General features: G+C 38.5%; 1 protein-coding gene and 1 long non-coding RNA gene across 2 annotated transcripts; both read left to right on the top strand.

The window, feature by feature from the left end:
- Positions 1–3,373: 3,373 nt before the first annotated feature.
- Positions 3,374–34,001, top strand: LOC132548016 (acyl-CoA synthetase short-chain family member 3, mitochondrial-like). Its single transcript, XM_060211828.1, has 16 exons — positions 3,374–3,666; positions 5,830–5,974; positions 8,160–8,480; positions 11,331–11,474; positions 15,509–15,589; positions 15,831–15,926; positions 16,671–16,781; positions 18,256–18,299; positions 22,306–22,409; positions 22,635–22,730; positions 25,518–25,581; positions 27,504–27,585; positions 28,775–28,897; positions 30,747–30,846; positions 31,848–32,023; positions 33,238–34,001. The coding sequence occupies exons 1-16, from the start codon at positions 3,374–3,376 to the stop codon at positions 33,319–33,321; spliced, it is 2,064 nt and encodes a 687-aa protein (XP_060067811.1). The 3' UTR covers positions 33,322–34,001.
- A 280-nt stretch (positions 34,002–34,281) lies between these two features.
- LOC132548018 (uncharacterized) lies at positions 34,282–37,615 on the top strand. Its single transcript, XR_009554138.1, has 2 exons — positions 34,282–34,719; positions 34,789–37,615. It is a non-coding gene; the product is annotated as an uncharacterized LOC132548018 (long non-coding RNA).
- The last annotated feature ends 18,946 nt before the right edge of the window (positions 37,616–56,561 follow it).

Below are 56,561 nucleotides of genomic sequence, written 5' to 3'. Positions count from 1 at the left end.
TCCAGTGTGTAGCATATACTTACAACGGTACCCGTAACACAATATGCAAGTGCGAGGAGCTGTAACTCTGGTTGAAATTTTCTTGTGGACACGAAAACATATACATGAATAGATTTTGATGACAATTGATATGCAGCCTCACATCATTGATAATATCATGGACAATGGTCTCGTAATGAAGGCTCCACATTGCCTTGCAGGTGCCCTTTAGTAATCAGCTTGACTGTTAGTCTGTTTGTCTGTCCATTTTTTTGCTTTCTGTATAACGTGCGTATTTGTTGTCAGATTCTAACCGGATTAGTATGTGGCTTTATATCTACTAAACCACGCATGGGTTCAATAACCACTGAAATCCGTCAATATTTGAAAGAGTTAGGAGGCTTTGAATGATGATGAAAACGTGCCACTCTCTTACTTTTCGTGTGATCACTTGCGTAGTTCTCTAAATATGGTATTTGGTTTCCGATACCGCTTGGGTTCGCAATCCAGTGAAATGTGTGAAAATTTGCAAGAGTTATGGGACTTTGATCTCAAAAATATACCAATTTGCAGATGGATTTTCGCCAAATTTGATATGTGGGTTTATATACACAAGACATCGCATGGATTCAATCGGAGGCGTATATACCATGATATAAATATACGTCTCTGATTCAATATAGATACATCTCATTATGTTTAAATGATATATTGATGATAACCAGAATCAAAATTATGTATCTGAAATACATAAGGTAATACAGAATGTGAAACATCATGTATCACCAAGAGAAATGGATCCTGGTGAATAAACGAAGTGATTAGCCAATAAACTATTAGTTAATAAAATAATCTGTCTAGGTGTTGAAAGAAATCTGAAAATTATAGATATGGGTGAGATGACAATCAAGACAAGGTGACTGTAATGGAGGGGGCTTCCGTTTATAGCTAGAAGCCACAGGAGAACTAACACACCTGTACGACAAGCTTACACCTACACTGTATAGCTAGAGAACCTGTGAGGCTGTCATTTTACCTATCAGAGGCGTAGCAATAATGTATGCTTGTATGCTTAAACATACACTCGAATTCCATTGAGATATATTTGCCCTACTTTTTAAACCTTACTGCGCCCCTAGACCCCCTTAACCGGGGCTTCGCCCTTGGATCCTCTCTTCAAAGCATACACTCTTAAAAATGTTTTGCTACGCCACTGCCTATGAAACTGATTATATGATGAACAGAATCTTGAACTAGAGTCAGTGCTATCCTGAAAAATAGTCATGGTATCACCAAATGCTCTGCATATGAGCTACGTTCCTGATAACTAGTTATCTAAATTAATAGCTTCGGATATAGGAAAAGTACAAATTATTTTTTGCAAAAGACTTCTAGTTTTAAACAAAAGAACATGTAATAGTTTAGTATATTGTGAATTAGGACAGCTACCCCCTTTTAACCTGTAGGAAGCTAAGAATACTGAAATAAAGGTTAAAATTAAAGCTACAAATAATTGTTTTAAAAGCATGTGTTGATGAAAGGCAGAATCTAATGATAGCTGGATATTGATTATCCAATCAGAGCTGAACAAATTAAGATTTAATGTTTTATGGAATACAGATCGTAGTGAAAAAATAGTGTTCGGCTTGATTAAAAGATAAAAAAAATTTACAATATCTATAGTCAAGAGATGTTATCTCATATTAGTACAAATCACGTGTTCTTTGATTGTGCTTTAAGATAATAAACTTGCTAGTATATGCATCATATTATGATAAAGATTCAATGAAGAATTAAGCAGCCTCTTTATAAGCATGGTCATGATATCCGGTGTTTGTCACTTGTTATCGTAGAATTAAGAGACGTGAATCAATTGTTACCGTCAGTGAGACGATACCCGGACATGGGAGGAGTCACGGAGACGGAAAACCTGTCCACCAACCAACAGTCGACAGAATACTGACGTTCGTCGGTGAGACGATACCCGGCAACGAGAGGAGTCACGGAGACGGAAAACCTGTCAACCGACCAATTTATTTTAGTACAAACAGAGACGTGCATTATACGTACAATATACTTATACAGTGTGACATACTTGTCTTTCACTGAATAGTTGCTTTAACAAAAGGAAGCGGCAGTAGCGACAGACTGTATTCTACGTCCCTGATATCGAGGGGAGGTATTTTTTAGTATTTTGTATGCTTTATACAACGCAGAAAGCATAACATAACTTAATAATTATACAAACCAGACTAAGAATGTTGCAGAAGAGAACTGTCAGTTCAAACACGGACTTTGAATAAAATTTTATTTAGTAATATTTTTCATCAAATTGGCCCCTTTTCATTTCCTCATTATAATTCCTGTGAACTTTGCTGTAAAATCGGAAATTCGAAGAACGTAATATACACTATTCCACAAGTCCAGGTTACCACTTACCCACCTGCTCACATCTCTTCGATGTCATACCTTGACACATGTACAAATGTATATATCGGGTGTGTTGTCGTAACAGCACGTGACACGTGAATAAAGGTATATATCGGATGTGTTGTCGTGACAGCACGTGACACATGTATATAGGTATATATCAGGTGTGTTGACGGGACAGCACGTGACACGTGAATAAAGGTATATATCGGGTGTGTTGTCGTGACAGCACGTGACACCGGTGTGTTGGTCGATTTTGATACTGCTTTTAACCATTCTGAATTTGGATCATATATGATGATGTATTGATTCATAGTTTTGTCTGGGGCACACTCTTAAAGTCATAATATATAGGTGTATGGGTAAAAAAACCCAACTTGTATGTCACTTTGGATGCCTGCATACATAAAATACATGTACATGTACAATTGGCACAACTTGATTGAAACAAGGACTTATACAGTCATCGATTTCGGAAAAAAAACCCAAATAAATTTGGAAATGAACTGTAATAATATGTAATATACACGTATTGAAACAAGATCACAGATAATATTTTTTTATCATGAGCTCATGAACTCTAGCTTGTCTATCTCCACTAAGTTTGCTCTCTATTCAACTGCACAGCGATGCTACATAGGGACGTCTAATACACTACACGTAATGTGACACTGTACAGGTACAAGTTCCGTCCGTGTCTAACATCATACTTCTGTTACTTTCGTGCAACTGCACAGCGAGGCTACACGGATGTCCGTATTATACACGTAACGTGACACTGTACATCTACAAGTTCCGTCCGTGTCTAACATCATACTTCTGTTACTTTAGCAGAAGTCGTAACACGTTAAAGCACACGACTAATAGATAAATTAAGGTACACTGTTCGGAACTTCTCCAGACTTTACTTTAAAAAACTCCGCTTCGTAACCCTTCCACGTTTTCCTTTAAAAGTCTGAACATGATGGCCTTCTGCAGAATAGCAACTTCATGGAAACACTCCATGTGTACGTCTGCCTCTGAAGCTATCCTGAGAGTGCAGACGATCTGTTCTCATCGAATACCGTATGCATGTTCCTATCGCCGTCGGAACATACACCAGTCCAGTGCACAGGAATGCCACCCGACATACGAGCAAGTGTTCGCAAGTGCAATAGATTCGCCACAGGACTTTTGGGCAAAAGCTGCAGAAGATTTAGTTTGGCATAAGAAGTGGGACAATGTTCTTGACAACTCGAGGGAACCTTTTACGAAATGGTGTGGCTATTTGAATTATGAATTAAGTTCAAATTATGTAGCTATTGTACTGCAAGGAAGTAAATGAAGTGTCATTACCAGTTAATTACCGTAATTTACATATAAAGAGCCCAATGATTTCAATGGGTTTTTTTTTTACAAAACTAATTTCGACTCACACAGGACAACAAATGATAGGGGTAGAGATCGAACTAGGTGATTGATTTAAACACAAACATCAAATATTTCATAATTTAGTGTAGACAGAAATATATAGCACAGAAATATATTACATATCTCTGGTGCAAAACTCTTGAAAACTGAAGAGGCATGGTATACATTTATTTCAAACAGAGGTACCAGACTCGTCTGGCAATATGTTTCATAATTTATGTGAAAAAAGATTTCATACAGCAATTATTTCTTGAAATAATGTTATTAAAAAAATGATAAAAAAATTAATCAACAGATAAACAGTTTTAGTATAAAAATTGTTTAACTTGTTTCAATTTTTGATTTGTAAATAAATATTTGTCTGACATATTGGGTAATAATACCGGGGACAGGGGCAGGAGAGGGGGCGGGGGAGGGTTGGTATGTATTACTTCACTTTCAGATGTCAAATTAACACATTGATAGTTTGATTTTAATTACATTCTACCAATATGTAGAATCTATTACTAAAATTGTCTGTCTCTGTGGCTTTGCTGTAACCTGGGGGCACAGACTTCAGTACCTTTCACTTCCTATGTAGTTTAAATTGTACCTGTCAAAGATACAGGGAGTATATAGCTAACTCCAACATACATATAATGTATCATAAGGCATACTTCGCACCTCTCACAATGGAAAATTGTGGTCAGATACTCCCTTGCTGTCACAGCTCACTGCATTCCTAATCCCCTTGCCTGGTTATTTGTTAATCAATAGCCATGGACAGAGTTGTGTGCATTGAATTGTGGTAAAAAAAAACCTGTAAAAAAAAAGGGGGAGATAATAAGAAACTAACAAATCAATGTAACAGTTGAAACGTCGTCACGCATTGGCGTCGTCGTTGTCGTCGTCCGTTTGAAAGTTTTCCGGACTTTTGTCGGTAATGCTTTGAGTTATCAAAATGAAATTTGGCATATGGCTTTTTGTTGTAAGGGTACATATTAAGTTCGATTTCCGACTGTCTGTTACCCTTTTTGGCAGAGTTATGCCCCTTTGAACTTAAAAAATTTCTCAGGAATATTGCTTTGCGCAGTTTTCCCTTTATGCTTCAAGTTATAGGAATGAAATTTGGTATTACAACTTTATGGTTGATTGTTGCACATCCAGTACAATTTCTGGATGACTGTGACACTTTATGCATGCGACGCATACAGTTCCGAGGAACTCTTGTTTTCCCCTTGTATCAAATAACATGCAATATTCTATACCAGAAACATACTATCTACTGCCCACTGACCTTCGGCAAGTCATAAATAGACTCATGTTTGGCAAAATGTATAAGTCATATTTTGTGAGATTTTCTATTTTTCACCTGTAAATACGATTCCATTTTCTTTCAAATGCATTTTCAGATGTGTTTTTTTAGCTTTTTGTCTCACTTCCATGAGGAGCCATGTTATATTTCTGCTTACAATAATTGTAGTGGCAGGGTCAGCATCAGTGTCGTTGTTGACATTTTGATTTTTTAGTAAGATGATGGTGGGCTATTCATATCACTCTACATCAATTGTCCATCCATCTGTTTAAACATTTTCGTAACTGCTATGTTTGAGAATTACTTGATGGATCTTTCTCAAATTTCATAAGTAGGTTTCCATTGGTCCCTAGTTGTACCTGTGTGATTTGGGGACTGGTCAGAAAATGAAAATGGCTGACAGGCAATCATCTTGGATTTGTCAATCATAGCTTATTATCATTATTTCTGCAAAGAAATGTTTAAATTTCTTATCATTAAGAGAAAAAGCAGACAAGAGAGCTGAAAAGAAGGAAAAAATCCAACTTTCAAAGAGCAAATAAAGATAAAAACAGTCTTGGATGCCAAGATCCTTATGGAATCTCTCGTAGAGTTTTTAATCCAAACTTGTGTAACCAAACTTGGTACAGAGCTAGGTCACATTGTTCTTGCATATGTTTGAAAAAGGGAGATAATCTGGAATTCCTCTGTTACTCTGAATTTTAACATTTATACAGGTTTGTTGGTGGAGAGATGAACACCTGCTACAATGCTTTGGATCGTCATGTTGAAAATGGTGATGGCAATCACGTGGCAATAATACATGACAGTCCTGTAACCAACACACTTAAGAAGTATACCTATGCTGAACTTCTGAATGAGGTATTTGCAAGATATTCAATTGTCAGACATTTTTTGATACTTCAGGGATTACAAGCAATTTCATGAACCAATCAAATTATTTCACTTGTGCCTCAAATTTTGCTGTGAAATGTTCCAGGGGGGCAGGGAGCGAAAATGATCGCAACCTCTTGGTTATCGAGGATGGACCATTTTAATGCCATATTGTACTCGGTTCACTTGTTGTTTAGAGCAATTTTAGTTCACCTAGCCTACTAGGGAGAATAGAGCAATTTTAAAAAAAAAAAATCCTTCTGTAGTCTGACAGTAGCGCTGTGGGGCTCAGTATGGAAAATTAAAAAAATCTTTATTTTTCTATACAAGTTTGGTCGGAAGTAATTTTGAGCTCACCTGGTCCAAAGAATCAATGTGCTTGTGCCATGGCATGGAGAAGGAGTGGTAGATTGAATAAGACAGATACCCAACAGTATTCAATAGAGTCCCATCACGGAAGGTACATACAATTGATATACATAGCGTAGCTAAACAAGATATACAGGAACTCTACAACTACATCTGGGAAACCGACCCATTGAATGATACCTTCTACCATGATGAATTACTGAGTTTATGAGTGAATGAATCAAGAGATGAACACATTCATGATGTTAGAATTGTCCCACCCCTCGAGACATAGCTTCTTGGTTATTAGGTCACCTGAGACAAAGTTTCGTGGTCACCTTTGTCCAGTGTTGTGCGTCCATAAACAATTTAACATTTCCAACTGCTTCTCAAAACCCCTGAACTGATTTCAAGGAAATTTGGCTTCACTGGCCTAAGATGAACGAAAATAGTGAATTATAAGGGTCTGAGGAGCAGGGCGAAAAGGGTAACATTAAATCAAATTCTTCTCAACACCCAGATATTGTAGAATCAAATGCTTTTCATGAATGGAAGCATCCTAAGGTATCTTACCAAAGTTGTGAATTTTTCATAACCTTAGGGACTCACATTTCCCCTTGGGGAAGGAGTAAAGTTTACTATAGTTTATATAGGAAAACTAGATTTTTGAGCATACTTTGTTAAATTTCCATTGGAAATATTTCAAAGCAAAGAATAACAGCTTGATGGTGTGCCCATATTGATCCTGACTGACCCCAAGGGGCTGATTGACGGGGCCAAAAGGGGTTCAATTGAATTCTTATTTGGTATTGTAGAACCAATTGCTCTTCATGGATGGAAGCGTCTTATGGTGCTTTAACAAAACGGCCCACACATTTTTTTTTATTGGGGAGAGGTTAACTTTGCTATAATTTTTATAAAAAAATTGCATTTTTGAGCATAATATTAATTTCTCATTGGAAATAACTTTGTAACAATTCTTAGTATATGATGACAGTTTTGATTGTATGCATTATTGAGACTTGCTTACTATCATCAATTTCACAGTTTCTTTTACACAACACTTGAAAGCTTACTACCTTTATATTCAATGTTGCTTATCTCCTGTGACTTTGTAGCAGATTAGATCCCTACCCCAAGGGCATCTAGAAATAAACACAATATTGATGTCTGGCCCCACCCCATGGGTCATAGCCTTTGGGTTATTTTCTGAAACAGTTGAGATCCCCACCCCTAAACCATAGACAGCAATGCTGGGCATCATGAGACAAACACATTCATGTTGTAAGAACTGGCCCTTGTATGGCATACCTCAAGGGACTTAATTTCTGGGTCATATTTTTGAAAACAGTTGAGATCCTAACCCGATTACCATATAAACTCTTATTGGGCATCAAAAAATTAAGATAGTCATGGTATAAGAATTTACACATTTGGTCTTGCCCTACCAAAGAGGTGAAGTGACTGAGCTTTAATATGGAAATATTTAAAATACCCCTCCTATAGGCATGTATACCATTGCTAGATCCAGGTGAGTAATACAGGCCTATGGGCCTCTTTTTATGAATGATGAATCTGACCTCTGCTTGACCACAAGGCTGGGACCCAACAGAGAAATCATTTCAGGTATTATTTGTCATATTTGAAATTCTTTGTTAAATGACTGAAGCGCTATATTGGCAAGGTGAGCAATGCAGGCCCCTTGAGCCTCTTGTTTTGAAAATGTTGTATGAGGTTTTGATACTTGTTAATTGAATATTTTGGAACCAATTTCTTCAGTAGTTACATGTGCATGGAATATCAAAAATAATTCCAAACATTTCAGGTAAGCAAGTTTGCCAGCGTGCTTCAGTCCCATGGGGTGAAGAAAGGTGACTGCGTTCTTATTTACCTGCCCATGATTCCCCAGGCGTTAGTGTCCATGTTAGCAACAATTCGTATTGGTGCCATACACTCTCTGGTATTTGGAGGATTTGCTGCAAACGAGCTCGGAGTTCGTATCAAGCATGCCGAGCCTAAAGTGGTAATCAGCGCTAATTGTGGTGTGGAGCCGAATCGTATCGTTGACTATAAACCTATGCTGGATAATGCATTGGCTAACATTGACTTCAAGCCGGACAAGTGTATCATCTACAACAGGCCAGGGGTAAGTCTTTTAGTAAACAAAGGGATCAATAAATGAAAAAGAAAATAAACAGGTCAGGGGTTATTAGTATACACTTGGCCATAATTTATAGACAATTTCAGTATTAAAAAAATTAACCATTTTTCCTGTTAAATAGTCTTGTTGCACTCCTTGGTGCATCCCCTTGTGTGTTTGTTGGTGTTTGACATCAAGCGATACACAAGAAAATTTAAGATAACTCTGATTAAACTGGGGTAACCCATACTAAAACATTGTTTGCTTTGTCATCTAAAGTAGTGTTTGTATGTATATATCTGGTAGTCAAATATGTGCTCATTCTGTCTTTAGTAATGGTACGACAAAAATTAACAAATGCAGAAAGGTGGTATGTTTCAGGAAGGATTCAAGGTCGTATGACCCACAGGCAATTAGCTGCACATTTTAATATCAGCCACTCTGTTATTTCTCAGTTAATGAAGTGTGTGTACCAAACTGGGCATGTCAACAGCATTCTACTAGGTCTTGTAGACCTCGAAAGACTACAGATACTTGATAGAGAAGATAGATTTCTGTGTAGACCATCAAGATGAGCCCAATTCACCATTGTCAACAAGCTCATAGGACAGATATGTGAACAATAGGTGACTTCAAATTTTTTTTAGGCTTTTTAGGCCAAACCTAAGGCAGTTATGTCTTCAGCCTTTTGTAACAGCCTTTGGAACTAACTATCTGTTCCTACCAATCCTAGCTTTCTGATTGATGGAAATATTCCAACAATTTATCATTGACCCTTGGTGGCAGTCGTATTCTTTAAACAATGTCGCCATTTTTCAACCTTTCAACACAGTGTCATGCTTGCACCTGGCCTTGTTTTCCTTGCACTTTTCAGGAGTCTCTTTGTGACTTGTTGTTAACTTTGTTTATATTTTGCCCCAGTTTTATTGAATTTTGAGTTTGGATTATGTTGATATGTTGTTATCATGTTGTTTTATGCAAACTCTTGCTATGAGACAATCAGGTATTAATACTAAAATCTTACCAAAATTGACAAACTGGCCGTTCATGAAAATATTCAGACTAAGATTTGGGTCAATCATGAACTAGCGTTGGTCTGGTTTACAGAAGACTCTCTAGGGTGGAATAGAATTACAGGGTCATCGACATTGTTCTTTGCAGTTTGTCTAAAAATCACCAAGAAGTAATCAGCAACAGTAGGAGTCAAAAAGAATCGTCAGTAGATACATTTTGAAATAACCAATAGAGTCAGCAGCATCAAAGATATGATCACAATACACCTTTTTACAAAGTTTCATGTTGATATTTGTAAAATTGATTGAGTAGTGAAGAGATGAATTTTCCTTAACCGCAGGCAACAATCTACATCATGTATCTCTGTTAAAGGTAGCATCCTTAATTCTATAAAATGCTAGATAAAGTAAGTAAAATCAAAAGGTAAGTACTTGATATGATTAGGATACATTGATGTATGAAGTTTCGGTGTGGTATGGTGTTGGTGTGAATGAAAGTGGACTATAATTGTTAAACTTGGTGTACCTGACAATGGCTTGGAGTACTCGATTGTTGTATCGTGTGCAGCACACAAGTAGGATTGGGTCTGTTTCTGATTGGTGATTTGAATTGTATGTAACCAATCATTGTAGACTATGTAAATGTCATGCTTTTACCTGTGTGTCATATACTCTTGTGTGGACCTTGTTAACTTATAAACTACATTTGTATGTGCATGTGCTCTTGCACCATATTAGATATGTACCTTCACTTCCTACTTTGTGTATGGTTACATTATATCTGCTAAAATCTGATGTTTTTATATCATAGCACTAAATCTGTACCTATCTATATATAATGTATTTCTGTCAGTATGTTTCACTCTTATGTTTATATGTATGTTCACTTCATGTTATTAAAGGGTTCAAGCCACAATTTTTTCATAATTTCATATATATCAGCCTAAAATGTTAAGATAATATATGTATGTAGTTTGTGGTATTCTGTCTCTACCAGTGGTACAAAGTTGACTGATTAAGGCGGCCCCACCCCATTTATGTTAATCTGGAACATATGCATAGTTTGAACGTGAAACAAGGTCAAGTGACGCATAACGTCAAGATGTTACTTTGGCAATAGTGATACTCTATTTACCTATCACAACACTACCTACAAAGGTCATGCCTATATCCATTTACAAGCATTAAAAATCATTTTTAAAATGAAACTTACCTTCATATATAGTGTACTGTTTACATAATGATGAATGACAGTGAAAAACAAAGCGTTTTATTTCTTTTTTGAATTATTTTGAAAGTATGCAACAACTGGACACAGCTATATGCAATTACATTGTAAGTGAACGATCTTGTCTAAGATGATTGAGTCTATATCAGAAATAATTGTTACTGTTAATTGTTACCATTTACTAGATTTTTCATGATGTGAAATTTGGTGATAGCAAATATATAAAAGTTCCATGATTAATATTGACATAATCACGTAAATTGAGGCCAAAACCCTTTAATATCTCTCTGTAACAGGTTGTTGAATTGTTTACTACATATTTTGCATTGTTTGTATTACCAGATGTCCACTGCCCGTTTACTGCACAATAGCTTGGTAAACCTTGGCTATGTGTCTTCATTCTAATGGTTACATTTATAACAGCTAAGGTGGTTTTTGCTCCTGATCAAGGGCTTTTGGCATTCATCGACTGAAGGGATTATCAAATTATGATAATGTATGCGATTATAATTTGTAACTTTGTTTTACATTTTATGTATATGATATAACTTAGGGATATTTGTTTAAATAAGCTTAATAAAGGTCAGAAACTGATAATTTGTTATTTTGATAAAGTTGCCACCATCCCCGCTGGTGCCTGGAAGAGATGTTTGTTATGATGAAGAGATGGCTGGAGCCTCCCCTATAGATTGTGTTCCTGTGCCTGCAACAGACCCAAGTTATATTCTATACACCTCCGGGACCACAGGGCTACCTAAGGTCAGTTAAATATCCTGTACACTTCATGGACTACAGGGCTACCAAAGGTGAGTTATATATCCTGTACATTTCACTGACCACAGGGCTACCTAAGGTCAGTTAAATATCCTGTACACTTCATTAACCACAGGGCTACCTAAGGTCAGTTATATATCCTGTACACTTCACGGACCACAGGGCTACCTAAGGTCAGTTAAATATCGTGTACACTTCACAGACCACAGGGCTACCTAAGGTCCGTTAAATATCCTGTACACTTCACGGACCACTGGGCTACCTAAGGTCAGTAATATCCGTTTAATTTTGAAACTGATCAGAAAAACAAAATGGCTGACAGGCAGTCATCTTGGATCTTGGCTTTTGACTGGAAGTTTGTTATTTCAATTTGTAGAGAAGTACTGGATGGATCCCTCTCAAATTTCAGATTCCCTTTTATCCTTCAGGTGGGTTAAATGACCTAAATATAGAACACTGCTCAAAAATCTTCACTGTTGTAACTCTGTACAACACATAAGCTGATTCTCATTTGCCTTCGTCATCTTCGATACTCCAGGGGTTACAATCACTTTCTCTCTCTGTATCCCCGATACTCCAGGGGTAACAATCACATTCATTCTCTGTATCCTCGATACTCCAGGGGTTACAATCACATTCATTCTCTGTATCCCCAATACTTCAGGGATTACAATCACTTTCTATCTCTGTACCCTCGATACTCCAGGGGTTACGATCACTTTCTCTCTCTGTATCCTCCATACTCCAGGGATTACGATCACTTTCTCTCTCTGTATCCTCGTTACACCAGGGATTACAATCATTTTCTCTCTCTGTATCCTCGATACTCCAGGGGTTACAATCACATTCATTCTCTGAATCCTTGATACTCCAGGGGTTACAATCACATTCATTCTCTGTATCCTCGATACTCCAGGGGTTACAATCACATTCATTCTCTGTATCCCCGATACTTCAGGGATTACAATCACTTTCTATCTCTGTACCCTCGATACTCCAGGGGTTACAATCACTTTCTCTCTCTGTATCCTCGATACTCCAGGGGCTACGATCACTTTCTCTCTCTGTATCCTTGATACTCCAGGGGTTACAATCACTTTCTCTCTCTGTCTCGTCGATACTCCAGGGGTTACAATCACTTTTTCTCTCTGTATCCTCGATACTCCAGAGGTTACAATCACTTTCTCTCACTGTATCCTCGATACTCCAGGGATTACAATCACATTCATTCTCTGCATCCCTGCAATATGTCATTTCAAAATTGAAAGCACAAACAAAATAATTTAACATTTCAATGGTTTGAAGATTACAAGCGAACAACGCTCAACTTCAAAGCCGTTACAATATACCAATATACGACATCTATATTTGTTTGATGTACAACAAAGGATCATCTAGTCTTTTTTGTCTTGTCCACAAGGTGTTACACATGGAATCTCCAATTTTACTATGACATGTTCCAAGGGTGTAGAGAGTAAAAGTGATTGTAACCCCTGGAGTATCGAGGATACAGAGAGAGAAAGTGATTGTAACCCCTGGAGTATTGAGGATGTTTGCTGTGAGAGCAGTTGCAACTGACTGTAGATAGTCATAATAAGCCAGATTTTCTGTAAGGGCACATGTTTCACTAAATAAACATGAATTTACATTATAACCTGGATATTTCAAAACTGCACCCACAATTCACTCTTATTTTTAATGCAGATTCCATTCAAGTGTCATGTATAGTTCAGTTGTGTCGGCACAATTTTCCAAATAGTATTAATGCTGCTTCCAAATTTTGGAACTCTTCAGTGTTTTTAATGTCCTCCATAACAACAGTAACTAATAAACTAGTCACAAAAAGGTCATCAGTGCTATTCACTTCAGCATTACAGAACTACAGCTGTTTTTTTCTTTATTTCTCTGGTGTTATATCATTTGTAGAATTATAATTTTCTCCAGAAACATAGCATATCACTAGAATAGATCCACACAAATCATGACAGCCATGTTGTTTAAGATGTCAAATCACCTCAAGCAGTAATAGCTGAAGTAGCAAATATGCCATTCTGGTATACTAGACTGTTCATGCTATCACTAAATTTGCCATTCTGGTATACTAGACTGTTCATGCTATCACTAAATTTGCCATTCTGGTATACTAGACTGTTCATGCTATCACTAAATTTGCCATTCTGGTATACTAGACTGTTCATGCTATCACTAAATTTGCCATTCTGGTATACTAGACTGTTCATGCTATCACTAAATTTGCCATTCTGGTATACTAGACTGTTCATGCTATCACTAAATTTGTCATTCTGGTATACTAGACTGTTCACGCTATCACTAAATTTGTCATTCTGGTATACTAGACTGTTCACGCTATCACTAAATTTGTCATTCTGGTATACTAGACTGTTCACGCTATCACTAAATTTGCCATTCTGGTATACTAGACTGTTCATGCTATCACTAAATTTGCCATTCTGGTATACTAGACTGTTCATGCTATCACTAAATTTGCCATTCTGGTATACTAGACTGTTCATGCTATCACTAAATTTGCCATTCTGGTATACCAGACTGTTCATGCTATCACTAAATTTGTCATTCTGGTATACTAGACTGTTCATGCTATCACTAAATTTGCCATTCTGGTATACTAGACTGTTCATGCTATCACTAAATTTGCATATGGCATCATATGGTAACTATCAACACCTCACAAATATATGAAAGATTGGACAATATGCAAAAATACTGAGATGTCTGTCTGTGCAGACTTCACACACCCATTGTAAGCAATATGACATCATTGGATTGTTGATATGAGATGTCTGTCTGTGCAGACTTCACACACCCATTGTAAGCAATATGACATCATTGGATTGTTGATATGAGATGTCTGTCTGTGCAGACTTCACACACCCATTGTAAGCAATATGACATCATTGGATTGTTGATATGAGATGTCTGTCTGTGCAGACTTCACACACCCTTTGTAAGCAATATGACATCATTGGATTGTTGATATGAGATGTCTGTCTGTGCAGACTTCACACACCCATTGTAAGCAATATGACATCATTGGATTGTTGATATGAGATGTCTGTCTGTGCAGACTTCACACACCCATTGTAAGCAATATGACATCATTGGATTGTTGATATGAGATGTCTGTCTGTGCAGACTTCACACACCCATTGTAAGCAATATGACATCATTGGATTGTTGAGCAACAATGTATCTTTTTATGAATACATTAATGAGCAGACCTAGGAGCAGTATGAACTGCCATGCTAAGTAACCCCTAGTTGTGTGCTTTTAATTTTGGGACTGATTGGGAAAACAAAATTAATGTTCATGTGACCAAATTGGATTTTGAAAATGGAACTTTTTTCATATCTAGTACTTGCTAAATCTCTATCAGATATCTTACGTAGATTCCTCTTTGTCCCTAGTTGTGCCCATTAGATTTTGTGACTGATAGAAAAAACCAAAATGACCAAGAAACAGTCATCTTGTATTTGGCAGTTGTAATTATCATCACTATTTCTGAAAGGAATTAAATTTGGAATTTTGTTGTTGACACATTATGGTCTGGTAGTATCTGTTAACTTTTATTGATGTCTGCAGATCGCCTCCCATGGTTTTCAACCAATCATTTTCTGATATTTGATGGCTGAATCACCATGACATGAAAGTGTGATTTTCTGAATGACAGTTTGATTTATTTGGTATTTGTAGAGTTATTGCCCCTTGTTGTTTACATAATCTTAATTTTTTGTCTGGAGATCTACTGCCAGTTTTTAACTGATCTTTTTTCCAACCTGATTGGCGTAATCACCATGACATTTTAATTTAATAAATTTTTTTTTAAATGTTATTATCTGTTTTTTTCTTTTTCAGCATTTTGATTACTTTTTTAAAATTCTTTCCGATGCAAAAAATTCTAAATATTTCTTTGGCATGGGACAGGTATATATTGTTCTACCTGTTGGTGTTTCCAGCATGTTTTTGTTATTACTATACAGGCAGTGGTGCGACCAAGTGCGGGGCATGCTGTTGTATTGAAATGGTCGATGTGGAACATCTATGGTTTGAAACCTAAGGAGGTTAGTAAAAATATTCAGATGGGTTGTTCATAAAATCAAAATTAAGTTCCATGCTTGGAGATATTTTAGATTTTTGCATAACATTGTATATTACCAGTTTTGAAAAAGTTAATATTAAAACATATATACCACAGCAAGATGTTGTCAAAATAAAAATGTTGTATTCCAGATCTAAGATTGTCATTGATAAGGTAATTACGGACTATGGACTGTGTATTGTTGTATATATTGTGTTTTACAGGTGTGGTGGGCTGCATCAGACTTAGGCTGGATTGTTGGTCACTCCTACATCGCCTATGCTCCACTACTGAACTGTAACACTACAGTTCTCTTTGAAGTAAGAAATACAATCTTGAGAATTTTGAGACTGAACTGAAATATCACTGTTTTTATCTATCATCCAGCTTCAAATTTTCCCTTGAGGCAAATTCTTCTAAATTTCCCAAGAGTCCCTTGGTACTGATATTGGACCTGTAGCATGTAGAGATGGAGTGTTACCACCCTCATTTGAATGACCTTTACACACTTTCAAGATCACAGGTGTCAGATGTGTTAAAATATTCAGTGGCTTTGTATCAATAACTTACTTAAAGGCCCAGGTTTGCTGATATTGGGCCTGTAACATGTGTAGACAGTGAGCTACACAATTTGCACATATGAATTATCTTGCTCAATTTTTAAGGTCATTGTGATCATATTCGGTGAAATATTCAAACATCTTCTCAATAAACATAAGGCCCAGGTGCTGATATTTGGTCTATAGTATGCTAGAATGAATGGCTTAAAGTTTGTGCAAATGAATGACCTTGATCAAATTTCAAGGTCTCATGGTCTGATAAATAAATATCATTAAATAAACTCTTCTCAGTTGGCTGAATGTGTTGATATTTGTGTTGTAACATACTGGAATGAGGGGCTTCCAGGTTTTGTTAAAAGGGTTCAATTTGACCTACTTTCAAGGTTTCAGTGATCAAATCTATTAAGAACTTAAAATTTCCTCTTATCAAGAAGTGCCACTCAAGCCCATTGTGCCTCTTTTATTTTCAGAATAGTTAAACCTTGATTTGATATTGTTAAACAGGGGAAACCAGTTGGTACTCCAGATCCAGGTACTTTCTTCCGAGTCCTAAAGGAACATGATGTCAGTGCCATGTTTGTTGCTCCCACAGCACTCCGAGCTATCAGAAGGGAGGTAAGTCTCTTGGCAATCTTACAGGAGGTAAAACACATAGACCACCCAGAGAGAGTCAAAACTTAAGTCTTCTGGCCATCAGAGGGGAGGTAAGTCTTGGGGAAAGAAAAGGAGTAGTAAGTCTCCAGCCATTGAAATAAAAGGTAAGTTTAAGGGCCAATATGTTGGAGTAAGTGTTGGACAACAACAGGGGTAACAGGTCTCATGCCACAATAGTGAAGGTAAGTCTCGGGGCCAAAACAGGGGAGGTAAGTCTTGGGATCAAACCGGTGTGGTAAGTCTGGGGACCACAAAAGACAAGGCAAGTCTCAGAACCACAACAGGAGAGGCAAGGCAAGTCTCAAAGCCACATCAGGGGAGGTATGTCTCGTTCTGGGCTCACAACAGGGGATAGGTCTCAAGCCTTAAAACTATAATATGGATGAGAAGTTTCACAGCTGCAACAGGAGAGTGAAATGTTTTGTCTACAACAAGGAAGGAAAGTTTCAAAGTCACATTAGTGAAAGTTGGTCTCACAACAATAACAGGAGAGGTAAATCTCCGGACCAGGACAAGGAGATAATCTCATAGCCAGAACTGGAGAGGTAAGTCATAAAACTTCAAAAGGGGAAGTTGTTCTTGGAGGCCAAAGCAGGGGAAGTTAGTCTAAAAGCCACAATGATGGAGGTAAGTTCAGGAAAAGAACAGGGGAGGTTACTCTCATAGCCAGAACAGTGGAGGTTGGTCTCCAAGAAAAGATAGGGGAGGTTGGTCTTGGATGCCAAAGCAGGGGAGGTGAGTCACAGGTAAAGAACAGGGGAGTTATTCTCATAGCCAGAACAGTGGAGGTTAGTCTCAAAGCCACAATAGGGGAGGTTAGTCTCAAAACCACAATAGGGGAGGTTAGTCTCATAGCCACAATAGGGGAGGTTAGTCTCAAAACCACAATAGGGGAGGTTAGTCTTATAGCCACAATAGGGGAGGTTAGTCTCATAGCCAAAATAGGGGAGGTTAGTCTCAAAACCACAATAGGGGAGGTTAGTCTCAAAACCACAATAGGGGAGGTTGGTCTTGGATGCCAAAGCAGGGGAGGTGAGTCACAGGGAAAGAACAGTGAAGGTTAGTCTGAAAGCCAGAACAGGGGAGGTTAGTCTCAAAACCACAATAGGGGAGGTTAGTCTCAAAGCCATAATAGGGGAGGTTAGTCTCAAAACCACAATAGGGTAGGTTAGTCTCAAAGCCACAATAGGGGAGGTTAGTCTCAAAACCACAATAGGGGAGGTTAGTCTGAAAGCAAGTGTGTAGTCCATCAGTGAGGAGGTAAGCCACATGGGAGTCCAGTCTTTGAGTCATTGTGAAGAGATATAATATGAGGGGAAAAGTGATTTATTTGATTGTTACAAACATCTCTTAAGCCTTTCTTTTTAAACTTTTTTTCTATAAATCAATATGTGTAAGATTTGTTCATGAATTAATTGTATCTTATCAATTCCAGGATCCAAAAGTTGAATATGGACGAAAATATTTCCCATTATCAAAGTAAGTGAGAGAAATATTGAAACTTTCCAAATAGGAAATATTGTTGTCACATAAAGAGAGTGCTAATACCTTTTACAGATGTTTATACACACATATTATAAATTGGGATTGTTAATTAAGTACTCACCAAAGTGCAGTTCCAATGAAGTAGCGTTACTATTAAATTCTCAACTGCTATAAGTTTACCAAAACCAGCCATTATAAAATTCTGTGGTGCCTGAACTTTTCGGTTAAAATTCAACTCTTCCATAACACCTTAGCATATTTCAGTTATTAAATTAGGTCTGAAACATCATCATATTGTTTTTACTTTATATTAATGATATTGTTGATTGTGTTTCTAATTAAACTGTTTGCTGATGACACTTCCCTGTGTGCTGTAAAAGATGATGATTCAGTTGAACTAGCACAAAATTTAACACATGATCTCAGCAATATTCAATTCTGGGCTAATAGATGGGACATAAAATTTAATCCAAACAAAACTGAATCTGTGATTTCTGTAAAAAATTGAATACCCATCACCCAAATGTATATTTTTCTAATGAACCAAATACTGTCAGTCAAATACATAAACATCTCGGCCTGACATTCAGTGATGATGCTAAGTGGAAAGACCATATTTTATAAAAGAATTAATGTGTTAAGAATGAGGAAGTATAAATCAGACAGACAGTCATTAACTACAATATATATATCATATATTAGGCCAATACTTGAATACGCTGATGTTGTCTGGGATAATTGTTCGCAAAATTTAAAAGATCTCTTAGAATCAGTACAGTTAGAGACGGCAAGTATAATACCAGGACTGCGTAGAGGCACCTCCCACAATGTCTTGTATAAAGAATTAGGTTGGGTTTCTTCTGATAGTAGGAGAAAGCAGCGTAAAATGATGCCGATGTATAAAATTATGAATGATCAATCTCCATACTACTTCAAAGAAATTATTGAATCTTATCTTCATGACCCCACATTAGATAGGTATCCCTTTAGATCTATTAGATTATTTGATCCTTCTCTCTGTCGAACTGTCAACTATTATAGTAGCTTCTTCCCATCCATGTTTAATGAAATTAATAATATAGCTCGGGATCTTCAAAATATTCGTTCTACTTATCAGTTTAAAAAATTTATAACACCTGTCCAAAACCTTAACACAAGAACAACTGAAATTATTAAGTTCTTTGGAAATCGAGAAACCAATGTCATTCTCTGTCAGTTGAGAAATGAGGCCAGCAACCTAAATTGTGACCTTCTGAAAGATCATCTAGCTGAGTCCTCGGCTTGCTCTCGTGGATTTAGATTTGAAACGGCATCTCACTACTTTCTTGATTGTTTAAACTTTAATCAACATCGTGTTATACTTTTTCATAATATATCACATGAAGTTCATAACCATCTGACTATTGATGTCATTCTAAATGGTTGTGAGAGATGCAATGAAAATGAAAATAAACATATTCTTCTATCTGTCTCAGATTATATCTTAAGAACTAGAAGACTTAGTATGTGTAACCAAGATCTCTAACCCATTATACTTTCATTCATTCATTCATTGTTATCTGATTTCCAAATAAGGTACCTTGCACATTAATATTTGTTCTTTAGGGAGGGTTTAGTGTTCACAAGACCAGTTATATTGTCTACTCAAAATATTGGGGAACAACTTAATGAATAGAATTAGAAATTGAAAGAAGTTTTATTGAACAACACAGATCTCTAACCTGCAAATAGACATAAATTACACTAATTAGTGGGATTGAATTTCCAAATTCATCAGTGGATGGCCTTGTGTGATACAATGGACTTTTCCGGCCTGTATCTGTTGGGTGAGGTAATTTAATAACATTAAATGTTTATTCATTAATCTCCAATAGTTTTCTTCTCTTCTTCAATTAAATGTAATACTTTTATTTAAAGAAGTATACTGAAAGGTTAGAAAATGAAATCAAATGGAATTATATAAGAAATAGATTTAAGTAGTTGTCTCCCCTACTTCAGCATTCTGATTTGTTTATGTTTGTATATGTTCAAATGTCTAATTTTGTATGCCTATGTTTGTACCGCTGTTTGTTACCATGTTTGGAGAGGGCTTAAATAGGCTATGCCTGCTGCCCAATCCATTTGTCTATTTGACAATAAAATTTGTTGAAATTGAAACATCATTAGAGGTGGGCAATCATTTCATAATAGAGAAATTTTATTCAACCCCTGAGGACACTCTAAATTTTTGCTACAAAATCATATTCTTTCAAATATGGTCTGAATCATACGTTTGAGACATCATTCTGAAAGCTAATACATACCCTGAAGACTTGGGATAATGGGGCCCAAAAAGGGAAATTAAGCTAAAACTTTCCATTTATGATTTTGTAAATGTCCAAATGGATTGCAACCAAATTTTATTTGAAATTTCAATAATTTCTGAAATGAATTATTTAATTGCCAGATGAATATTACTACCCAAGGGCCTCTTGTTCATGTGAAGGGATGGGTCAGTGAATTACGCGTTCATAGACGGTATCAATTTTGACACTTCATTGACATCATGTGTAAAACAAAATTCAACAGCATCTTTATTATCTCAGTGATATTCAGTGGTCTTGTGATTCTGTCGTTATAGCACACAAGGTGAAAGTCTATTAGAGTTGATGGTTTTTTTTAAACACATGACTCTCTCACTGAAGTCAAATATGCAAATGATCTGTATTAGAGATTAACAAAGATTGGTAGACATCTTGGAGGATAAGGAAAGACATTGAAAATGAAACAATGTAACAGTGACTTTGAAATGACTGAGAACTGAACATGGGGGAAGAGACACCAGGAGGAGCAGGTTGATATTCTATATTTTCTTTGAAAGTATTTATGGTCACGTATACACAAGTCTTAGAATTTTCATTTGAAGATCTTGATATACACTTTCTTAAATTGTAAATGTAAATGTAAGATGCACAGATACACTGACAAAGTGATTTTTTCTAAATAACCAAAAGGCCCAGGGTACTGTCCTATTGGGCATTTAAGCATGCTTGAATGTGCTATGGCTAAATAGGTTGTTCAAATAAATGACCTTGACTGCCTTTCAATGTCACAAGATCAGATGTCCTCCTGTTGACTGTCCTTAAATAATTCTTGTAATCACTTTTTATTGAGAAGTCCTGAATGGATCTTTTTAGGGTTCCCTTGGTACCTCAATGTGCCCATTTGATTTTGGTACTTGACAGATAAATGAATGATAAGTGGCAATCATTGATATTGACATTGAAAGTTTGTTATTGCTATTTCTTGAGAAATACTTCGTTTTTCTCAAGTTTCATATGATGTTTCCCCTTAGTCTTTACATGTGCATTTTATAAATGTGGGATGAAAAGCAGCTGAGAGACAACCATTTGGATTTGATAGTTATTATAATTGCTATTTCTTAAGACGTTAAATGTCATACTTGGAAAGCAAGAGCAGAATAAAGGAGAGACAAGAATAGAAGAGATCCTACTTTAGAAGAACAAGTGAAGGTCAAATAATGGTGGATGTTAATTGCTCTGTGAGATATTTTGCAAAGTTACAGTTGTTAAAATTTATCAATTACCAAAAAGCTTGGGGTAATGGGGACCGCAGCATGCAGGGCTGTAAGGTTGTCAGGTCAATGATCCAATTCAAAGCCACCAGGTTAAAATGTTTAAAGTCTTCTAAATGATATCTTTTCAATAACCTTTAGGTCCAGGGTACCGATATAATTTTGTTTCAATAATGAAAAGGCTACAGGTCATTATATCTGTATAATAAAAATCCTGGGAATTGGGCTTTCAGATTTACAGAAATGTAACTTTGAAACTTAAAAGTCTTCTGAAGGTGCAAAACAAGTGAGCATTTCAGCCCCACTGGGCCTCTTGTTTTAAGGATTTTACTTCACTTAACTACTTTTTGAGAATGGGTACAATTGATCAGGATTAACTAATATTCTCACAAATGTTACTTTGTTACAAGTGATTTTTTTGATAAGATTCCAGAACATGTTTGTGGCTGGTGAACACTGCGATAGAGAAACTATGGACTGGACTAAGACAGCTTTTGGTGTTCCTGTTTTGGATAACTGGTGGCAGACAGGTCAGCACAGTCCAAACCACACAGACAGGCAAAAATCTTGGATTTGGCACTTAGGGATTATCATATCATTAAAACAAGAACAGAGGAAAGAATATAAGAAAATAGAAAAGTTGGAAAGTGATCCAAGTTCCTAAAGAGAAAATAAAAAGCAATGAAATTTCTTTTGTGGAAATGTAATTCAAAGGGACTAACAAATATTGTTATACAGTAGTTCTATTTGTACAGAGACTGGCTGGGCCATCACTGCAACCAACGTCGGGCTAGGAAATAGGACAAACCCTCCACAAGGTGTCACTGGAAAGCCAGTCCCAGGCTGGAACGGTAGGTACACTTCCGGGAAAATTCTTGGAAAATCAGTTCTTCATTTGAATGATAGGAGCCCTCCTCTGAGAATGAAAGGAAAGCGAGCCCTGTCTGTAATGGTAAGTAGTCTCATCAGGTAGTCACAGTGAAGTCAGTCCCCCTGTCTGTACAGGTAAGTAGTCTCATCAGGTAGTCACAGTGAAGTCAGTTCCCCTGTCTGTAATGGTAAGTAGTCTCATCAGGTAGTCACAGTGAAGTCAGTCCCTGTCTGTACAGGTAAGTAGTCTCATCAGGTAGTCACAGTGAAGTCAGTCCCTGTCTGTAATGGTAAGTAGTCTCATCAGGTAGTCACAGTGAAGTCAGTCCCTGTCTGTAATGGTAAGTAGTCTCATCAGGTAGTCACAGTGAAGTCAGTCTCCTTGTCTGTACAAGTAAGTAGTCTCATCACGTAGTCACAGTGAAGTCAGTCCCCCTGTCTGTACAGGTAAGTAGTCTCACCAGGTAGTCACAGTGAAGTCAGTCCCCCTGTCTGTACAGGTAAGTAGTCTCATCAGGTAGTCACAGTGAAGTCAGTCCCCCTGTCTGTAATGGTAAGTAGTCTCATCAGGTAGTCACAGTGAAGTCAGTCCCCCTGTCTGTACAGGTAAGTAGTCTCATCAGGTAGTCACAGTGAAGTCAGTCCCCCTGTATGTAATGGTAAGTAGTCTCATCAGGTAGTCACAGTGAAGTCAGTCCCCCTGTCTGTAATGGTAAGTAGTCTCATCAGGTAGTCACAGTGAAGTCAGTCCCCCTGTCTGTAATGGTAAGTAGTCTCATCAGGTAGTCACAGTGAAGTCAGTCCCCCTGTCTGTAATGGTAAGTAGTCTCATCAGGTAGTCACAGTGAAGTCAGTCCCCCTGTCTGTACAGGTAAGTAGTCTCATCAGGTAGTCACAGTGAAGTCAGTCTCACCAGGTAGTCACAGTGAAGTCAGTCCCCCTGTCTGTAATGGTAAGTAGTCTCATCAGGTAGTCACAGTGAAGTCAGTCCCCCTGTCTGTAGTCACAGTGGTAAGTAGTCTCATCAGGTAGTCACAGTGAAGTCAGTCCCCCTGTCTGTAATGGTAAGTAGTCTCATCAGGTAGTCACAGTGAAGTCAGTCCCCCTGTCTGTACAGGTAAGTAGTCTCACCAGGTAGTCACAGTGAAGTCAGTCCCCCTGTCTGTAATGGTAAGTAGTCTCATCAGGTAGTCATAGTGAAGTCAGTCCCCTGTCTGTAATGGTAAGTAGTCTCATCAGGTAGTCATAGTGAAGTCAGTCCCCCTGTCTGTAATGGTAAGTAGTCTCATCAGGTAGTCACAGTGAAGTCAGTCCCCCTGTCTGTAATGGTAAGTAGTCTCATCAGGTAGTCACAGTGAAGTCAGTCCCCCTGTCTGTAATGGTAAGTAGTCTCATCAGGTAGTCACAGTGAAGTCAGTCCCCCTGTCTGTAATGGTAAGTAGTCTCATCAGGTAGTCACAGTGAAGTCAGTCCCCCTGTCTGTAATGGTAAGTAGTCTCATCAGGTAGTCACAGTGAAGTCAGTCCCCCTGTCTGTAATGGTAAGTAGTCTCATCAGGTAGTCACAGTGAAGTCAGTCCCCCTGTCTGTAATGGTAAGTAGTCTCATCACGTAGTCACAGTGAAGTCAGTCCCCCTGTCTGTAATGGTAAGTAGTCTCATCAGGTAGTCACAGTGAAGTCAGTCCCCCTGTCTGTAATGGTAAGTAGTCTCATCAGGTAGTCACAGTGAAGTCAGCCCCCCTGTCTGTACAGGTAAGTAGTCTCATCAGGTAGTCACAGTGAAGTCAGTCCCTGTCTGTACAGGTAAGTAGTCTCATCAGGTAGTCACAGTGAAGTCAGCCCCCCTGTCTGTACAGGTAAGTAGTCTCCTCAGGTAGTCACAGTGAAGTCAGTTCCCCTGTCTGTAATGGTAAGTAGTCTCATCAGGTAGTCACAGTGAAGTCAGTCCCTGTCTGTACAGGTAAGTAGTCTCATCAGGTAGTCACAGTGAAGTCAGTCCCTGTCTGTACAGGTAAGTAGTCTCATCAGGTAGTCACAGTGAAGTCAGTCCCCCTGTCTGTAATGGTAAGTAGTCTCATCAGGTAGTCACAGTGAAGTCAGCCCCCCTGTCTGTACAGGTAAGTAGTCTCATCAGGTAGTCACAGTGAAGTCAGTTCCACTGTCTGTAATGGTAAGTAGTCTCATCAGGTAAGTAGTCTCATCAGGTAGTCACAGTGAAGTCAGTCCCCCTGTCTGTAATGGTAAGTAGTCTCATCAGGTAGTCACAGTGAAGTCAGTCCCCCTGTCTGTAATGGTAAGTAGTCTCATCAGGTAGTCACAGTGAAGTCAGTCCCTGTCTGTACAGGTAAGTAGTCTCATCAGGTAGTCAAGAGAGACTGATTCATTAGAGAGTGACACATTAGAGTGACACATTAGAGAGTGACACATTAGAGTGACACATTAGAGTGACACATTTGAGTGACACATTAGAGAGTGACACATTAGAGAGTGACACATTAGAGTGACACATTTGAGTGACACATTAGAGAGTGACACATTAGAGTGACACATTAGAGTGACACATTAGAGAGTGACACATTAGAGTGACACATTTGAGTGACACATTAGAGAGTGACACATTAGAGTGACACATTAGAGTGACACATTAGAGAGTTCAACAATGGAGCGTGAGACGTTGAATGAGACACTCGGGAGTACATCAGAGATGAATCAGAGATGGTTTATATATGTAACCATAGTATTAATTTTATGATCTTGTTGGTGTACAGTGAAAGTCCTTCGACCTGACAACTCCGAGACAGACCCTATGGAACTAGGACAGATTGTTGTCAAGTGAGTAAATATATATTTCAGAATTAATATATTGTTGATTTCTTGTATACCAAAATACATTCTGTCTAACTGCATGGCTCTTGTTAAGTTGTAAGGAACCTGGTATAATCCAGATTATGATGGTATAATAATTCAGGTAACAATAACATGTAAACGTTGGGTCTCCGTCCACTGGGGCAATTGTAAACGTTGGGTCTCCGTCCACTGGGGCAATTGTAAACGTTGGGTCTCCGTCCACTGGGGCAATTGTAAACGTTGGGTCTCCGTCCACTGGGGCAATTGTAAACGTTGGGTCTCCGTCCACTGGGGCAATTGTTGCAAGGTCTAAAAGAAAAATAGTATTTTGCTGGTATCTATAGTTTGATAATCTATTTCACCTCTTGATGCGGTTATGCATTTAATTACAGGTGAGTTTTATTACCTGTCCACGGTTAGCTTTCTCAGGTAAAATCTGTGACGTCAATTTATCCACGTGGGAGTGACAGTGGGAGTCTCATATAATATGGTAGTTGTACAATCGGTCATACTTCAGCAGTGATGGTATGACTGCCACTGCCACCTGGTGTGACAGACTACCACTGCCACCTGGTGTGTATTATATATGTATTGTTGTTACTTTGTGACAGACTACCACTGCCACCTGGTGTGTATTATATTTGTATTGTTGTTACTTTGTGACAGACTGCCACTGCCACCTGGTGTGACAGACTACCACTGCCACCTGGTGTGTATTATATTTGTATTGTTGTTACTTTGTGACAGACTGCCACTGCCACCTGGTGTGACAGACTACCACTGCCACCTGGTGTGACAGACTACCACTGTCACTTGGTGTGTATTATATATGTATTGTTGTTACTTTGTGACAGACTACCACTGCCACCTGGTGTGACAGACTACCACTGCCACCTGGTGTGTATTATATTTGTATTGTTGTTACTTTGTGACTGACTACCACTGCCACCTGGTGTGTATTATATTTGTATTGTTGTTACTTTGTGACAGACTACCACTGCTACCTGGTGTGACAGACTACCACTGCCACCTGGTGTTAATTATATTTGTATTGTTGTTACTTTGTGACAGACTACCACTGCTACCTGGTGTGACAGACTACCACTGCCACCTGGTGTGTATTATATTTGTATTGTTGTTACTTTGTGACAGACTACCACTGCCACCTGGTGTGACAGACTACCACTGCCACCTGGTGTGTATTATATTTGTATTGTTGTTTCTTTGTGACAGACTACCACTACCACCTGGTGTGACAGACTGCCACTGCCACCTGGTGTGACAGACTACCACTGCCACCTGGTCTGACAGACTACCACTGTCACCTGGTGTGTATTTTATATGTATTGTTGTTACTTTGTGACAGACTACCACTGCCACCTGGTGTGTATTATATTTGTATTGTTGTTACTTTGTGACAGACTGCCACTGCCACCTGGTGTGACAGACTACCACTGCCACCTGGTGTGTATTATATATGTATTGTTGTTACTTTGTGACAGACTACTACTGCCACCTGGTGTGACAGACTACCACTGCCACCTGGTGTGTATTATATATGTATTGTTGTTACTTTGTGACAGACTACCACTGCCACCTGGTGTGACAGACTACCACTGCCACCTGGTGTGTATCATATTTGTATTGTTGTTACTTTGTGACAGACTACTACTGCCACCTGGTGTGACAGACTACCACTGCCACCTGGTGTGTATTATATATGTATTGTTGTTACTTTGTGACAGACTACCACTGCCACCTGGTGTGACAGACTACCACTGCCACCTGGTGTGTATTATATATGTATTGTTGTTACTTTGTGACAGACTACCACTGCCACCTGGTGTGACAGACTACCACTGCCACCTGGTGTGTATCATATTTGTATTGTTGTTACTTTATGACAGACTACCACTGCCACCTGGAAGTTTCTCTACACTTTGGAAAAATGATGTGAAATTTGAGGAAACATACTTCAAACGTATACAAGTAGGTTTGTTGATTTTCAGATTAAATTATTAGCCTATCTGATCGGAATGACCAAGGTCAGTTTATGCTGTATCCGAGTTTAAGGCATCAATTGATTGTCAGTCGTTCTGTCAGCTGATCATGATGAGGTTGGCCAAAAGGAGAAGTTTTTTCTATATCTTTTTTTTTAAGACACTGTCTCTAGAACTTGGCACTGAATATCAATCATATTCGGGAGTTCACTAGCCTATGTGGTGATTAATCAAGATTATACGCAAAATGGGGCTGACCTTTCAGGAACCTGAGGTGTGGGGCCAAAAGTGGAAAATTTACTGTATTGCTGTATTTAACTGAAAAATTCATGTTGGTTTAGTAGCATCCTCAGTGAGGTCGGTTCTTTGTGATCAAATTGAGTTATGAGCGTTGTGTTGTTGAGAAGGAACCAATTTTTAAATAAATGGTGGGTCTTGAGGCCTGCTTCAGGCCTGATTGTGTCTAATAGGGGACTCAATTTTATGTAAATCAAGGATCTACAAAGAGACAGACCCCATAATATGGAAAATAGTTGTAAAAGTTTAATTGAAACATTCCTTTTCTGCTTGCTGCTGTTTGAACATTAAAAAATTTTAATCATTTAGGAGAAAAATTTATGATATAATTGTGAAATTTTTTTTTTTTTTGTGAAAACTGAAATATTTGTTAGCAATACAGACCCCATGGGCCTTTTTTTAAAACTGATAACAAGTTGTTGGTACCTGGATGTTGTTAATCAGGGCACAGTAAATCTTCTGTCAATTCGAACAAAATTAATAAAATATTGTTGAACCTGTTCGAATAATACAAAATCATGCTTGTGAAAATAAATCACATTGCCAAAAATCACAAAATGTAAGTGAAACAAACTAGAAAGGGCTTGAACTATCACTAGACAGAAAATTATTGTTTTTACTGAAAAGTATCATGTGTTTGAACTACCCAACTATTTAAACTGACTGGATGTTTACTGTATATGTATTGTGGTAATGCTTTGAAAAAACTTTAAACAAGAAACATATTCAACTTCCTGTTATATGTTCACAGTTGAAGCATACTTCATTCTCTGGGGTATTTAGTGTACAATTACTTAAACAGTCACAGTTTGATTCATGTATGTACAGATCTCAGCTCTGGCAGCAAATTGATGTGTGTTGATCCAATTTGATTTTGCCAGGGTTACTATAACACAATGGACTCAGGATATCGTTGTGAAGAAGGGTATATCTCTGTCCTTACACGGACAGATGATGTCATCAATGTGGCCGGACATCGTCTGTCAACTGGAGCATTAGAGGAGGTAAGCAGAGTAAACAACGCCCTTTTAGGAGAGTTTGGGACACTACAGTTGGTGGGAACTCCAATCCTATAGAATCCAAAGTAGAAATACTGGCTAATCATTTTTCAGTATAACAGTCTTTTGGGTTGCCTTTTAATGATAAAGGTATGGACCTCCCCTGTTTATATTGGATTCCCAAACTTCACAAGAATCCATATAAATAACAAAAAAAGAAAACGAAAAATAGAAAATAAGAAAATACCAACATTTCAACATAATCATAATCCAAACTCACATTCAATAAACCTAGAGGAAAATATGAACCGATGAAAGATTTACAGGAGACTCATGGAAAAGTACAAGGAGAATAAGACCAGGTGTTCCAGAAGAGTAAGCATCTTCTGCTTCATCAACGACACCCGCCATTTAAACCTTTATCAATCCAAGTAAGTGTTGTCACGTTCTCAAATGAGAATGGGGTATGCAGCAACAGAGCTAACAAGCAAACTAATTGGTATCAAACACGTTCAGCTTCGTATCACGCACAGAAAAATAAAATATTTCTTAATGGGATCACTATGACCTCTAGCTGTTTAAATGACCTTTGTCCAAACTTCTTACTGCCAATCTGAATATTATCCAATCTGTGTTACAGTCTTGACTGAGAAACTGTTTACTTGAGAAGTGGAATAGTAAGTGGATTTCAAAGACCTTCAAAGAACCTTTGACCCATCTTCAACACCCTCTTCTATAAGGACAATAGATTTTTCTACTCTCTACAACATGATAACACACTTTAAACTGATAAAACACCTTTGTTCTAGTGTTTTGAGAGTTTCTTGTCAAAGAAAGGTGAAACGGCAGTGCAAATATAATGTAGTGAACTATACTGAAGCATATTTTATGAAAAAAACTAAATTATAAAAATCATTGAGTTTCTGGTTGACAACATCTTTGTCGGATTTGGTGGTAAGATCTTCCAACAGACTACTGACATATCTATGGGAACTAACTGTGCCCCTGTGCTGGCTGACTTGTCTGTTTTCATACGAGGCTGAATTTATTGAAGGACTTATCAAAACAGTCACAGGTTGAAAAGTTGTTTAATTTCACCTTCGATATATTGATTATGTCTTGTCTTTAAATAACAAGAGATTTACTGACCACGCCCATTGTATATATCCACAAAAATTGGAAATCAAGGACACGACACGATCAGCTTCATATCTCAATATTTTCCTACAACGAAACCAACATGGATATCTTCCCACCAAGCTGTATGATATGCAATATGATTTTGATTTCCCTATTATTAATTTTACATCTCTGGATAGAAACATCCCTGCATTCCCAACTTTTGGAGTTTACATGCTGCAGGTGATTTGATGATTAAGGGGGTATGTTCCAAAATATCACAACTTTTCCTCCAAGATGTTGTCAACCAGTAGACAAACACAGGGTTTTAGCAGACTGATAAAACTTATTGGAAAGTGTTACAGTTGTCATAGCAATCTTATTGAAAAATAATCTATTTCTATGTTTGATATAAAGCTGAAAAGTTTGATGCTTTTTAATTTGCCTGTTGGTGCTATTGATATTTCAGTAGTTTTTCATTCTTTGAATGTGATGATACTTGCTTGGATTGACCAAGATTCACATTTTGGGAGTGTTTGTGTAAATGTCTATCAATGAATTTGAGTTTGAATTATTATTCCGTTCAAATGTTGTTGTTGTTTCATCAAAATAACAGAAAATGCTTCGAAATACAGGTAAGTATACACATATTAGACAAAAGTTTTACCACCAAATTTCTCCATTCTGTTAGATGATTGATAATGGTTGTGACAGATCTACAAACGTATAACCCTAGGCTATTCTGGAGAGTGATGATGTGGTGGAGGCTGCAGTCGTCGGAGTCCCAGATACACTCAAGGGCCAGATCCCTCTGGGACTATGTGTTGTGAAACATGGTGAGTTTCTAGAAATTACCGGACTCCCATTGTTGTTAAAAAATTGAAAATTTGCAAAAAAAATTATATATCTTGATTAAAGTGTCAAATATTTTGATATGCCTGTCAAAAATTTTGACATCATCAATTGATTGTCAATTTCGCTTTTCTGAAAATATCCCACAATTTTTAACCAACATTTTTCAAACTTTGTTAACTTAATTACAATGACATGAACCAGTGTTTTCCTGGGCGATCATTTCATTTTGGAATAGTTACTTCCCCACAGATTTTCACCAGTTTATATTGAAATTTCGTAGGCTTTACAATCTCACATGAAATAATTGTTTTGTTAATTGCATTGCAATTTTATCACCCACAAAATACTTTTGCGGTGCATATTAATTTTAACTGACTACATCTATTCATCAATCCATCAGTCAATCTGTTCACAAATTCAGCCCCAGTCTGACACTATAGTATTTATTGACATATTTATTAAATGAAATTTGGGTCAGAATGTTCAGTTTGAAAAGGAAGATACATACAAGGTCAAGGTCATTAGATCATAAGTCACTGCATAACTTTGTATTTCAGGGTCAATAGGTCCGAATGTCAAGGTCAAATTTTGTATCTTTTCACTGGTGAACATTTTAAGTTACAACATTATGAAGCTAAGTTAGAATTTAACAAGAACTCAGCTTACCAAAAGATCAAGGTTACTGGATTTGACCTTTAGATCAAAAGGTTGAAGACAACGGGGATAAAAAGTTTTGAAATAGTCAACAGATCAAAGGTTAATTCTTATGTATGGCAAATGTCTAACTTTATCTTCAGCTGTATTAGGGAGGGCATGTTGATGATTGTAAGGGATATAATATAACCACAGGCTGACCTGTCAATGTTGTAGTTTTGGTTGACATGCATGTCTTATATCGACAAAATTTGCAGTAGATAATATACATTAAAGCAATGTCATCCCCCTGATAATTTTAAGTAACTAGCTATGAGTTGAATTGCAGGTGTGAAGAAATCTGAAGCAGAGGTCATCCAGAATGTGGTCGACAAGGTTCGACAGTTCATAGGACCTGTTGCCAGCTTTAAGCAGGCGGTCATTGTACCCAAACTACCAAAAACTCGGGCAGGGAAGATAGCTCGAAACACACTAGCAGCCATAGCAGCAGGGAAACCATATAAGGTAGCTGAGTAGGCATTTAAATCTTTGTTTCTTTGATTCAATATTACTGCATTGTTATTTCATAAGACTTTGTTTATATGTACGTAAATGCTGCTCATTAAAACTAGACTCATTCATCTATCGGTCTAAACTGTATAAATTTCTTAATCAGTGTTATCACAATGTTTATGATACAGTAGTTTTCATGAGTGAAATGACAAGGGTTGTATTATTATTATATCTCAAGTCTTATTTTTCATTTCATTTTCATTATGATGTGGTATACAGATTTACGTACATCTGCATTTTAGGCCATCGACCTGAAGGGTCATACTACGACGATGTGCAGTGTACCAAATTCAGGGCTTGTAAACCCCTTAATTACACAGTTATTGCCCTTTATCAAAATTTTGTGTCTAGAGCACAGCTTTAAATTACTTGCATTTACACTAGAATAATGAAACTTGGTATATACATTGGTCATACGAAGAATATGTGAAACATACCAAAGTCAGGTCCTAAAACCCAATAATTACAGAACTATTGCCCTTTGTGATAAGTTTGTGCCCAATATTCATTTTTGGGGATCATTCATCATTTTCACCGATACCCTTGTTCAAAAGTGCTGCCTTGTAGCGTGGTATATGGAAACAATCCAACAATGAAGTCAACAATCTGAATTCCACCTGAGAAATTTCAATTATGAGTTTTTAAAAATAATATCCCATTTTTCATTCAAATATTACCATAACCTCACCTCATCAAAGTCCAGTCTAGTCATGTACACTACTGAGCCCTTTTTGCTTAGACAATTCTCTCTCTGGCGATGTAAATGAAGTATCAGATTTATGTCATTTAGAAGTTGTATTTTACAAAATTCAATGCCAATGGCGATGTTGCTCCATATTCCTGTCATGTGTTTTCACATTAAGTGCATGTGAACCCAAGTTAGGTGTTGAGGTCAATGCACAACACCTTATCAATGTGTACTGTACTCGGTAGGAAATAATAAATTTAAGGCTCAAGATGATGTAACTGGGGAAAACTGATAACTAACTTTAATGTAAAAATAACTGTAAAACAAACTTCTTTTCCTCATCGCACATGTTCGGGCGGTCGGGCAGATAACACCATGTTGTTTCAGGTCTGATGACAAACCTGGGTTACCTAAGTGTAATAGGGATGTGTTGACCCTGTGTCACCTGACAGTTAGATAATTTGCCTTAAACTTCCAGATTCCTGTCACTATTGAGGATGATACAGTGTACCCTGCTATACACAAAGCTCTTACAGAAGCCGGCTTCCCACTTAAAAGATAAGAGGTTGCCATTATGCATTAAACTGGTCTTCAGGTAGCTGTTTGCAGTACTGCAGAGGTTAATCTCACTGGGGAATCACCAGGAAACCATGGTAACTGAGTTAAACAGTTGTTACCAGGTTTAGAGGAAGCGATAACAAACTGGATTGAAACATTTTATCATTGAAAATGAGTTAAATGAGTATGTGGATCATTTGTTCACACTAACTACACTACAGGTCACGTGGAGGCATACAATCACCACTCTCCACTCGCCCGTAACCTTTTTCACACTAACAACACTACAGGTCATGTGGAGGCATACAATCACCACTCTCCACTCGCCCGTAACCTTTTTCACACTAACAACACTACAGGTCACATGGAGGCATACAATCACCACTCTCCACTCGCCCGTAACCTTTTTCACACTAACAACACTACAGGTCACATGGAGGCATACAATCACCACTCTCCACTCGCCCGTAACCTTTTTCATCACTAACTACACTACAGGTCACGTGGAGGCATACAATCACCACTCTCCACTCGCCCGTAACCTTTTTCATCACTAACTACACTACAGGTCACGTGGAGGCATACAATCACCACTCTCCACTCGCCCGTAACCTTTTTCATCACTAACTACACTACAGGTCATGTGGAGGCATACAATCACCACTCTCCACTCGCCCGTAACCTTTTTCATCACAAAATCACAAAAATGACAAGAGGACACATACAATCACCACTCTCCACTCTCCCGTAACCTTTTTCATCACTAACTACACACAGGTCATGTGGAGGCAGGTCAGTCATGTGGAGGCATACATCACCACTCTCCATCTCCCGTACCACTCTCCACTCATGTGGAGGCCAATCACCACTCTCCACTCTCCCGTAACCTTTTTCATCATCACTAACTACACTACAGGTCACGTGGAGGCATACAATCACCACTCTCCACTCTCCCGTAACCTTTTTCACACTCACAACACAACAGGTCATGTGGAGGCATACAATCACCACTCTCCACTCGCCCGTAACCTTTTTCACACTAACAACACTACAGGTCACGTGGAGGCATACAATCACCACTCTCCACTCGCCCGTAACCTTTTTCACACTAACAACACTACAGGTCAGGTGGAGTCATACAATCACCACTCTCCACTCTCCCGTAACCTTTTTCATCACTAACTACACTACAGGTCACGGGGAGGCATACAATCACCACTCTCCACTCGCCCGTAACCTTTTTCATCACTAACAACACTACAGGTCATGTGGAGGCATACAATCACCACTCTCCACTCTCCCGTAACCTTTTTCACACTAACAACACTACAGGTCATGTGGAGGCATACAATCACCACTCTCCACTCGCCCGTAACCTTTTTCATCACTAACTACACTACAGGTCATGTGGAGGCATACAATCACCACTCTCCACTCGCCCGCAACCTTTTTCACACTAACAACACTACAGGTCATGTGGAGGCATACAATCACCACTCTCCACTCACCCGTAACCTTTTTCATCACTAACAACACTACAGGTCACGGGGAGGCATACAATCACCACTCTCCACTCGCCCGTAACCTTTTTCATCACTAACAACACTACAGGTCATGTGGAGGCATACAATCACCACTCTCCACTCGCCCGTAACCTTTTTCATCACAACGACTCCATGTTTGCTCTTTAAAATAACATTTAAGCATTGGAGTAGTTCATGGCATTATTAGTGTACATATCAAATTTTAATCATCAAATTATTCTTATGCTTGGTTGTGTCCCCTCAGTGTATTTCAATTTTGTGAACTAACATCCAATATTCTAGAAACAGAAATAGATTATGTATATACTTTCACAAGGTTTGACATCCTTGTATAAGCAGATACTGATAACGATTTTATACGGTTTCATAACTATTACATTATGATGTGATGAGTTTGTATGTAAGTTGAAAACTTTAGAGTATGAAAAGTTTCGGTATTTAAACAAAATAACTAAATTATAACATACATAGGGTACATTCAAACAGTTATCTATTCAATTGCTCAAGGATGTTAAAATATGCATCATTGTACACATACACCTGACATTCAACTGCACAGACACAAATTAAGATACACTGAAATTACCATATCGAGGAACCGACATAATAAATCCCCCCCCTACTCCTATATTACCCCGTTCTTCTTGTGAAAGTGTGTGTGGATTTAGTTTAAATATAAGGGAACAATCTGTTTATGTAATATCATATGTTCCCGTGCTGTACATTTATTGTTTTGATTTGTCTGCATCAAAAAACATGTCCCATAAAATAGTTCTATAGTTATGGTTCATGTCGCCAAAAGGCTCACAGGATGAGGTGTCAATACTTGTAGACCTCTCGAGACGTCATTTACGGAGGATGACCATTACAAGTAAATAATTCCTCGCCTACACCCTGTCACGTTTTGAGTGGCAAGTTACCTGGAAATCGTGTTTCGATGACGTGTACTGCATGGAGGTGTAATGGAGATAAGACACTTGACAGCACTGTTAGTAATCAATATATATTGAAAATTGTTGTGTGAAATAATTAGAATTTCACAAACATCTCTTTAAATGAATCTTAAATATGAAAAACCGAAACAAAAAGTTAATAGAAAAAAGAAAAACAACAATTAAAACATACACATTTGTTAAATGTATGTAGGGTTGGGATTAGGCAGACTTGTATCCTATACTGTACTAAGGTCACTGCACGGACACATAAAAACAAAAATCAGTCATTCTGAGTTCGATCAGTGCAGATATGCTTTGCTTTCTGAGGTTGCTTAAGAACAAAAGATAACATTTTACAGTGTTTTCTCTATTCTTTTATTCATAATGCATATTTTGTTGACTGTTCTATTTCCTTTATGATAATATCGGTATTGACATCATATCCTGTGACAAGTTTTTCTCATATGTCCTTGGTACAATATGCAAATTGTAATGTTGATTGTTACTAAGAATGACAGTCTGCCAGCAGAAAAAAAATTTTAGCTCACCAGAAACGGAGGGCCAAGTGAACTATAGGGAAAGTGCAGCATCCGGCATCTGTCAACGTTTCCTTTAAATCATTTCATGCCATAAACAATTGAGATTTTAACAAAATTTGTCAAATTAATTTGTTAATCCTAAGTGAAAAGGGAACCTATTTATGAAAAACCGTGAGTCTGCCCTCCTTGGGACTGAGGGACGGGGCACAAGGGAGGAAAATTTATCTATTTCTTTCAGGAATTGTAGAAAATTGTCCAGATTTGGACTGAAGTATACTTGAGTGAATAGAAACATCAATTATGTATTAACAGTAGGTCTTAACCCCCTGGATGACAGGGGAAATAGAGCAATTCTTTTAACATTCTTTCCTGCTGTTGGAATGATTAGATTTTTGCCAAACTGAGTTTCGGTCCTTTGGAGCAGACATTGAGATGTGAGATTGGAGTGGGTCGAACCCGATAAGGGAAATAGCGCAAATTCTTTATAATCCTGCTTCTGTGAGAAATACCTGGATGTTGTTCCAAATTTGGCCAGAAGATTACCATGGTGATGGGGAATCAATTTTGTATGATTGGTGGACTACAACCCCTTGGGTGGCATCCTTCTTATGTAGGAATGCATGAATTCTGTCCAAATTTGACCTGAGACATGCCCTGGTGAAGGAGATCAATGTATAAACAGTGAGTTCCTGCTAGGGCGGGAGCTGTGGGGCCAAATAGTGAAATTATAGCCATTTCTGTAAAATCCTTCTTCTGTTGGAACTGGAGACATCCTTGGTAAAGAAAACTCCAGATTTACAAAACTTTACTTCTAACCCCCTTTGCAAGGGGTCTATTACAGGGAAATAGATACATATTTTTGAAATACTTTTTTCTTTTAGTTTAATTTTATCAATTTCAGCAAACTATCCAAGGTGAGCAATACAAGCCCTATTGGCCTCTTGTTAGAAGTGTGCATAACATAAATCCAGTCAAGGATTTAATTAATGTGATATCATCATAAACTCATCAACTTAATTACTTTTAATTACTAATTACTATTAATTATTATATTGATATTTTTATCATTGAATGTCTTTGAAATAATGTATCACTTATGATCAGGTTATGTTATTTGTAAATCTATGTCTATTGTCTATTGTCTATTGTCTATTAAATCTACTAAATCTATTATATCCAAATTTAACGTTGGTGTACCGAGGGCCTTTGTAATGTTGATGTAACTTGTGCCAAATCCTTTTGCTACATTTATACAATAAAATTTTATATAACAAGACAAATGAGAATGAAACTGTTGTATTTCCCTTTTTATGACCAATTTAAAGAGGAACGTATTTGTAAAGAGAATCCATTGTATTAAGGTTTCCCAATATTCAGGGCCTCAGCATCACAGACAAGTTTAAGAAGGACGAGACAGCTGTATGATGTAGCATCACTGACTAGTCCTAGATGGACAAAATAACTGTTTGATGAAACATCATTGACGAGTCCTAGAAGGACGAAATAACTGTATGATGTAACATCACTGACGAGCCCTAGAAGGACGAAATAACTGTTTGATGTAACATCACTGACGAGCCTTAGAAGGACAAAGCAGCTGTATGATGTAGCATCATTGACGAGTCCTAGAAGGTCGAAATAACTATGATGTAGCATCACTGACGAGTCCTAGAAGGTCGAAAGAACAAGAACTATAATGTAACATCACTGACGAGTCCTAGAAGGACGAAATAACTGTTTGATGTAACATCACTGACGAGCCCTAGAAGGACGAAATAACTATGATGTAACATCACTGACGAGTCCTAGAAGGTCGAACTAACCGTATGATGTAACATCACTGACGAGCCTGAGAAGGTCGAAAGAACAAGAACTATGATGTAACATCACTGACGAGTCCTAGAAGGTCGAAATAACTGTGATGTAGCATCACTAACGATTCCTAGAAGGATGAAATAACTGTTTGATGTAGCATCATTGATGAGTCCTAGAAGGACGAGACAGCTGTATGGTGTAGGGTTATTAACGAGTCCTAGCAGGAAGAAACAGTTGTATGATGTAACATCACTGACGAGTCCTAGAAAGACGATATAACTGTATGACGTTACATCACTGACGAGCCTTAGAAGGACGAAATAACTGTTTGATGTAACATCACTGACGAGCCTTAGGACGAAGCAGCTGTGTGATGTAGCATCACTGACTAGTCCTAGAGGGACGAAATAACTGTTTGATGAAACATCATTGACGAGTCCTAGAAGGACGAAATAACTGTTTGATGTAACATCACTGACGAGTCCTAGAAGGACGAAATAACTGTTTGATGTAACATCACAGACGAGCCTTAGAAGGACGAAGCAGCTGTATGATGTAGCATCACTGACTAGTCCTAGAAGGACGAAATAACTGTTTGATGTAACATCACTGACGAGCCTTAGAAGGACAAAGCAGCTGTATGATGTAGCATCATTGACGAGTCCTAGAAGGTCGAAATAACTATGATGTAGCATCACTGACGAGTCCTAGAAGGACGAAATAACTTTGATGTAACATCACTGACGAGCCTAAGAAGGACGAAGCAGCCGTATGATGTAGCATCATTGACGAGTCCTAGAAGATCGAAATAACTGTGATATAGCATCAATGACGAGTCCTAGAAGGACGAGACAGCTGTATGATGTAGCATCAGGGATGATTCCTAGAAGGACGAAACAGCTGTATTATGTTACATCACTGACGAGTCCTAGAAGGACGAAACAGCTGTATGACGTAGCATCATTGATGAGTCCTAGAAGGACGAGACAGCTGTATGATGTAGCATCACTGACGAGTCCTAGAAGGAAGAAACAGTTGCATGATGTAGCATCATTGATGAGCCTTAGAAGGACGAAATAACTGTATGACGTAACATCACTGACGAGCCTTAGAAGGACGAAATAACTGTTTGATGTAACATCACTGACGAGTCCTAGAAGGAAGAAGCAGCTGTGTGATGTAGCATCACTGACTAGTCCTAGAAGGACGAAATAACTGTTTGATGTTACATCACTGACGAGCCTTAGAAGGACGAAGCAGCTGTGTGATGTAGCATCACTGACGAGTCCTAGAAGGACGAAATAACTGTTTGATGTAACATCACTGACGAGTCCTAGAAGGACGAAATAACTGTATTATGTAACATCACTGACCAGTCCTAGAAGGCCGAACTAACCGTATGATGTAACATCACTGACGAGCCTGAGAAGGTCGAAAGAACAAGAACTATGATGTAACATCACTGACGAGTACTAGAAGGACGAAGCAGCTGTGTGATGTAGCATCACTGACTAGTCCTAGAGGGACGATATAACTATGACGTAACATCATTGACGAGTTCTAGAAGGACGAAATAACTGTTTGATGTAACATCACTGACGAGCCTTAGAAGGACGAAGCAGCTGTATGATGTAGCATCATTGGCGAGTCCTAGGAGGTCGAAATAACTGTGTGATGTAGCATCACTGACTAGTCCTAGAAGGAAGAAACAGCTGTATGATGTAACATCACTGACGAGTCCTAAAGGACGAAATAACTGTTTGATGTAACATCACTGACGAGCCTTAGAAGGACGAAGCAGCTGTATGATGTAGCATCATTGACGAGTCCTAGGAGGTCGAAATAACTGTGTGATGTAGCATCACTGACGAGTCCTAGAAGGACGAGACAGCTGTATGATGTAACATCACTGACGAGCCTTAGAAGGACAAAGCAGCTGTATTAGGTAACATCACTGACGAGTCCTAGAAGGACGAAACAACTGTATGATGTAGCATCATTGATGAGACCTAGAAGGACGAGACAGCTGTATGGTGTAGGGTTATTAACGAGTCCTAGAAGGAAGAAACAGTTGTATGATGTAACATCACTGACGAGTCCTAGAAGGACGATATCACTGTATGACGTAACATCACTGACGAGCCTTAGAAGGACGAAATAACTGTTTGATGTAACATCACTGACGAGCCTTAGAAGGACGAAGCAGCTGTGTGATGTAGCATCACTGACTAGTCCTAGAAGGATGATATAACTGTTTGATGAAACATCATTGACGAGTTCTAGAAGGAGGAAATAACTTTGATGTAACATCACTGACGAGTCCTAGAAGGAAGAAACAGCTGTATGATGTAACATCACTGACGAGTCCTAAAGGACGAAATAACTGTTTGATGTAACATCACTGACGAGCCTTAGAAGGACGAAGCAGCTGTCTGATGTAGGATCATTGACGAGTCCTAGGAGGTCGAAATAACTGTGTGATGTAGCATCACTGACTAGTCCTAGAAGGACGAAGCAGCTGTGTGATGTAGCATCACTGACTAGTCCTAGAGGGACGATATAACTATGACGTAGCATCATTGACGAGTTCTAGAAGAACGAAATAACTGTTTGATGTAACATCACTGACGAGCCTTAGAAGGACAAAACAGCTGTATGATGTAGCATCATTGACGAGTCCTAGAAGGAAGAAACAGCTGTATGATGTAACATCACTGACGAGTCCTAAAGGACGAAATAACTGTTTGATGTAACATCACTGACGAGCCTTAGAAGGACGAAGCTGCTGTATGATGTAGCATCATTGACGAGTCCTAGGAGGTCGAAATAACTGTGTGATGTAGCATCACTGACGAGTCCTAGAAGGACGAGACAGCTGTATGATGTAACATCACTGACGAGCCTTAGAAGGACAAAGCAGCTGTATTAGGTAACATCACTGACGAGTCCTAGAAGGACGAAACAACTGTATGATGTAGCATCATTGATGAGACCTAGAAGGACGAGACAGCTGTATGGTGTAGGGTTATTAACGAGTCCTAGAAGGAAGAAACAGTTGTATGATGTAACATCACTGAGGAGTCCTAGAAGGACGATATCACTGTATGACGTAACATCACTGACGAGCCTTAGAAGGACGAAGCAGCTGTGTGATGTAGCATCACTGACTAGTCTTAGAGGGACGATATAACTATGACGTAGCATCATTGACGAGTTCTAGAAGGACGAAATAACTTTGATGTAACATCACTGACGAGCCTTAGAAGGACAAAGCAGCTGTATGATGTAGCATCACTGACGAGTCCTAGAAGGACGAAATAACTGTATTATGTAACATCACTGACGAGTCCTAGAAGTCGAATTAACCGTATGATGTAACATCACTGATGAGTACTAGAAGGACGAAATAACTGTGATGTTACATCACTAACGAGTCCTAGAAGGACGAAATAACTGTTTGATGTAGCATCATTGATGAGTCCTAGAAGGACGAGACAGCTGTATGGTGTAGGGTTATTAACGAGTCCTAGAAGGAAGAAACAGTTGTATGATGTAACATCACTGAGGAGTCCTAGAAGGACGATATAACTGTATGACGTAACATCACTGACGAGCCTTAGAAGGACGAAATAACTGTTTGATGTAACATCACTGACGAGCCTTAGAAGGAAGAAGCAGCTGTGTGATGTAGCATCACTGACTAGTCCTAGAAGGACGAAATAACTGTGATGTAGCATTACTGACGAGCCTTAGAAGGACGAAGCAGCTGTATGATGTAGCATCATTGACGAGTCCTAGAAGGTCGAAATAATAGAAGGACGAAATAACTGTTTGATGTAACATCACTGACGAGCCTTAGAAGGATGAAGCAGCTGTATGATGTAGCATCACTGACGAGTCCTAAAGGACGAAACAATTGTATGATGTAGCATCATTGATGAGACCTAGAAGGACGAAATAACTTTGATGTAACATCACTGACGAGCCCTAGAAGGACGAGACAGCTGTATGACGTAGAATCATTGATGAGTCCTAGGAGACGAGACAGCTGTATGATGTAGCATCACTGACGAGTCCTAGAAGGAAGAAACAGTTGCATGATGTAGCATCATTGATGAGCCTTAGAAGGACGAAATAACTGCATGATGTAGCGTGACTGACGAGTCCTAGAAAGACGAAATAACTGTATGATGTAACATCACTGACGAGTTCTAGACGGACAAAACAGCTGTATGATGTAACATCACTGACAAGTCCTAGAAGGACGAAATAGCTGTATGATGTAACATCACTGACAAGTCCTAGAAGGACGAAACAGCTGTATGATGTAGCATCACTGACAAGTCCTAGAAGGACGAAACAGATGTATGATGTAGCATCACGGACGAGTTCTGGAAGGACGGGACAGCTGTATGATGTAGGGTTATTGACGAGTCCTAGAAGGACGAAACAGCTGTATGATGTAGCATCACGGACGTGTCTTAGAAGGACGAGACAGCTGTATGATGTAGCATCACTGACGTGTCCTAGAAGGACGAGACAGCTGTATGATGTAGCATCACTGACGAGTCCTAGAAGGACGAGACAGCTGTATGATGTAGCATCACGGACGAGTCCTAGAAGGACGAAACAGCTGTATGATGTAGCATCACGGACGTGTCCTAGAAGGACGGGACAGCTGTATGATGTAGGGTTATTGACGAGTCCTAGAAGGACGAAACAGCTGTATGATGTAGCATCACGGACGTGTCCTAGAAGGACGAGACAGCTGTATGATGTAGCATCACGGACGAGTCCTAGAAGGACGAGACAGCTGTATGATGTAGCATCACTGACGTGTCCTAGAAGGACGGGACAGCTGTATGATGTAGCATCACTGACGTGTCCTAGAAGGACGAGACAGCTGTATGATGTAGCATCACGGACGTGTCCTAGAAGGACGAGACAGCTGTATGATGTAGCATCACGGACGTGTCCTAGAAGGACGGGACAGCTGTATGATGTAGCATCACGGACGTGTCCTAGAAGGACGGGACGAGTCCTAGAAGGACGAGACAGCTGTATGATGTAGCATCACGGACGTGTCCTAGAAGGACGAGACAGCTGTATGATGTAGCATCACGGACGAGTCCTAGAAGGACGAGACAGCTGTATGATGTAGCATCACTGACGAGTCCTAGAAGGAAGAAACAGTTGCATGATGTAGCATCATTGATGAGCCTTAGAAGGACGAAATAACGGTATGATGTAGCGTGACTGACGAGTCCTAGAAAGACGAAATAACTGTATGATGTAACATCACTGACGAGTTTTATAAGGACGAAATAACTGTATGATGTAACATCACTGGCGTGTCCTAGAAGGAAGAAATAGTTGTATTATGTAGCATCATTGACGAGTCCTAGAAGGACGAAACAGCTGTATGATGTAACATCACTGACAAGTCCTAGAAGGACGAAACAGCTGTATGATGTAGCATCACTGACAAGTCCTAGAAGGACGAAACAGCTGTATGATGTAGCATTATTGACGAGTCCTAGAAGGACGAAACAGCTGTATGATGTAGCATCACGGACGTGTCCTAGAAGGACGGGACAGCTGTATGATGTAGCATCACGGACGAGTCCTAGAAGGACGAGACAGCTGTATGATGTAGCATCACGGACGAGTCCTAGAAGGACGAGACAGCTGTATGATGTAGCATCACGGACGAGTCCTAGAAGGACGAGACAGCTGTATGATGTAGCATCACGGACGTGTCCTAGAAGGACGAGACAGCTGTATGATGTAGCATCACTGACAAGTCCTAGAAGGAAGAAACAGCTGTATGATGTAGCATCACGGACGAGTTCTGGAAGTGCGGGACAGCTGTATGATGTAGCATCACGGACGAGTCCTAGAAGGACGGGACAGCTGTATGATGTAGCATCACGGACGTGTCCTAGAAGGACGGGACAGCTGTATGATGTAGCATCACGGACGTGTCCTAGAAGGACGGGACAGCTGTATGATGTAGCATCACGGACGTGTCCTAGAAGGACGAGACAGCTGTATGATGTAGCATCACTGATGAGTCCTAGAAGGACGAAACAGCTGTATGATGTAGCATCACGGACGTGTCCTAGAAGGACGGGACAGCTGTATGATGTAGCATCACGGACGTGTCCTAGAAGGACGGGACAGCTGTATGATGCAGCATCACGGACGTGTCCTAGAAGGACGGAACAGCTGTATGATGTAGCATCACTGACTGATAATTTTCCTTCTCTATAAATTTTTACGACCTAAATACCGTAACAACATTGTCCAATGCTAAGTATACATTCATCCATATCTAAGGACGTTTATATATTTCGCTCAAAAGTAAAGCCTCTGTGATCGTTTCGTATTTCATGTATGAAAACAAAATGTATCAATGCATGTTTTGAATGAAATTTAAAGAAATAATTTGTACACACACAAAAACAGACAAGAAAAAGAAACCCGAATGTTCTATTTAACACACTATCAAGTCTGGCAATAAAAACAACAAGAACATACCAACTTGTGAACGTAATCATAATCAAAACTCAAATTCAAGTCAACTGGGGCAAAATATCAACAAAAGACAGATTTACATGGAGACTCACGAAAACGTACAACGAGAGTAAGACCGAAGAGAAAGCGTCTTCTGTTTTATCGTCGACACCCGCCATGTAAACCTTGGTCAATCCAAGTACTAAGTAATGTCACGTTCTCAAATGAGAACAAGGTATACAACAACGGAACCAACAGGAAAAAGAAATGCATATATTCCAAGAATACATCACAAAAATATATACGTTTACAGCCAATTTATGATGTAGGATATTGACAACAATATACGGAATGGGTTGTATAGTGTTGTGTACCTAATGTTTTAATTATACACACTCTCATGTCGACACTACGAATCAGTATCATTATTGATTGTTATAAAGCACAAAGTGTCGCTTGGATAGTGTTATCAGATACGACCCAGCATTCCTGGAAACCAGCATAGGGTTGGCCAATAGATGTATGACAGGTATTCATAGAAACACGTACAGAGCGGGAGAATAAACGGGATTATAACAAAAAGACAAATTAATCAAGGATGTGATGTACATATCTGTTACCAGTATTTTGCAAGTGTGGACTAGAGGTAGGTAATGCAATTTATGTTTTATGTTACTGACCTGTAATGTTTACAACATACACTGAAAACTAAAACAAAACCACCTGAAAAGTCCCACATATTGTCTTTTATAGACAGCCGATCTACCAGTGAATAGTAATGTTGCTTTGTAGAGGCCTGTCAATACCTCATCTGTAATAATGTTTTCAAAATGTCATATTTAGATAAATATTTTTATTCAATTTTTGATATTACGTCTTAACCTATACAGAGAAGAGTTTATATGTTTCTGCAAAGTTATCAGACAATGAACTTTTTCTTATTACAAATTATTATTTCCTCATATTGCCTGGTGACACGAGGCGATCATGGATAAGGCTATCTCATGATGACAATGATATATAAGATGCGTTATATTTGATAAGCTTTCCACTGTAAATTAAACTGACTTCTTAATAGCAAGCTGTTTGAATGTTCTACAACAACCTTTCTGTCACAAAGGAAAGGCTAACTCGTGTTTGAAAGAAATTAACAATTCTACAAGGAAATTGATAAAATGAAATCTTAATTTACAAGATTGGTATAAAAACGATCTCTCAGAATACAAAATGTAAAAGATGGCAAGTTTTAAATGGTTTGAATTTTAGATGTATCGACTTGTTTTGATCTAATTTAGATATGCTTTGTTTGATATACGCACAATTGTGTTTTTCACCTGCTTATTACATGTATTTATATGTATTTTTTTTATATATTTGAGAACGTCACGTTTAGTTCTCAGCAACCAGGGTTAAATGTATATTCCAGTTTTACTATGTGTGTCAACATTCCATCCAATCCTTTTTTCAATATTTGACCTTTGACCCCTTATTGGGATTTTGTTTCGATATGAAAAGGTCCCAAATTTCTTTATATGTCCTCGCACGTTTGATAGAACTCGTGGGTGTCATTCAAATAAATTTGTGTAAATAAACTTCATATATTGATTATAGAGAGATGGATGAAATATATTTAGCCTTTTGCCTGGATGCCGCCAATATGATGTCACTTTATAGAAGTTCAGTCCTTGTATTGAATTCTACATGTGATATGATGAATTCCTTATCATAGAGTGTTTAATGTTATATCGGTCCATTTGTCGCTAGAGACTGTCCTTGTTAACACATTATCCGGATCCAGTTTGGTTGGAATCCCTTTATTTGAATGGACGAAAAATTTTGTGTATGTGTTTTTTTAAACCCTGTTTTCAATATTGATATATTGAGTTATGTCCTTTCATTTGCAGAAGGCATATCATTGGTTAAAACATTGATAAAACTTCCTACACTACCTCAGTGGAGGCTACTACAATTTGTTGATTGGCATGGCAATCTTGAAACTCTATCTTATAAATGAAAAAAAAATCTGCGACAGAAATCAAAAGCTAAAATATATAAAACAAAAACTTGCACATAGGGTTTGATAAATGTATGTTGCATGCTCTCTGAAAAACATGATTCTTGTGTGATATGAATTTAGGCATGTTCCACGCTCTTTATCATGTCCCGTAGTTTCCTTCCTGTCGACTCTGTTGACATAACTGGTATCATCAACAAAGCATTAGACGCTCATTCTTCCGGACCATCTCTCATTTTTCTTCTTCAGCACAAATTAGGTTTTTATTTTAAAAGGATCTTATAAAGAAAACGTATGCCTAAATATACCATAAAAACAATATATGACATTTAATTTATGGAAATTCTATATATCCTCAGAGAAAGAGGGAAACACAACTTCTTTAATTGTAAAATATGTTGTATTAGATACACAAAGTCGTATAAACTGTAAGAGGAATATTGAGCACATTCTCTTTGCGTCCCCGTCGCCAGTACGTTGGTATCCTCTAACACCTCAACGTCGAGTACGTCGTATGCGCCAGTTGATGGTACATGTGTCGTCCAGACGTTTTCCAGTTAGACGTTGGAGGTTCAAGCTCTTCACGGATGAATTGATTCCTCGTTTGATCACGTGGTCGTCAACATGTGTACCGGCATCGAGGAGAGCGTCTTGCATACGCTTGTGTTTTGGAGCACGACCGATCCAGGGGTGGGATGGTTTTGGATTTTGGGAGAACTTTCCCATATTTTAAAGACACATTTTGTGATAATTTACGAAAATTTTACGGATGCACGCTTTCGAGATGTGATCCAGAAGCCTCATATCGTCTTTTCATTATAAAGCACCATTTGACCTTTCAGCTTGATAACGCAAGGCCACACGTTGCAAGAGTTTGTAGGTACATGCAACCCACAGCATCGTCCCTGTTGATTGAACTCCATATAGTCTCAAACACTTATGGGATGAATATTCAATTAAATTCAATTTATTTCCGTAAGTTTACAACTTATTTGATAAATAACAGTTAAAAGGACAAAGCCACTCGCACTCTAACTATCATGTACACATGTAGTCATAATTCATTATGTCGGTATAATATATTTGGATGAAACCACGCAAATACTGATTAAATTGTGACAATAAATCTTTCATATGTTTGTTTGCTGATGTTAAATACTTTACTAAGATTAAGCTCTTTTATATTTCCGACTTTGAGTGAATGAATGAATTTTATCATATTAGGCTTATTAAATCTGGTACGAATCATAATACTTACATTTAATAGTAAAATGATATTTTTCTTCTCTGTCGTTCTCATCACATAAAATTCACTTTATTTCTTCCCTTGGTGCGTCTCTGTATCATGTATAATCATGTACAGATAAACAGATCTTAGAAAGAAGTTTCTGAAAATTAGAATTAACTGATTTATGTAGGTATGACTGGAGTTTAATACTTTCAACCAGATGTTGGTATAAAAGTCCTTTGGATGAAGAATTAACCTTCATCGGACATTCCTGTTGAACATTGTCAAATAAACTTTGTTTATAAACAATACTATGATCAGCAGTGCTGTTATTGGTATCTGCAAACTGTATTCAAGGCCGACAGTTGAAAGGTGATATTTTAACTTAAGGATTAAAGGCTCATTGTTTTACGTCATATCATCATAACACGATTTGAGTACACAATTATTAGAAAATGTTAGCTTTATGCAATATTAGAACATTCTAAATTTTTGGAGTATTTCTAAAGGAAGTGACTCAGTGTATGAAGTAACAGTATTTGTTGATTTGTGTAGTCCTAGTAATCACTTGAGTAATGCAATATGAATTTTTTTCAGTTTCTGAAGCTTTGTGGTAACCCCAGATTTCAGAACCATACATTAAAATACTATTAACATAAGTGTTAAAAACAGCAGGACGAGATACAATATTAAAACATTATTTCTACAAACATAATTCACCGCATATAATGCTTTTCGTCTTTGCTCTGCAAGTTTATTTTGAGTGTTTCTAATTTTTTTCTTTAAAATTTAAATAAGCCAAAGGTGATTAAATTCATCTACTATCTAATTTCCTCATTATCGTAAAACCATTTCTCTTTCGATCGTATTAAACCACCATTCCTAATGATGATATTTTTTGTCTTACTTACATTTACAGTAAAACTCCATTTTCTACTATTTTCTAACATTTTCTGTAAGTCACCTGATGTTTCAGATAAAATGAATATGTCATCTGCATACATAAGAAAAACAATGTTGATAGTTTGGAATTCTATCGATGAACAACTATTTTCAACAAAATAAATTTCTAAATCATTAACAAATTCAGTAAATAAAAGGGGAGAAATATTTCCCCCTGAAATAATCACATTTGAAGAAATGAGTTATACCTTTGAATTTAACACAACATCTTATTATATATATTTTCCCTCTATTCCTTCCTTAATCATTTTATACCAAAGATTTGCCGACTAACAAAATCAAAACACGAAGAGTTCGGAATCGAGCAGATGCCCCAAATTAAAGCCAGTTAGTGGGAGGTAAATCACCTACATAGTTATACAGTACATCTAAAATACTAGCCTCAAAAATACTTATTTAATTTCTATGTAATTTAATTGTTCTTTAAGCTAAACCCTTGATTAGGCCATATCCAGAGAAAAAAAGGATAAGGTTAAAGGTTTTGTATTGATGTAATAAAACTCTCACGTTAGAGCCAAGAAATTTTCCCGTAAACCAAACATATTAAGGTGTGTGACATTTGTCTCGCAGTGTCACTCACATCCGCCATAGTTGTTTGTTGGAATACATTGAACATTGAAAAATTTAATTAGATCCGGGTATTTGTCCTTATCAGTACAGCCTTTGAAGATGGTAGACAGAATAGAAGTTCTTATAACACAACCAGTAAAAGATTAAAGTGTGACGTTTCGATGACTACACGGTCATCTGCACTTATAACACAACCAGTAAAAGATTAAAGTGTGACGTTTCGATGACTACACGGTCATCTTCACTTATAACACAACCAGTAGAAAATTAGAGTGTGACGTTTCGATGACTACACGGTCATCTTCACTTATAACACAACCAGTAGAAAATTAGAGTGTGACGTTTCGATGACTACACGGTCATCTGCACTTATAACACAACCAGTAGAAGATTAAAGTGTGACGTTTCGATGACTACACGGTCATCTTCACTTATAACACAACCAGTAGAAGATTAAAGTGTGACGTTTCGATGACTACACGGTCATCTTCACTTATAACACAACCAGTAGAAGATTAAAGTGTGACGTTTCGATGACTACACGGTCATCTTCACTTATAACACAACCAGTAGAAGATTAAAGTGTGACGTTTCGATGACTACACGGTCATCTTCACTTATAACACAACCAGTAGAAGATTAAAGTGTGACGTTTCGATGACTACACATTCATCTGCACTTATAACACAATCAGTAGAAGATTAGAGTGTGACGTTTCGATGACTACACGGTCACCTTATAGTTCTTAAAACACATCCTTTTTGTATAGAATAATTCATCTTATAACACATGTGACGTGACATTTCGATGACTACACGGTCATCTTCACTTATAACACAACCAGTAGAAGATTAGAGTGTGACGTTTTGATGTCTACACGGTCATCTTCACTTATAACACAACCAGTTGAAGATTAAAGTGTGACGTTTCGATGACTACACGGTCACCTTCATCAGATAAATGACCAGTGTGGTGTGTACTAGCACTGAAGTACGTAGTGTACGAGATGGTATGGAATCGACCAACCTTTTTGATACTTGGTAAGTATTATATAAACACTTCGACAAAATCTTCATACGACCATGCCTTACTGGAGTTTTAAAATCAACATATTTCATTACGTCTCATGACGTCACAAAAGTAAGAAGCCAACTTTAACCGCGACATCTCTATACGTCATGTTAACACGGTTATCTAAAGCCATGTAAAATCCATATCTCCCTGAAGGCAAGTCAAACCCACATCTCCCTGAGGCAAGTCAAACCCACATCTCCCTGAGGCAAGTCAAACCCACATCTCCCTGAGGCAAGTCAAACCCACATCTCCCTGAAGGCAAGTCAAACCCAAATTTTCCCAAGGCAAGTCAAACCCACATCTCCCGGTAGGCAAGTCAAACCCATATCTCCCTGAAGGCAAGTCAAACCCGCATTTCCCCAAGGCAAGTCAAACCCACATCTCCCGGTAGGCAAGTCAAACCCATATCTCCCCGAGGCAAGTCAAACCCACATCTCCCCGAGGCAAGTCAAACCCACATCTCCCCGAGGCAAGTCAAACCCACATCTCCCTGAAGGCAAGTCAAACCCTCATCTCCCTGAGGCAAGTCAAACTCACATCTCCTCGAGGCAAGTCAAACCCACATTTCCCCAAGGCAAGTCAAACCCTCATCTCCCGGTAGGCAAGTAAAACCCACATCTCCCTGAGGCAAGTCAAACCCACATCTCCTTGATGCAAGTCAAACCCACATCTCCCTGAGGCAAGTCAAACCCACATCTCCCTGAAGGCAAGTAAAACCGATATCTCCCTGAAGGCAAGTCAAACCCACATCTCCCGGTAGGCAAGTCTAACCCATATCTCCCTGAAGGCAAGTCAAACCCGCATTTCCCCAAGGCAAGTCAAACTAACATCTCTCTGAGGCAAGTCAAACCCACATCTCCCCGAGGTAAGTCAAACCCACATCTCCCTGAGGCAAGTCAACCCCACATCTCCCTGAGGCAAGTCAAACCCACATCTCCTTGAGGCAAGTCAAACCCACATCTCCCCGAGGCAAGTCAAACCCACATCTCCCGGTAGGCAAGTAAAACCCACATCTCCCTGAGGCAAGTCAAACCCACATCTCCTTGATGCAAGTCAAACCCACATCTCCATGAAGGCAAGTCAAACCCACATCTCCCTGAGGCAAGTCAAACCCACATCTCCTTGAGGCAAGTCAAACCCACATCTCCCCGAGGCAGGTCAAACCCATATCTCCCTGAGGCAAGTCAAACCCTCATCTCCCTGAGGCAAGTCAACCCCACATCTCCCCAAACCCACATCTCCCCGAGGCAAGTCAAACCCACATCTCCCTGAAGGCAAGTCAAACCCACATCTCCCTGAGGCAAGTCAAACCCACATCTCCCTGAGGCAAGTCAAACCCACATCTCCCTGAGGCAAGTCAAACCCACATCTCCCTGAGGCAAGTCAAACCCACATCTCCCTGAGGCAAGTCAAACCCACATCTCCCTGAAGGCAAGTCAAACCCACATCTCCCGGTAGGAAAGTCAAACCCATATCTCCCTGAAGGCAAGTCAAACCCACATTTCCCCAAGGCAAGTCAAACCCACATCTCCTTGAGGCAAGTCAAACCCACATCTCCCCGAGGCAGGTCAAACCCATATCTCCCTGAGGCAAGTCAAACCCTCATCTCCCTGAGGCAAGTCAACCCACATCTCCCTGAGGTAAGTCAAACCCACATCTCCCCGAGGCAAGTCAAACCCACATCTCCCTAAGGCAAGTCAAACCCACATCTCTCCGAGGCAAGTCAAACCCACATCTCCCCGAGGCAAGTCAAACCCACATCTCCCTGAGGCAAGTCAAACCCACATCTCCCTCTCCCTGAGGTAAGTAAAACCCATATCTCCCTGAGGCAAGTCAAACCCATATCTCCATGAGGCATTTAAAACCCACATCTCCCTGAGGCAAGTCAAACCCACATCTCCTTGATGCAAGTCAAACCCACATCTCCATGAAGGCAAGTCAAACCCACATCTCCCTGAGGCAAGTCAAACCCCCATCTCCTTGAGGTAAGTAAAACCCATATCTCCCTGAGGTAAGTAAAACCCATATCTCCCTGAGGTAAGTAAAACCCATATCACCCTGAGGTAAGTAAAACCCATATCTCCCTGAGGGTAAAACCCAATCTCCCTGTAAAAACCCATATCTCCCTGAGGCCCAATCTCCCTGTCAAACCCCCATCTCCTTGAGGCAAGTCAAACCCACATCTCCCCGAGGCAAGTCAAACGCACATTTCCCCAAGGCAAGTCAAACCCATATCTCCCCGAGTCAAGTCAAACCCATATCTTCCTGAGGTAAGAAACACCTATATGTCCTTGAGGGAAGTAAAACCATATCTCCCTGAAGGCAAGTAAAACCCTCCCTGATATAAAACCCATCTCCCTGAGGTAAGTATAACAAGTAAAAACCCATATCTCCCTGAGGTAAGTAAAACCCATATCTCCCTGAGGTAAGTAAAACCCATATCTCCCTGAAGGCAAGTAAAACCATATCTCCCTGAAGGCAAGTAAAACCCATATCTCCCTGAAGGCAAGTAAAACCCATATCTCCCTGAGGTAAGTAAAACCATATCTCCCTGAAGGCAAGTAAAACCCATATCTCCCTGAGGTAAGTAAAACCCATATCTCCCTGAGGTAAGTAAAACCCATATCTCCCTGAAGGCAAGTAAAACCATATCTCCCTGAAGGCAAGTAAAACCATATCTCCCTGAAGGCAAGTAAAACCATATCTCCCTGAAGGCAAGTAAAACCCATATCTCCCTGAGGTAAGTAAAACCCATATCTCCCTGAGGTAAGTAAAACCCATATCTCCCTGAGGTAAGTAAAACCCATATCACCCTGAGGTAAGTATAACCATATCTCCCTGAAGGCAAGTAAAACCCATATCTCCCTGAGGTAAGTAAAACCCATATCTCCCTGAGGTAAGTAAAACCCATATCTCCCTGAGGTAAGTAAAACCCATATCTCCCTGAGGTAAGTAAGTAAAACCCATATCTCCCTGAGGTAAGTAAAACCCATATCTCCCTGAGGTAAGTAAAACCCATATCACCCTGAGGTAAGTAAAACCCATATCTCCCTGAGGTAAGTAAAACCCATATCTCCCTGAGGTAAGTAAAACCCATATCTCCCTGAGGTAAGTAAAACCATATCTCCCTGAGGTAAGTAAAACCCATATCTCCCTGAGGTAAGTAAAACCCATATCTCCCTGAGGTAAGTAAAACCCATATCTCCCTGAGGTAAGTAAAACCATATCTCCCTGAGGTAAGTAAAACCATATCTCCCTGAGGTAAGTAAAACCATATCTCCCTGAGGTAAGTAAAACCCATATCTCCCTGAGGTAAGTAAAACCATATCTCCCTGAGGTAAGTAAAACCATATCTCTCTGAGGTAAGTAAAACCATATCTCCCTGAGGTAAGTAAAACCATATCTCCCTGAACCAAATAGAACAAATGTCTCTCTAAACAAACCTAATCTAATATTTCCTTAACAAGCTAAAACCCACTTCTCTCTCAAAGTTTTTTTTTTTAATATTATATATTCCTTAGTCACGTAATACCCACATCACATAACTAACCAGTTGTGAATAAAGGTCGTCAAGGCCTCTTGTGACACTCTTGCGAAAGAAGTAAAAAGCAAATAAATTATTAGTCACAGTAAGCACATTAGTGTAAAGTATCTAGTTTATTCAGACAAAACAAAAATGGATATACTCATGTTTTTTTAACAAGCGTGACTGTACTTAATGCCTCATGGGTGACAGTACAATGCTTATTACCTTTGACTTCCTGCAAATTGTATTATATTGGCCGTGTAAGTTGATTAGCTGGTGATAAAATGTTGCAATATACATGATACTATCATTGAATATTAAAAAGCAATCAAATGACTGTGAACGTACACCGATGATGACAATAAGGACCAAAAATTTTATCAATGTGTGACACGATAGCGAACAATAAAATAGATATATATACCTATTGAAAGATAGCTGTTTTTAATATTAATGTGTCTCGTCCAATTAGGTGATAGTATCGGTAATGTTTGATGGTTTTACTTAGATGAATTCATTTGGTGAGGTAAATTGTCAACAACTGTGAGGCTGGTCTAGTTATCCGGAGACAATTATGGAGGAGTTTGCATATAGATGGTAACTTTTTTGCGATTTTCTTTGCGTATAATCGAATTATATTTTAACGAATGACGATTAGATGTAAAGGACATCTGATGTAAGGGACATCTGATGTAAGGGACATCTGATGTAAAGGACATCTGATGTAAGGGACATCTGATGTAAGGAACATCTGATGTAAGGGACATCTGATGTAAAGGACATCTGATGTAAGGGACATCTGATGTAAGGAACATCTGATGTAAGGGACATCTGATGTAAAGGACATCTGATGTAAGGGACATCTGATGTAAAGGACATCTGATGTAAGGGACATCTGATGTAAAGGACATCTGATGTAAGGGACATCTGATGTAAAGGACATCTGATGTAAAGGACATCTGATGTAAAGGACATCTGATGTAAGGGACATCTGATGTAAAGGACATCTGATGTAAGGGACATCTGATGTAAAGGACATCTGATGTAAGGGACATCTGATGTAAAGGACATCTGATGTAAAGGACATCTGATGTAAGGGACATCTGATTTAAGGAACATCTGATAAACACGTGTCTCATTATTTCACGAACCAAGTTTTTTCGCGGCCACTTTAATTTACCGCGAAATGACGAAAATATAATCCTCGCGAAAATGAACCGGCTATACAGTATGAAACAATTTACATCTAACATCAATATAAGTCGGTTTACGGGCTGACGGTCCAAAATATAATAAAAAAAATCATACTAAGCGATCAAAACAGTTAAATTATCTTAATGAAATAATTCGTATCACTTCATGTTTACAAAGTCGTAATTTAAACCTCAAATTAACCTAGGGCGAAATATGAACAGATCAAGTAGTAACACAAAGACCATTGAACAAGAGATCCCAGAGGGATCATGGCGCCCACCAGTCTTTGATATCTATTTATTTATTCTTTAAAAGTTGGATATTTACCTTCTTTTCTCTTTCCTTCTCCAATTTTTGCTCTTAATGATACAATGGAACTTCTCCAAACCGACCATGCTTCAGACATGTATATTTGACCGGTTTAGGGTGAGTTCGATTTGTAGAAGTGAATCAGTTCACCTGTCCAGACTCGGATAAAACTAAACCGAGTCCGTTGAGTATATGAGTACTAGATGAGGATGAAGGGTGAGGTTGCAAAGAAGTTCCACCATCTTGGATTCGTTGCATAGCAAAGAATCCAAGATGGCATCTCTTCCTTAGCAACCCTATAAAGTTGTAAACAAATGTAAGATACATATTTATTATTCTGTATCAAATTAAGAAGTAGATGTTTAAACTGAACCACGCCTTGAAACTTCAAATAGAGGGTAACCGTAAATTGTAATCAGCTGATAGTGGCAGCGTCCGTAGCAACGGTCACATCTGTAAAGGCGTGTATATGAGATATATGAGAGTGTCAGTTGTTGAGTAAGCACATGATTAAACAGAAAACTTACCATTTTAATGTATTAAAGGACCTAGATCTAAACACTTTGGCAGGTTTCTGATCTGAATACAGATAAAAAATGACAAAAAAGATTTTTTTTTTATTTTCAATAGAGTTGATGCTGTTTAAAGGGTACTAGATATTTCAATTTTACTGTAGTATATCAAGGACAAGAATCATCAACCCTAAGGCCAATTAAACCAGAATAATATACTGCCCAGAAAGTATTGACTGCGAAATGGTTGGTCGTGTGACATTGTGGTAACGCACTCGTCTTTCATCTAGACGTCCAAGGTTCGATTTCCGGAATAGATGTGAAAAGGTCTGGGTCACCTGCCCGACCACGTGGGCTTTTCTCGACTACAGGTTTCCTTCCACACTAAGACGTCTCGCGCACTTCCATTCTGGCTAAAAAGACTGATTAATATAAGTTGGAAAAACATTTCTTGTAAAATAAATAAAGTTTATCAACTCATTTTAAAGATCGTGTTAATATCATG

Source organism: Ylistrum balloti, unplaced genomic scaffold (genome assembly GCF_031769215.1).
Source record: "Ylistrum balloti isolate Yb309-2 unplaced genomic scaffold, AGI_CSIRO_Ybal_v1 Utg369994, whole genome shotgun sequence".
Taxonomy (NCBI): Eukaryota; Metazoa; Mollusca; class Bivalvia; order Pectinida; family Pectinidae; genus Ylistrum; species Ylistrum balloti.
Note: the sequence above shows the minus strand (reverse complement) of the source record. Positions and strands in the feature narration are given on the sequence as shown.

What these genes read in the sequence shown, in the direction of transcription:
- LOC132548016 (XM_060211828.1), top strand. Translation starts at nt 3,374, where the DNA reads ATGGCCTTCTGCAGAATAGCAACTTCATGGAAACACTCCATGTGTACG. An exon ending in TCATCTACAACAGGCCAGGG is followed by an intron (nt 8,481 to 11,330) that starts GTAAGTCTTTTA and finishes ATTTTGATAAAG; the next exon opens with TTGCCACCATCCCCGCTGGT. An exon ending in GGACCACAGGGCTACCTAAG is followed by an intron (nt 11,475 to 15,508) that starts GTCAGTTAAATA and finishes ATTACTATACAG; the next exon opens with GCAGTGGTGCGACCAAGTGC.